This window comes from Convolutriloba macropyga, chromosome 6 (assembly GCF_964194025.1).
Source record: "Convolutriloba macropyga chromosome 6, txConMacr16.3, whole genome shotgun sequence".
Taxonomy (NCBI): Eukaryota; Metazoa; Xenacoelomorpha; order Acoela; family Convolutidae; genus Convolutriloba; species Convolutriloba macropyga.
Genome location: NC_134473.1, coordinates 64780333 through 64852421, shown reverse-complemented (window position 1 = coordinate 64852421; position 72089 = coordinate 64780333). Strand labels below are relative to the sequence as shown.

Genomic DNA, 72089 nt, shown 5'->3' with positions numbered 1-72089 from the left:
ATCCGTCGTTAGTCTGATTTAAACTTTTAGATCAAAAATCTGATAATGGGGGCAGACAGTTTGAAATCTTGTCTTGATGATCAATCAAAAGATGGTTTTTCAGCACAGTGGCTAAGACTTGTGGGAAATCAGTTTGTAATAATGGCATTGCTCAGGGATTGGTGATCGAATCGGAGGAAAACCATTATTGGCAGCACAATGCGTTTGTTCACAATCAGAATTCTTCCATTTTGCTCATTATCAAGGCTAGGATGAAATTTTGAAATTTAGTGATGATAACACGGCGTGCTGACAGGAAACTTTTTATAACAGTTTTCATTTTAACTCAATTTGCCCCCAATTTTTACAACTTCCCACCAGTCCGTTTTCAAGACAATTTTCTTTACAAATATCCAGAGACGCAACGCTTGCAAAGTAATTTATTTTTAAAAGGCCGATAATTTGCTTTTTTAAAAAATCGGTAAAAAGAAAAAATTGAAATAAAGAAAATGGGAGATAACTGAATAAAATAGCAATAAGTTTCAGTTATTCAATGCCTCAAAAAGCTTCAATTTTTTAAACTTTGCTCTCCAACTGTTGAAAAAATTGAGGAAACTTTATTTTATATGTTGAAAATTGTAATCCTAAAGCCAACGAAATGTTTTTTGGTCCATCGGTAGAAAACCGAAATACAAAACAAAAAAAAAACGCCGATATTAAAACTGGCTCAATTTGTCAGCATTTTATCAAAATCGATTAAACCAATGATCAATTTCCAACAAATCAATTAAAAATTTTATTCGAAAATCTTTTTCAAAAATTTTATTCAGAAAAGTGCTTGTTTTTTAGAATTGTTTATATCCACAGATATCAATTGAATAAACAAAATTTACTATTTGCACATATCTATTGTGCTACTAACCTGAAATTTGATCACCGTCCTTTCCGAGTGGTAAAATTGCGCCTCTAAAATTTTCGTTTTTTTCTCATTTACAGTATGGAACTAATTATGCATCTTCTTGTCCTACAACTGGAACACGCGAAATTGTGTATGAATGTTGTCCATATCTTGCAGCTATGAAGTCCTGTGTTTATCCATTTTTTTTACTTTTCTTGAAAAAGGTGAAATGAAAAGTACAATTTGTATATTTTTTTGTGTTTGACCTGAAAATTAAAACTAAAATTAGTTTTTCATGTGGCACACATTAAACTAATAAACGTTGAGCATCACAATTTAAATTATTGCTTAAGAATATCATCTGAAGTTGCTTTGTGATTATATAATCTAGACTTATATAGTGCTTTTGGGAAACGAATCGCTGCGTCATTACAAATAGAATGAACTTTGCTGAGCTCATTTTAAGAACACAAGTTAAAGTTCAGAAGAAATGCACGACTGAGGTACAAGTTGTGAAACTCAGGGAAATAAGTACGATATTGGAGATGCCCGAACAAAGCAAAATCAAAGAATTCGACGCTGGAAATGCTAAACACAAAAGAAGACATATTTTCTTGGTAACTAATGAACAAATTTAAGTCTTAAGACAACTAACACAAGACTGACTTAAAACAATTTTTCGACACAAAATCACATCATCACTCTATTGGAATCAACTTATATTGCACAATGAAAATTTATTTTAAAGTTAAATTGCATTTCCCTTCTTGGTGGGGAAAAACTTTTATTGCATAGAATGAAGAATAACACCTCATTACAATTTTACAAATTGAAACTTGCTTCCTTTTCATACTGTATATTATGTACTGGTTATGATATCTTCTTGAAGTTAGTTTTCGAAGTTCTCAAAGGCAAATTTGCAACCTACCATTCAAGTGGCTCTTGCTCAGCGTTTTCAGCTTCTATTAAAAGACAGTCTTCTTTCGCCCGGCGAATCTTGTACTGGGTGTGAGTCAGTTCTATATCGCGTTCGGCGATCCATTGGAGACACCGGAGGATCTCTGAAATTAAGTTTCATCCACTTGTTGGGTTGACTACGTTTGTATTATTGCAGGGCCGGATGCTGCTGATTCATCTAAAGATGAATGTTAGAAGATTCGATTTAGCGTGTTGTCGATTCGATGGGCCACTTGACGGTTCTAGCAGACCTTTATTGTCCGTTTTTGGAACAGCAGATGGGGCGTGCTGGCTACAGGTGGGGTTAATATATCTATTTCTTCTTCCACACAACTAGGATCGAGTTTGGTTGTCTCGGAAATCCTAACCGCATGTTGTTTGCAATGTTTCATCTAATGGAAGATATTATGGTGTCTACCTTACGTTCAGAATGTTTGACTTTCTTCTCGCCTCCTTTTTTTGAACTTGTCTTTTGTGTTAGTGAATCCTTGCCTCTGTGTCCCTTTCTTGTTGAATGAGTCCTCGTCACTGGGCTTAATCTACAAAAGGGCTTTATCTCTCACCTCCATAGCCAGATTTTGCAATGTATGTTTAGATCAAAGGGATTGCTCTTTCAATAGAATGTTCCAGAAGTAAATATGATTCACGATCTGATTCTGTTTTGCTTTGAGGGTAGTTTCACCCATAGATATCTCAACATTTATATTGCTTCACTCCGAATTTAGCAAGTCCTTATATGTAAGACAATCGTTTACGCGAACAGTGTGTTCCTCTAAGCAGCAGTTAATAATTTTCTGAAGAAAGTTGCATGTGATCAGGAATGGTCATGACATTGCGCATTTGTGTAATTGGCTTTCGACCAAACTGTGCTTCGAATGGGTGAATGCTAATTGCCTATTTCTTTGAAGCTGGTATATCATAGTTGATAGGCTTTGTCTACATCAGCCGAAAGGCATTATAAATCTTCTTTGTGCATTCAAAGTGCTGCTTTCATTTTTGTGTGAGACGTTCTAAAACACTAAAAAAACATTTAATTGACAATCAACTGTGTTAACATAACGGTGGTTATCAATACAACAGATCAACAGTTTATGAATCTCATTTCATCAGCGTTTTTTATTTTTCCAAATGTAAAATGTTTGTCTCTATTCTCCTCACTTTGGTCAGGTAAGAAAAAAATAGTAGAACTGCACATTAATAAGGCTCCCGTTTGCTGCAATCGTTTTGGCGGCTCATCATAACACGACCAATCTGGACTTTTCTTATTCTGAATTGGTAAACAAATCTGGCCAACAAGAGCGAGTCAAAATCATTGAGGCAGACCCCTGAATCATATCTGTCGACAATGATTGCAACAGTAATGGATCAAGCATCTCCCTTCCAATCGGTCGAGCACCCAAAGAGCAAAATAGTCAACTAGGGAGCCCGCGCCAACAAAATTGCCGCTGATCCCCGAATAGCGGTGATTGGCAAGGAATGCATGAGTTTAGAGAAAGCTACAGACAACCCCTGTGCTTGGAAAGAACGGTTGTCACTTAACACGGCCAACCGCTTGAGTGTTTTTTGTGAAGGTTGCCGATATTCCGCCAAGGACTTCAATTGCAAGGGGAACAAATGTTATTCCCATTTTTGCGCAGTTACTGTCGTGCAGGTAAAATTTTTGCTCATCTGTCACATCAAGCGCGTATCCTGCCATTGTAGCCGAATTAGTGAGGGAGTTGGATTGTAACGACGAAGTTACAGTTACATCAAAGGCAGCAGGTTTCCCCGCTTTCTAAGTCGGGACAATACTGTCTCCGGGGATTGATTGACTTTCTGGACTGGTGACATATTCGCAGATGAGCAAGCAGACACTATTTTATCTCGAATCAGGTCACTTCTTGCAATTGTGTCTTCTCGATCGTGACACGCAATGTCATGATCCCCAGAGTTGTCAAGAACTCCTGCTTTACACAAACTGCAGGGACACCCAACCTCTAATTTGCACTAATTCTAAACTCGATTGGTGTCATATGAAGCCCAAGAGCTGGATTGGGTGGAACAGACAACCAAGCTCCCGCATGTTGAACAGACAAGAGAGAAATCGGGCTGATTCTATCTCACAAGCTATATTCTCTTTGAGACCCTAAAAGTTTTCATTATCAAGGGCTTGCTGGATCGTCTTTCGCGGAAATTTTGAAATATCCACTTGTGCTATACTGGAATGAAGATCCTGAAAAACTTAGCAGTTTTTTAGCTTTCACCGGGATTCGTCTGGAAGAACAGTTCCAAGGATATTCTCAAGTAATAGAACACTAATTGAACACGGATTATTAGCAGAAGCTTCGATTATATCAATGAACTTTTTACAAAATGTGTAAATTTTAGAGTGAAATGTGTCTGAACGGGTATACTTTTCTGGTATTTAGAGTCTAACTAGGGTGAAATATTCCAGCGCAAGTGGTTATTCCGTTACGAGTGAGCTTGTTTTCTTATCGTGTCAATTGATTTTGTTTACGGCGAGTGGATTTTGAGGTTCTCGCTCACGTGTAGAGAGAACGTTAGTCAAGCTCTGGTGCAAATTTTATCGTGGTTGAAATTGTGTCTGTATTGCGCACTCCAACTTTGGGCTTACTGAACGTTTTCCGGCATTCTTTTTTTTGAGAAAACTAGACGTGGGTGGAGTGTTTAGATTGAAGTGATCGTTCTTCCAGCAGAATGTGCGGGAATAAAGCATTATTCGCCATCTGCTTAGGAGTTTTCTATTTTTTTGCTTTGCGGGTAGTTTCACCCATAGATTCTCAACTTTTATGTTGCTCCACTTTGATTTTTGAAAGTCCTAGAGAGAGTCTTCCTTTATGTTGCAAGTTATAATAATATGAAGAAAGTTGCATGTTATCAAGATTAGTAGTGGTAATTCTCAACGGAGTAATTGGTTTTCGACCAAAGTGTGATTCGAAAGGAAAAATCCTAATTACTGATTTCTTTGAAGCTGATGTATCATAGCTGATGAGCTCTGCATCGTCTGAGATGCATTTTAATGTTTTCTTAATCAGTTCAACGTGCCGCTTTAATTTTTATGTGAGATGTTTTCTACTAAATCAATAGAACGATGATTATTTGGAGGAGCTTCAATTATATCAGTGTTTTTTTTTTTACAAAAGTTTCAACTTTACGGCCAATTTGACATCAATCTTGATGTAATCGTATGCTTGTACGTACAACATAAAATTCTACATATATTTGCAGAAATTTACGGAGATTGGGACCCTTAGCTCTTTAAAACTTTTTACTGTAGGTTAATTTAAAAAATCTGTGCATGCTTGCAAGTAGAAACGTTTCCTCTTTTTAAAACAAAATATTGGCCCACCACCCACCACAGTCTATTAAAATTGTTCTAACTTGGGAAGGTACATTGTTATAAAGGCTTGGCTTGCGACGTTGACGTTAGTGATTTAAGGTTCTTACAACTGCAATTTCTAGATATTGAGCAAAGATGTCGCGGTGCATACACTGCCACCAGGCATATTGCTACAGGCTAATCAGGCCTCAGCTACAAAGGAAAATCCCTTTTGCATGCTCAAGAAACGCTTGGTTGACTATTTTTTGGGCAGAGTGATTTGTTCATCAATACAAATCACCTGCGATTATTCATTCAAATCTATCCATTCAAATCTATTCAAATAGATTGAATATAGGGTTTAAGTTCTATGAGCCGAATGTCATTGTTAGTAGGGATACAATCATGCACCTTTTTGAGGACGGCAACTTTTCCGGTCATAGAGGCTAAAATCGGTTTGAAAACCAATTTGAGCATATTATCAATTGAGCGATCGCTTATACTTTTGTCTTTTGAATTAGGGTCTTTTGGGTGCTTAAGAGCCCCCGTGAAATTGATGAAGGGCTCTGATTTTCGACAAATGTTATTCGCGGAGTGTCCATAGTTCTAGTTTAATTATGTGCGCGAGACACATTTTTTGAATTTATTGAGTTGGGGGATGAAACAGTTGGATTTGAATTTTGATTTGCAGGAGGCAACCGAATTACAGATTGATTTTTGACAAAAAGCTTATTTGTGAGTAGCAATAGATGTGATTCTTTGAGTGCGAAACGTGTGTGAACGGGTGTACTTTTCTGGTACTTAGGATCTAAGTAGAGCCAAATATTATGTAGCAGTAGAAATACTGGATGTATACCTCCATCCAATCAGGGACCGAGAAGACACTATTCTCTTTTATATAGAGAGAACTTCACTTACTATAACCAATCTATTAGTTAGATACACCATGTGTATACTCTTGACTCCGGTGCTGTACTTTATTACCACCGTAATAATAGGAGTTTATCTTCTGTTTTTACTGAGTCGGTTAGTCTGAGAGATATAGATAAGCCTACTTCGCGCGCAGAAATAAGTAGCCCTAGCTCTTTATACCTTAAGGCTGTAAAAGGAGACCATCTCGGGTCTGCCTCAACTAGTGAGAACCCACCACCAGTGATGCCAACACCCCACACACAGCGTCTACCTGTGCCCTCACCGCGGTACGGCCCGACCATACCGCCTCTTCGACCACAACAGCCTTTTCCGAGACCACCTGCTTACGATCGACCAATATCAACGGACCGTTACCCTTGTACAAACCTCTCACATAGAAGACGCCCACGAGCGGCTAATCACGAGATATATCCAGTTCGCTCCTCAACGATACAGGCTTGACAATCACCTGCTCGTCATACCGCGAGCCCTTCACGAGGCCCAAAGCCCTCATCCTCTCGTGGCAGAGGAAATCCCTTTGCACCCTCACAAGGGATTACCCACCGGTCCCATGGACCCAATTTCCGGTTTCATGAATTCACCAATCCCCTCGGCTTTAATACCCTCCAAGGAATTCCAAGCGATCTTCCACTAAAACTTCTCCAACTCCCTATTAATCATCGTTTCACAGAATGATTCTGGCACAAGTCAAGTTCTTCGCCCTTGCAGATCGCCCGAATGAATACCTTAATACCTTCTTTACTCGAGACACTGCCTCCTACCGAATTTATCAGAAGTATAACCCCTTCTATCTACAATTCGGCTTCCCACACAGATGGATGTCAACAACACCACCCATAAAGTTAATAGAGTCAAGATGCTTCACACAACGCACAACTACCTATTTGTGCAACAACACTTTCACCGAACCAATCCAATCATCCACATGCATTCGCGTCTACAGAACGCTAACACCAAATTAACGTCACCTTACTACATGAATTACATCTACATAATCCAAACCAACTATTGCGAAGGCACCCTCCGTAATTTTGATCCTATCAACAATTACTTCGTCTTCTCTCCACTGTACGCGAAAGCAAACCGCCCCATCCTCGTTCCAATCGAATACCTACAATGTGTAGAAGGAGGCGCCACGAAATGAAACCATGGCTTCATTTTCAACCTCCTCTACAGGTATTGGATGGCAGATAAACTGGATAATCGCGAACCTCCCACAAAGAATACCAGATCTTAAACCACTTCCTTGCGTTGCAGCCCCACTGCAACGTTGACCTCTATACCCGTGCCCTCGCTGCTTGTTTGGCGTGTGATCCGGAATTTTTAGCATTCTTCCGCGATCCAGACAATCGAGCTCCAGACTTTGAGTTCGAGTACCAGACGTAGGTCACAGCCCTACACCACACATCGGGCTCACAGAAACTGCAATCCAAGACTCACAGTTCTTAAAAAAAACTGCTTTAAACTCTTAATCTTGTCTTTTTCTCTTTTTTATTTCTTCCTGTATCACTTCTATATAACTTATTTCTTATATATATTCCTTTCTTCCTTCACGCAATTGAAAATTGGGATCAATTCTTTTCTTCTTCTTCCCGGTCGGGACTTATTAAAGAAGGCATTAAATTTAATTAATAAATTTAGTAGGGAAAATAGCTCCCACAGTAGCTAAATGATGGATTTCCACCAGAAGCTAAGCTGCTAAATCCGACTGGTTCAAATTTTGTACCAGGTGGAGATAAACCGAAATCCTCACGAACAAACCAGACAGAGACTACAGACTACAAGCGATCCTCCAACTGGGAACAAATCCTCACTACTTCACAGTAAGAGCAGTTGGGCATACTCTAACAGGACAGACGTCACTAGCCAGCACACCCTGTAACTGGCACGCTGTAGCGAACTCCTCACTGACGACACTAGTCATCACTTACTGACGAGGACTTCAGACGACGACACAAGTCACAACTCCACTTCAGAGAGGACACAACTCTTCACCCCACCTTTCCGCGAGGATGACACATCCAACGTATTTCTGCTACAGTTAACAAATTCGGATTTGAAGCGCTCAACCCCGGATGGATGTAGCAGTAGAAATATTGGATGTATACCTCCATCCAATCCGAGACTGAGAAGACACTATTCTCTTTTATATAGAGAGAACTTCACTAACTATAACCAATCTATTAGTTAGATACACCATGTGTATACTCTTGACTCCGGTACTGTATTTTATTACCACCGTAATAATAGAAGTTTATCTTCAGTGTTTTATTGAGTCGATTAGTCTGAGAGATATAGGTAAGCCTACTTGGCGCGCAGAAATAAGCAGCCCTAGCTCTTTATATCTTAATGCTGTAAAAGGAACCCATCTCGGGTCTGCCTTAATTACGGCGCTAGTAAAAATCGGGGTACGAATGAGCTTGTTTACCTATTTTGCCAATTAGTTGTGTTCACGGTGAGTGGATTTTGCGTTGCTGACTCATATGTATATTAGTCAATATGTGGTGCAAATATTATAGTGGTTTGTTATAACCGCGGATTTAATGTGAGATATTGTTGCTTATTCTAATGTTTTATAAGGCTTTAAGATATGTGATCAAGATGTATAATTTTAAATACTTCCACTAACTTTTAAGAGATAACCCTGAAAACAGTATTATTAAAGTTACGATGCCGTGCAGTATCAGGGTGTGTTTTGAATTGGCCATTTGCCTAATTGGATGTAAGGTTGAAAATGATACTGGATTTTGCGAAATTAGACGAAAGCATATTTTGTGATATTGTATCGATAAGCTTCCTGGGCCTTTCGATGTTGGGCAATTGTTTTTTAGATTCAATTCATTCAATACAATAGAATCTAGTCCTCATTTAAAAGTTTGGTCACGTTTAACAGTCAGTTCATTTGGAGAAAAACAATTCTGGTCTTAGCAACTTTTTAGTCTTCATGTATGTACTTCATCGATTAGAATTATAATTTGGGCTAATGCTTTTTCTTGCAATTTAATAGTAACACGGCGACTTTTTTGATGATTTCAAATAAATTTTTTATGGATTTTTCTAAATTTACTATGTGGACTCTGAAATCATCAATCCAATCAATGAGATCGGGCAAATTCTTTGTTATTGCTTGTTTAATAGACACTCGATAATTGTATTGACAGAATTATCTGGAGTAGAAGTTGTTTTTTGAACAACGGAGAGACTAAAAACAGAGAAGCCGTCACGGCCTATTAGGGATTTTAATCCACTAGGAACGGACGGTAATGCCGCACCTTTAGTTTTGCGAGTTTGGCGGAAGTGGCGTTTTTAATTGAACATGCGTTTTGTTTGTTTGGTGAGAAAATATCTTTCATTTTTGTTCGCGACTCTCGTTCGGCCATATTGATTTGATGCAGCTATTCACTATCGTTTTCGAGGGAATAATTTGTTAAAGTGCACTGGTTTTCCGAATGAACAATTAATTTCTCGTTTCTGTTTTCAATGCAGATATCGAAGTTTAGTGGTTCGATCACTTTTGTGAACCCATCTGATATTTGGGCGACTTAATTGTCATCCCAATTGTCATTGTTTCCGTAGTATTGCTGGTTGTAATTTGTGAGGTATTTGCTAGGGTAACCTTCATGTGAAGCTTCTTCAGTGAAAATCTGTTCAACTGTTCGGTTTGGATTGTCTGATTTTTGGGCTTCAGTTTTCCGGTACAATCGGGCGAAATGATTTTGAATACTACAATTGTGGCACGTTTTCCTCTTGAGACGAGCTTGGTCTTTGATAGAAATAATCTGATTGCAATAATCCTCTGAGTAGGTGTCTCTGTCAAAAAATTGTCGTTCATTATCGCTCTCGCATTTTCATACTTATGGCATTTTTTACCGCATGATTCGGGTCAACAGTTTCGCTCAGCAAATCACATTGCTTTTAAGTATCCAACATCTTATCAATGAACACTGTCATACGGAATAAATATTTGTCATTAGAATATTCCTTACCATATTTAGTTCGTAGTTAAAATTTTTCTAATTTTCAATGGCAGTTAATTTAGCTCAATTTGTCTTTTCATTTGCTTATCATTTCACGCTGTTCAGTTAATTGACAGGAAACTGTCTGTTCATACTTATAAATAAGTTCTGATTTCCTCTTTCATGTTTGAATAAAACCATAATTTTGTTAACTTCCTCTTGATCTAATTTTGTTTCATCTTTAGTTTCATTCTTCTCATCTGCGCCTCAATAACTCAGTTGCAATTTAATTTAGTCAATAGCTTTTCAAAATTATGCATCAGGACAGAATAGTCATTCGCGCCGCAAATACTTAATTCTTAAATCAGAACTCAATCGTAACATTTAAGTCTGGCAATCGCACCGCAAATGCCTCAATCAGTTTGTAGAAGAACAATTGCTTCTCAGTCGTCTAGCAACAAAGGAATTAGGCACAACATGGCGCAGTCAGCAGTTGATGCTCGCAAGACCCCACATCATATTGAAGCTTTCTGGGAGAAGCCTACCATCACACCACCCCTTTCGTGGGACATATTGAAGCAACAATGGAAATTGGCATTGCTGTCTGAAGAGGGGATACAATAGAAGACATTACTCAACGAACCACCTTCAACGTTCACGTACCCACCTGAACCTGTATATGAGGAACCTGTAGAGAATCATACCAAGGCAACTGAACGCGATAGAAATGTCCGCAACCAACAAATAAAGGTGACGTGACAAAATAGATGTAAGAAAATTAACAAAATCGTTATTTTGTGTGGCGATAAACCTCGGGAAATTTGTAAACAGAAAGCCGCGTCTTTTCTCTATCTATGCATTGGAACAGAAGGTAGTCGAATCTTCAAAAGTAAATAATCCTATTTCATCATTGAAAAAGAGTCGTTGAAAGAACTTTGGAGTGCGATGGAGGATTCGATTACAAAAACTAGAAATATAACCTACGACCGCATCGTTTTGTTCTCCTCTAAACAACAAAAAGGAGAATTGGTGGAAAGTTTCTATGGACGACTCACTGAACAAGCGGAAAATTGTAGTCTGGGAGATGAGGAAACCACATCAATTCGATACACTTTCATTTTCAACATAATAGATTATGAAACTCAAAAAAAATTCTTAAAGAGACAGTGTCGCCAACTAAAGCTCTTGAAATTGCAATCCATATTGAGATGGGGCTCTAAACCAACAAAAGATCAACCAAAACCTGAACACCAATGCTCATTTAGTAATTATTGATAACAATTTCCAAGGACGCAATCGCAACACGAGTTACCAGCAGCAACGAAAAGACTTCACTTGCTACCAAAATGTTTGCAAAACTAGCAATAAACTAGCATTTTTGCTAATTGTGGACAGCGTTGGAGCCATAACCATCGTCAAATTCGCCCTGCAAATGGAAAAAAAGCAAAAGTGGAATTATAGGACATTTTGCTGAAAAATGTCACAAACCTAAAAAATAACAGGCTCAATTGTCAAGACCCCAACCAAAAAACATCAATCAGACATACACAACCATCACTAAAAGTGATGAATAGGAATCTGTTATTTATTTAACTAGTTATCAACAACTCTATGATCAAGTCTACGATTCAAATTAGGATAGCGACTCTGATAACTATGTGGCAGCCATCTCTAGTGATACTGCAAACCAACTCCAGCCCCTAACTGCAAGAATTCAATTTGGCAAAATTGTGACAAGTTTGGTGATTGATTCCGGCTAGGTATGCTGAATTATAACAAAACCTCCGGCTAATAAAATTCTCAAAACTACACCATCTGAACGGGGGATCACCAGAAAACAGGATAAAGATCTCAAAACATTCTCCAACGAACCAATAAAATTTTGGTGAAAATTGCAATCAAGATCATCTTCAACGATTGGACTTGTGAAGACAATTGTCTAACAGTTGTGGAGGATGGACACAAACTCATCATTGGAAGAGACTTATTCAGCAGTCTTGGTTTGGCCGTGTTGCAACAAAAAGTTAAAAAGGGTAAATGCGTTAACAATATTGATAATTCCACATGTAAAGTAAACCAAACAATCGGGTCGCAAATTCCTCATCTGACTTCAAGAATTAGCCTATCAAAGACACAAGTAGTGAAATCAAAGTTTCATCAAATGTTTACGGCAAAGCATCAAAAAGTCGTTGCGTTCCAATTAATCTCCTACCTAGACTTAAGGCTGAGTTAGATCGTCTACAAAAAAGGACACATTGAAAAGTTATCTAGCAACTCTGACAAAAACTTTATACCACCGATAGTTTTCACAGTAAAAAAAGATCAATCAAAAAGTTACCATTGCACTCTAAAGCTCTCAACAAGTCAATTCATAAAAATAAATACCAAATGCCTATCATTGAAATGTTAATGGACTCAATATCACAACATTTTACAAACACACAAAACGGTCAACAAGCATATTTTTCAACATTGGACCTGAAATAAGCCTATAGTCAATAAAAACTACACAAAGACACTACAAATCACTGTAACTTCAACATCATTTGCGGAGAATCCACAGGCACCTATAGATTTAAAACCAGACTTTAAGGCCTCACAGAGATGCCAGCCGAATTTCAAAAATCAATGGACTACAAACTGGTAGGTCACCAAGACACCTATTGTTTCCTCGATGATATTATCATCATTAGCACGGGATCATAATCTGATCAGCTCGATCAAAAGAAATTGAATATATTGATGAAAAGAAATAATCTGATCAAAAGAAATTGAATAGCTCGGCTATAAATTTAACCAAACTGGTATATCAAAACTTTAAAATAAAACCGCTTCTATCTTAGCCATACCAACACCATCAACATTAAAACGTTTGACATCTTTTCTTCTATTAGTACACTACATTAGTAAATTCTTACCGGATCTAGCACACCTTTGCTACCCTCTTAGACCACTTCTTAAGAAATCTAACATATTCCTCTGGACTGAAATACATACCAAACATTTTAACAATAATTTTAACATAAATTTTAACAGAAAAAATTGATGCAAGCACTGAAAATAGCCATTACAATGCCAAACTGGACGTTCCAGTAAGAGCGATGCATCTCGTTCCGGACTCAGTGCAGCACTTGAGTAAATCACTCCTGATGAATGGAAACCAAAAGCGTTTGCATCACACGTTTTCAATTCCCCAGAAAAACGCTATAGTGTTAACGAACCAGAGCTACTGGGAATTGTTTGGTCAATTGACTGTTTCCAATACTATCTCTACGGAAAAGATTTCACTGTTATAACAGACCACGGAGCTTTACTATCAATCCTCAAGGAACATCGATCAAATAAATCATATAAAAGCCGACCCTCTAGATGGATCGACCGTCTACTCCCGTATAACTTCTACTTTCCCTAATTGAACATATGCCTGGAGAAAAAATGAGCCTTGTAGGTTACATTTCTAGAAATCCTTTCGCCAAAGCTAAAAAGTTTCATCTTACGATGAACTTTTTGTGGTAGCAACAATACCTAAGTTTCAAATTTCTTTTAAACAATTCGTTAAACATAAACGGCAAACATTACAAAAATCAGAGAACATTCTAAAGTTAAACTCACCAATACAAAACTCAAATAGGCAATTGCATCGCAAATACCTAATTTCATTCATAACGATTCACTAATTCAGATAAAGCCAATTGCATCGCATTCACCAACTCAGAATACTTTGTTACAAATTTTATAGCAATTAACACAATCAAATAAATATATTAATCTTTACCTAAAAACGTCAATCGCGTCGCAAATAACCCTTATATATTCTAAACCGCAATTTGCACTAAATAATCTATCCTTGCTTATATCACTTTCCATTAACAAATTTGCTGCATCTACAATTTTTTCAGACAACTCGCCCTCCAACACAACACCCGGAACAAACACTTCTTCTAATACAGTGACAACAGCATCTTCTAGTGTTTTGGCTAGCAACCGAATTTTCAGCAAAAAAACTATTGGCAATTCTCACTGGGAATGACGCTATATTAAAGGAGGTGAGAGATTGCGTTCTCGGCAACGATGAGGAACGGCTCAAGGATATAAGTTCATATATCCACTCTGATTGGCGGGACATGAGCGTCAAACACGGATGTTTGTGTATTGACGAGCGAAGAGCGATACCGCAGGCAATAAGAGATGCCTTACTAGAAGACATCCATGCTTTCGCTGGCTCAAAATGTCTGGTGTAAGAAGGCTTCTCATTCAGAAACTCAAACAAAAATCCATCGTTCAAAATATACAATTTACGGAGGGGTTTTTGACTGAAATCCCAATCTCAGATACAATTTTCATTGGTGTAGCTTCCTCTAGAAATCCCAACGAAAGATGAACAGTGGATCCTAACCCCAATTTACCACGTGAAATGACAGTACTCGAGGCAGAAGAACAATCAGATAATTCGGAATAATACTTTCCAAAACTCTTTAAATTTTATATTTCAGTTTAATATTTAATATTTCATTAATATTTAACCGGTGAATAAATACTAATTTTTTAATTTTTTTTTGTTAAATTTATCAATTTCTCCAACAGGGGGAAATGTCATACGGAATGGATATTTGTCCTTAGAATATCTATTATCGTATATAGTTCGTAGTTAAAAGTTTTCAAGGGCGGTTAATGTAGTTCAATTTGTCATGCGTCATTTGCTTATCATTTAACGTTGTTCAGTTAATAGACAGGAAATTGTCTGTTCAAACTTATCAACAAATTTTGATTTCCTCTCTCATGTGTGAATTAGTCCATAATTTTGTTAATTTCTTTTTGATCTAATTTGTTTCATCTTTAGTTTCATTTTTCTCATTTGCGCCTCAATAACTCAGTTGCAATTTAATTTAGCCAATAGCTTTTCAAAATTAAGCGTCAGGACAGAATAGCCATTCGCGTCGCGAATACTCAATTCTTAAATCAGAACTCAATCGTAACATTTAAGTTTGGCAATCGCACCGCAATTGCCTCAATCAGTTGGTATAGTACAATTGCTACTCAATCGTCTAGTAAAAGAAGCATTAGGCACAACAAAGACATCGCGAGTTTGATTTTCTTTTTCATTACCCAATTGACAGTTCTCTTGAGGTTCTATTGATCCAATATTCCGCTGAAATTTTCTGCTGAAATTTTCCGCGTTTGTCTATCGTTTCTTTCCGGGTCAGTAAGACGAATTTGTCAAACGATGTATTCCGAGGGTGAATGAAGTTCAGTTCATTGCGTCGCTAAAGGTCAATAGTTGATTGCTGAATGTTTTTGCCGTGCCAGTTCTCGCTATTGAATACGTTTCATCTTTCGGTACCCACATTGAGAGACATCAGAGAAGCTGTTCATTTGACACATTGAGCTCAATGCTCGAAAAAGTATTTCTTGATCTATACTTTTTTGGCGTGGAATTTGTCAATACAATTTGAGTTAAACATTCCGAGCTTTTTGTCCGTGTTCTGATTGTGCTGAAGAGCCATCAATCCTATACTTCTAAAATGGTTTTATAGATGAAACTACAATTTGGGATAGATCTTGACGAAGACAATCCAACAGGATGCCTTCTTTTCGAATACAGCAATTTTGAGGTGGACCTTCTATTTTCCTCCATCGAAGAAGAAGATCTGGCAAGGTTTTTACCCAGAATGGGTCAATGCCAAGGCTAGTGTAGTTTTTTTCGCGACCTGCTGGCTGCACCGTAAGACTTTCTTTTAGATTATTATGTAAGTCTGAGATGCGAATACACAACCTAGACGTAGCTAGTGTTTTTGCGAGGTGAATAATGCCAACACAAAAATTTTGTTTTTCTGAGCTATTTTTTTTCGAAAATCTTTTAAGGTTAAGATGAATTGCACGACTGAGTCACGAATTGTAAAACTAAGGGAATGAATCTCGATATATGAGATGCGTGAACCGAATTAAGATCAAAATATCAGATGCGAGAAATACTTGATTATTTGTCAGGCGATTGTATGATTAACAAATATAAGTCACAAGAAAATTCACACAAGATGAACTGAAAGCAGTTTTGTGACGCCGTAAAGCAAAAATTATGATGGCATACCGTTCAAAATCTCAGAATCCTTTAATTAGACACATTTTCACGCATTTAATTTTGTTTTCGATTTTAAGTTGAATTTTTGGAAGGAACGTTGTTAAGATTTTCGTTAAAACTTTTTGAAATTTTTTGGATTATTGTTTGAATCGATTGATCAGCATTGAACTGTTTTTCAATATTAATCTTAAATAATAAACAAAGTGTTCCATTTTTCCCAGAGTTTTGTCTGGAGTGTTTCATTACTTTTAGTTTATAATATAATGCCATCATAAGGATCCAATAGATAAAACTATATAAGAGGTCTCTTTCAGACAAAGGGCGTTGTTGGGTACTATAATGTGACTGATGGCCTAAAGCGAAATGTAGATTACCCATTTTACTTCATATTTGACGTTATGATTTGATTGAAAGTCTCTGAAGCTCTGCTTTAACTAATGTAATCTACAATTTATACAATTTAATTTAATTGAAAATTTCAAATTGATGCCGTCTTTTAGTTTTTGCTGCCAATTGTTGTTTAAAATGTTGCTCTATTTGACGAGTTAAAGAAACAGAAGCTTGCTTTCAACATCTGGTTTTCTAAACTTTTCACGTCTGATAGGTTCAACAATGGTATGCAATATAAAGGTAAATTTATTCTACCGGTAACCAAAAAAAAGATTTCAGCCGAAATTTAATTCATGTGCAGTTAAACGGCAGTGCAAATTGATAAAAAATACAGTATAATTTCATGCATTACTTTGAAAATAATACCAACAATTTGTTTTTAAAAATTGTCTTCAATACTAAACAGTACAGGTCACTTTTTGTTAATAAATTGGTGCTCTTTGTATTGTTTTTTTTTAAAAAAAATTTCTTTTGCTTCGGTTTTCGAAGTCTACAAACTCGGTTTTATAAACTTCTTTTCCTCTGTAGGAAATCTGGTGATCTTTTTCGCTATTCTTTTTCTGTGTTTGCATCTTGTGTTGCTTTTCTCACTGTTTCGCTTTTGTTTGTTGTTGTTCCAGTTGACGCGTTTTTCCTCCACAAACCCACAAACCCGGCACGGAATCGTTTCCCAAAAATAATATAGATCAAAAAGTTAGTCGAGTTCGTCAAAGCCAGTAACATTGTTCGAACGGATAAGACGAAAGATTGAACGGCTTGGTCGCGAAAAGTTTCAACGGTTATGCCGAGATATACACGGTTGCAGATTGTAAAACCGAGCGAAAATGTCGCGAAAATTACTCCTACGACTATCATTTGTCGGGTTATTTCGAGGTCTTTCTGGGCGTGACGAGAGGTACCTCGGCTGTTCGTTTTTCGCCCCTTATTTCGCATTTTCATGATTACAATGGCAGTACACACCACCACTATTCCAATTGGTATGATACCGGTTATGTAGTAGCCAATTTTGGGCCGGGTTATGAAGAAAAATTCTGGACTTATGAGGTCAAAGTTGACAGGTCGACAAGTTTGGGTTGCAGGGTGCAATCGATAGACAAATGCGGATGGGGAGGCGTAAATACAACACAACGTATAAACTATGGCTGTCGTCACACCCGTAGCCATTGGTTTTCCATAAATTCGGTACTTGAACGGGAAATTTTCTGTTATTAACCCGCAGGCTCCCCTACTTAAATGTGATCAAGATAAAAATTTATCCTCAAAAACTCACCTAAAATCTGGTACTTTTAAGTTACTTTATTCCTGATGAATAATTTACCAAATTCTCACACAGCCGAGTTTTGAAATTAATCGGTTCGGAATAATCCTGAGCGTAACATTAAATTTTTTAGTGTAGATCTTTAAGAAAAAAGATTTTGGCTATATTGACTGAGAATTGTCCCTTCTGAGTTATCATACAAGATCTGTAACTCCAAATTTGAGCCCACGATTTTGGTTTATTTATTTGGTTTTTAATGTTAGCTATTTTGCCGTTGAGCTGTTCTAATATAATAATTCTATGCTCAATAGAGTTATTATATTACAGCGTTTTAACAGCGGCAAAATGGCTACTAAGAGCGGCAAAATCTCTGAGAAAACTAAATAATGAAACCAAAGTCTTGGGCTAAAATTTAGAATTAAAGATCTTACATGATAACTCATAAGGATTCGTTCCCAGTCTATATAGCCAAAATTTCGAATACAATACAAAACAAATTTTTATACTATTGTTCAAGAATATTTCGTACACGTAAAAAACCAAGCTCTGCAAGTTAATAACTGGAAGAGAAATATGAATCTTTTTATAATTGTGAATAAAGTGATCAGAAGTTGATCAGTAATTTTCTTGAATTTAATCTTAAAAATTTCACCTTCATTTTATTTACAATTTCAAATAAAGTGGCCATAAGTATATAATTTTGGATTCAGTTTTATCTTATGTCAATTTTTATATATGATTGAGTGTAATAAACAGAAAATATCCCTTGAATGGAAACAAAACCGCAAAGCATTTGTCCAAACTGAACAAAACGGTTATGTAGAATGACCACATTGTCGTGACCCATGACAGAAAGTTGAAAGCGGCGCAAACGAAGCTGTTAAGCGACGCTATGACAATTCCAAACATCTGCAACAAGATCTCCAGGATTCCGTCAATGAAAACGGCAACCAAGTCTGTCAAAGCCAGACCCCAAATGAACGCGGCTCCTGATGAGATGTTGCTCCATTTTGAGATGATCATCATCGTAAACACATTTCCAAAACAGCCAAAAATTGAGATAATAACGCAACCAATATGGATGTAGAAAATGGCCTGGGACGTTCCAGGGTAGAAGTCCTCCCACGTTACTCCTGACAGGGTTTCATCGCCCGAATAGTCAGAGACGTTGATGGTGGTGATCTGGAAAATTAAATGCCAATTTTAGATCTCCTTGTTTAGCACCCTTCCTCCTCCCCAGAGGCTTTTATGGTCCCCAGTTAAAAAATCTGAAATTAGCACGTGCGCTTAAACGGGGAGGGGGAATAGTCTAGATCTAACGGCAACCTGAGAACCGGCAATTTCAGAAATTTTAGCTAACAAGTAGATTCATAATGTTCCGACCCCGCACAACGCTCTTCCACATTCTTGGCTTAATTTAATCAGACTAACTTCAAAACAAAAAAGGAGTTATAATATTTAGTTATTTAAATGATGAATTCTTTAAAAATGGAAATAATCGAGGTCATTTAATTGATGACTTCATTATCGTCAAGCTCGCGTGGCATGGTTTTAATTTCCATTTGCTTTTAAATTCTCAAATTAGATTTTTAAGTCAGTGCAGAAGTCAATAAAATGACCTCTTCACTCACTTAAAAATCAAGACAGAGAATGCAAAATCAGGTCAAATTTTAATAAAGATTGTTACCTGGTTACCCAATAAAATCAGAGGTCAATCATGAGTGAGGTAAACCATTTTTGCCCACGGCAATTATCAGATTATTGACAGGGTCTTTCCAATTATAGTCCCCCCCGCTGAGTGGTCAAAAATCTATAGCCCCCAAATCATGGTAATTATAGCATAATGGATGGAGAGCTATAATGAAAATGACCCAATCGATCTAACAAACTGATATTGAAATCATTCAAAGCCACATATGGAAGAATAAGAAACACAAAAAATACCGAAAAAGTGAACTCCAATTTCGGCAAAAAGTTCTGGTTGAGTAAAAATTTGGGACCCCTCACTAACGTAGGCGCCGACTAGAGTCAAATAGTGTCAAAACTTGCAAAACCAAAAACAACCTTATAGATATATTTAAAGTGAACATGTTTGCTAATAAGAGCAAATAAATACAAGATATACAAGGACAACTAAAAGAACGATAACCCAAATTCAAAGAGTTTTTTTTTTAATTAACACTGCCAATTTTAACAAAGCACGACATCAAATGTTAGCTCATCACTTCCGGTTAAATTGCGTTAGAAAACAGCAACGATAAACATCAAAAATTTTGCAAGTGAATAACAGCAAACTTATGACTACATTCAGTGAAATCATTCGAACTTTTAAAAACAGAAACAGATAATATTTCGGTCAGTATTGCAAGCAAAGAGTTGGTACTACGAATTAACGTAAACGACGTTTTAGAGACAAACCAAGCAAAAACACGCAAATTGACCGAAAGAAACAAAAAAAGCAGAAGAAATAATGCAATTGAATAAAGCACTTGGGCTCAAAAAAAAAATTGCGCTAAATTTTAACAAAAACAAATAGTTTATAAGTAATGAGTATACCACAAACTAGATGCGTACCCGCAAATTTTACTTAACTTCAATTAGGACTTGTTTGTTTTGCAATAAATCCGGTCAGCATGGAGCTAAATATAGTGTCAAAGTTAAGCAAATCTTTACTAGCCCAAAGATGGTTTCAGACAACAAAATCTAAGCACCAAATAAACACAAGTACAGTTTGCCTCAAATCCACGAAAAAAATATTAAACACATGTCAAATGGCTATAATTCAAAATTATCCTCTGAATAACCGACAAATCTGAAAACAAATCCAAATCAGGTTTATTCCAGAAATACACTTTGAATAGAAGCCTGGCTATCCTATCAGGGCTACTAAAACACGGCAACATTGGTATTAGTAGCATAAATGAGCAAGAAAATTAACAGAAATGGACAAATTGAAATAGTTATAAATGTGAAAAAAAATTATTGTGAGAAATAAATGTGTAAAAAGTCAAATGTTAAGAAAATTCCAAACCTGAGTAGCTCCTCAAAAAGACACCGAACTTTAAAAACTGTTTTATTCTGTACTGCAGCTTCAATGGGTTTTCTAGCGATATCACTCACAACTCACTGCGGTGAACATTTTGAACGGCTACAATTGACTGAGCGAAAAAGACCCAGTTGACAAAACAGCAGGTTATCTCCAAACCAAACAGTGGGGACAGCACAATTAGATATGCGGTTTATGTTCTGATTAATGGTGTCCTCTGATAATCTCAATCCAATATAAAACCAGTTTTGACCTTTGAAAGTTTTATTTCAAAGCATTTTTGATGCTTTTTTGGCATCTTTTTAAAAACTAAAACTAAGTACAAACTTTGCTCTCGCATTAAACTTTAATTGGTTTCTAAATGGTTTACAGATTTTTAAATCAACAAGTTTCCAATTTTCTAATATGTTCCTCTAAATGCTAGAAATTGAAACTCTCATTGGATTAAAAGTGAAGAACTTTGTTGGTAAATAACGCTACATCAGAAAACAGTCCTTTTTCATCAAATTCGAATTATAATCCTTAATTTTTTGTAATTTTTCTCTTGACTAGAACAGGTTTGTAAGGAAGCCTGTTAAGATAGAGCAAGATTTAATTTTTTGGATCACATCACCGCTAAAACAGACCAGACATGAACTTGGATAATTTGACCCACAAGGATTTTGTTTAATATGTATTGACTAAATTTGGGGTTCATACGTTGCAGCCTGAAAAACGAAATAGAGAAATTGCATATTTTTAAAGAGATGATATTCGTTCAAAGACGGAAACCAGTTGCAAAACTCATTAACTAAAATCCACAAATGTGTAACTGAATTCCACAAAATGTGCATCTAAAATATATATATTTAACAAACTATCATTCTTCAAAAAATTATAGAGGAAAACAATCAGTGCAATAAAAGAAAACAATACTGAGGAGCGTTTTGAAATACACTTTAAAATTATACGTAGTTCCATAAATCAATTTTTGGCCTTGACGCTTTGTTTTACTTTTTAAGGCAGTTAGTTTCAATTCAATTTTGCATTAGCGTGGTTCAGTAACATTAAGGCAGGGTCTGAAGAACTATGCAACTTAAAAAATAATTGATAATACAATTGTTAATTCAGATTACTTTCACATTTCTCCGTTCAACTTAAACTTTCACTAGTTCAATCATCATTTTGCGAGCATTCTGGTAATTAATAAGATTTCAGCTAATTATCGGGCTGCTGACGAATGAAAACTTTTCAGGCTAAAACTACTTGTCTTCCCAAAGTGGCATAGGCAGACAATAAGTCAATTCAATAAACTAGAAACTTCCCTGTAATGCGAAAAACTGTACAAACTATTTTCGTAACAGCACCAATACAAAAACAAAATATAGCAAAAGCAATGAATGTTCTATGCGAGTGAGGTAAAACCTGTGGACAAAGTTGTAAGATATACATGGCCAATTTTTTTTCTTGAGATCTTATTTTCCAACATTGAAACGTGGAAATTTTTCAAATCTTTAAAGTTTGAATTCGTTTTTGCTGCTATTTTTGCTGCTATCTTGTTTTTTTCTGGCCTTGCTTTTGTTTCTTCGTATATATATATATATATATATATATATATATATATATATATATATATATATATGTATGTATGTATGTATGTATGTATGTATGTATGTATGTATGTATGTATGTATGTATGTATGTATGTATGTATGTATGTATGTATGTATGTATGTATGTATGTATGTATGTATGTATGTATGTATGTATGTATGTATGTATTTATGTATGTATGTATGTATGTATGTATGTATGTATGTATGTATGTATGTATGTATGTATGTATGTATGTATGTATGTATGTATGTATGTATGTATGTATGTATGTATGTATGTATGTATGTATGTATGTATGTATGTATGTATGTATGTATGTATGTATGTATGTATGTATGTATGTATGTATGTATGTATGTATGTATGTATGTATGTATGTATGTATGTATGTATGTATGTATGTATGTATGTATGTATGTATGTATGTATGTATGTATGTATGTATGTATGTATGTATGTATGTATGTATGTATGTATGTATGTATGTATGTATGTATGTATGTATGTATGTATGTATGTATGTATGTATGTATGTATGTATGTATGTATGTATGTATGTATGTATGTATGTATGTATGTATGTATGTATGTATGTATGTATGTATGTATGTATGTATGTATGTATGTATGTATGTATGTATGTATGTATGTATGTATGTATGTATGTATGTATGTATGTATGTATGTATGTATGTATGTATCTATGTAAATTACAAATATGATTAATTTCCTTAAAGTTTTCATTTCATGATGATGTTTTTTAACTAAAAATTTTCATGGAGCTTATGTATATTAATCACTTCCTGGATGACCTCAAATTGCGAAAAAATTATCACTTTCCAGTATAAAATCTATGAACATTTGTACTTAAAAAAAACTTTTTAAAAATGAATTTTGAAAAGCAGTCCTTAGAAGCGCAAAAACAAAACGCGAAAAAGGTTTACAAAATTAGGGTTAGGAATCTGAAAGTCCATTTTTCCCTGATCGGGTATTTATGGGAAAGCTTTTGGAGTGCAGAAATTTTTGTTCTGCACTCCAAAAGAATCTGAGCCCTAGTCTGTCTACATGTGCATCGTTCCTTATAAATATCATATTCACATAAAGCCAAAGAAATTAACAGTTGTTAATCGTTAAAGATTCGTTAAAACGGGTAAGTTGTAACTCAGCAAGTAAATTGAATTACAAGTTGAGTTTTATGCATCAATTATGTTACTTTTTGAACTAAAAAACATTAGATTTACAAACCTGTTGCATTGTCCTTGACTCAATGTCTGTTTTATTCGCGGAAAATTAACAAAATTATTTTGCTTTCTGTAAAATCATTTCCCAAATTAAGCTCAAATTGGGCTTAAGAGACTCAAGAACTATCACAGATATCAATTTCGATCACTCAGGAAAGGCCTTAGTCAAGCATAACTTGAGATTAGTCTTTTCCTTAATTATATCCTCCGATTATTTATAGCTTCGTCTCTTTCTAACGCAATTGGAAATTTCTCATTAGAGACCACCCTTATACATAACGGGTAAGAAGGTGAGGGGACTATAAGCAGAAGTATTGATTTTTAATTATAACAAATCCAATTTTAATACCAATCAAACCAGCCAAACCACAATCAAGAAACGACCAAACAGCAAATAATAGGATAATATTCAACAATAAAGCTGAAAAAGAGGCAACAACAGAAAAGGTGGTGTCGAAAAATTCCGGTTTGAAAAGAAGAACATAATTGACAAAAATAACTGTGATGACATTGCCAAAGTCACTACTTATAAACATGTATATACACCGAAACTGATATAAATGAATTATATATACGAAAAACAAAAAAAAACTCGAAGTAAAAACAAGAAAACACAATAAGAGAAATACGAGTTTTACCTCATTCTTTCATTGCATTCGATTGCATTTGCCATATGGTGTTTTTGTATTTGATTCAGCTGCTAATGTCGAGCTGTCGCAAAAAAAAGTTACTGCATTTTTTCGCATTACAGGGAAGCTGCTACTTTTGTGTAAAAGACTTATAGTATGGCCTTAGCAGCTCGAAAAAGGAAGAAACTTTGTCTTAAAAATTTTCATTCTTCAACAGCCTCGAAAACAAGCTGAAGTCTTAATACTAGTTGCGAGACTGACTGCTTGCAATTTTTTCAGAAAACTGGTTGTAATTTTGAAGAAAAACTGACAGTTTGAATGTAAACTCAATTGACAGTTATTGACCTATAATTGCGGCCAAGATCAGTCAATGGCCTCATAGTTATGGGGCCATCGGGTTATTGACCATTATTTACAATTGTTGTATTTCAACTGAATGAAATGACCCACGTAGCCGTTTTCGACTTATTTTTATAGCAAACAGCTTTTCTGATATATTCACATGACTGCTTTTTATTTTGTATTTTAATATTAAGGGAGCGTTTTATAGCAAATGTAGTCTAAAATAGCCTTATGATTTTTCCCACGGTAATTTTAAGTGCTCTTTTTTGAGTCAAGAATTATTCAATATATGTTTAATATATTCCCAGAAAATGATGCATACAGATAAAGTATCTCTGATTTCGAAGCTCCTATCTTGAGAGATAGAAAATCTTAATAGCTAAGTTATTAAAACTCGATTTTAAAACAAAAAAATAGTGAGCAGCACTTCCTATTGTGAGATAATTTCTATTTCCACTTCAGTTTTGGATACATTTAGCTCAATTGGCCAGTTTTTTAATCTGAAAGTCGACCACTATTTGCCAATGACTCCAGTATAAGGAATTGAACTTTTTGAAAAGAAAATTATGGCTGAAGCTTTTGGTTGCTTTATGTTTTTCAGAGTTTTAACACTAACTGAATCACGTATTCAAAGATTGTCATGACATTTATTAACACTTTGCTTTTCGATGGAGATGAAAGTCAAAATAATCGCCTAAGAGAACTAAAATTTTGTGACGATGTAGTCAATCATTCTTATCTTAATTACTACAAAATTGTTTTTCAATTGAACATAGCGGAAAATTTTCAGAAACACATGACCAAATTTATTTTCTGCCCAACCCTTAGTATTTTCTCTCAGTGTTTCATATCAATGAATGAAAATGATTGTTATTTTTGTTAACGGAATGAAAAGTGAAGCGCTGTATTTATTTAAAAAAGCAGTTTCTTGGCAGCATAGGTTTTCCAATTAACAGCGAAACTTTCTCTTTCTCGAGATTTTAATTTTGTGGTTTGCCCATATTTCCTTTAGAAAGTTTCATAACAAAAAACCGTTTGTATTTGATTGGTGTCCGGAGTTAATTCCTTGTCCAATTCAGTACTTGTTCTTTAAATTTTTATAATGTTTTTTAAGTTTCCAATTATTCTGTTCATGGCTTTATATACAATGTTCATGATGGCATTAAGATTAATTTTCTCTCTTTTTTCTGCGTATGATGTTTTTCTAGGCAAGAACTTAAGCTGTTTAGCATGAAAAATAGAACGTTTACATACTCTGCATCCTGTCTGGCGTTCATTTTAAAACCGTTACACCAGACAGAATGTTCCATTTCATCACAGACTGGAATTGTATGTTACAATGAAATTATCTGTCACAGTTCTGGGTACAATTGGTTTATGATGGTACAGGACTGAAACGCCCTGGTACCAAACTCCAGGTACGTCAAATTCTTTGAATACCGTAAACGAGATCAACTTTTTAAAATGAGAATTTAGTTTTTTGTGTCATTTTGGGCCATTTTAAGCCTTTTATGGGTCATTATATCCAACTTAACTCTTTTAATGCATTGAAAAATAATGCTGCTTTCATGTGAAAATTGATATTTTTCACCGCAGAAGCCATACTTTTCCATTTGTATATGTAGAATTAAAAAATGGCCCGGGTTAAAAGTTAATTTGATTTCATACGAGGATCATTTTTTTATTTCATACTGTCCATGCTCGATTTCTTAGTGCGATCCTAGCATGAACTTAAAGAAATCATGCACGATCCTTGCATAAAGTACAAGTTTATTTATATAACCCTGCAAAGAATTGAAGTGATTTTATGTGAATTAATTTTTTCACCCTTTTCATTCAATTCATTCAAGTCTTAAATGTTTATATAGTGCACTAAATCCTCTACCCCTCCAAACTTGATTTTTGCCCTAAAAAACTAAGTTAGGAATAATTAAATAAAGCTTAAAATTTCGGCCTCGGGCTTTTCAAACCTGTTTCAGTTCGTCAGACATCGTGTTCCCAATAATTGAAGGTGAAAATTATTCAGAAATAATAGCACTCAGTTTTTGTGCCAATTAGTTCCCAATTCATATTTTTTTCAAGTTGCAAAATGAAAGCAATCATTTCTAGACTGTTGATTTCCAAATCAGAATTGAAGATCGCTCTTAGAAAGACGCGATCAATTTAATTGGACCGTCAAGTCTGTCGATCTTAAAAGACTTTCATCTTTAATTAAGTTTGATTAAAGTGCTCTTAATATATCACCTATCAATCACTGATACTTGATTTCCTAATTAGGAGATAACTAACGTTTTTACAGGTCTGTTTTTAATCTTTCTTTAAAATAAAGCCAAAATGGAAACCTCTCTCTCTCTCTCTCTCTCTCTCTCTCTCTTCATATACATATATCAGAAATGATTCCATTATAATAAAATTGTTCTTGCTATCTGAGACAAAAACCAAATCCGCCATATTTCGCTATTTTCAAACTTGCAGAATTTAAATGAATCGAACGACAGTTGTAGAATTGGATAAAAAGGGAAACTTTAACTTTAAAGAGTTTTTCTGTTATGAGGAATCGCGATATTGTGATTTTGAAGGGATGATCATTTGAGCATTTTATTAAAATGTTGATTGATTATTTGGAATCCTACTTTTTTTTTTAAATTTACAACTTTTCCCCGGTTTCTTGGAAGAACATGCAATTTTTTATGTTTTGACCCCCATACTGCCTAGGTGAAAAAAGTGAAGTCAACAAAAAATGACTTTTGATTGCTCTTTTATAACGCAAAATCCTTTTCGTACCATTTTAGGATTCCAAAAAAATTTGGAATTTTTTCCTCAAAAATTTGAACTTTTTGTTTGTTTCGAACCCCATACTGCATAGATGAAAAAAAATTAAAGTCAACAAAAAATCACGTTTGAGTGCTCTTTCATAACGCAAAATCTATTTCAGACCATTTTATGACTTCAAAAATCTTTGAAAATTTTGAAAATTTTTCAATTTTGAGGCCCTTAGTATTTGTAATGCGAAATTTTCCAAATTTCTATTGAAGTGATATGGTCGGGAGTCTAACCAGAAGTGGTTTTTCTCTCTACATTAACCTTTGCAACAAGCGCAAGTTGCCATTTGATTGTAGGTGGGAGGTTCGGACCCTACCCCCTCCAAGAACTCAAGTCGACAAAAATCCTGATTTCTTCCGAAATGAAAATTTGTTCAAGTTTCAGCAGTCTCTTGTAGACTCTTGGTGCTTTACTGACTGATGAAACTTGAACCAATTTTCATTTTGAAAGAAATCAGGATTTTTGTCGATTTGAGTTTTGGAGGGGTTAGAGTCCGAACCCCCCACCTACAACCAAATGGCGACTTGCGCTTGTTGCAATGGTTAATGTAGAGAGAAAAATCACTTCTGGTTAGACTCTCGACCATATCACTTCAGTAGAAATTTGGAAAATTTTGCATTACAAATACTAAGGGCCTCAAAATTGAAAAATTTTCAAGATTTTCAAAGATTTTTTGAAGTCATAAAAGGGTCTGAAATGGAATTTGCGCTATGAAAGAGCTCTCAAAAGTGATTTTTTAATGACTTCAATTTTTTTGGAAACTGAATTCCACTCCGCTAGAATTTTTCAAAAAAGTTTTAGCATCAGATATTTTATGTACGCTCACGCAATCAGAAAGTTGCTTTTATATCTTATTACAGTAAAAATAGTTGCGTCAAAAATATTTTCAAAAAAGACAGTAAACCAAAAATTTCTTTTTTCTAGCCTTTAATTTCTTTGCTTTGGTGAGTTAAGGCATCAAAAAATCATTCGATGTGTTATGAAAAAAAGATATCAACGATTGAGGGGGTGTTATTGCAATTGTTGTTTCTTTGCTGGTATCTCTTATACAAATGCAGTAACCTCCGGTTTCTGCTGAAAGTATTTTTTTGTTAAAAGACAACTTTATCTTAAAAATGAGTCCCAACCATTGCGTTTTGAGATATTTTTTCTGAGAAATCAGATTAATAGCTTTGGTGAGAAGTTTCTAAATTTTGGGACGAGCTGAAAGCGTTATGCAATTCTCATTTTCTTTGTTTATCAATAGTCCAAGTCTTCACATAGAAAATTATTTAACCCGGTCCTCATGATTGTTAATTTTCAAATCTTTCAATTATTCTGAGTTTCTCGGAGAAAATTGACTATTTATTAAACGCTTTTTTTGGTTCCACTGTTGCTCAAATTCAGGTGGTGCTGGTGTACATAACCGGCTCATTCCTTCAAAAAAATGAATCTAAGTAATATATTGGGGACATATTTCGCAAACTTTTTCAGTTTTCTGCGCCTTTTTTAGACGAGTATGGCAGCTCCTCAAATCTTTCTCCAAAACAGGGTTTTTGAAAATTCTATCTTTGCTTTCTGAAAAAATTGTTCCCCGACCAAGGGAGTTGAAAAAACTGAAATGCAAGCAAGGTGGCCAAAATTGCAAAAAAAAAACGTACATGTTGGGGACTCCGACAGCAGATATAACATGACGTTATAACATGACCACAACCTTGCACTGAAAATGAGATTGAATGAATTTAAATGATGCTGACATCCATGCTTCATTTTTTCGTCTCTTAAATATGACTTGAAACGTAAGGGATTTGGTTTTTTTTCTTGGGGGGGGGGGGGAAGTATAAGTCTCTGAAATTTCGATTTTCAACTCTTTAAATTGTTCGTATTGAGAAATCACGAAAAAATTGTTGCCAAAAGTTTTCAAACTCAATCGTCAATCCTAAATTTAGGGACCCTATTTTTTATTCCACTTTACTCGCTGCTGACGAAAACTTTCAATGTTGAGATAACATATAAAAGTGGATGTGATTAACTGGGTAAGAAATTTTTGTAAAAAAGGCTCACAAAAGAAAAAATCATGTTATTGTATTTGTACTTGAGAGGCAAAATTCCAGCTTATAACTTAACCATACTATCACATGTGCTCTGACTTTTTTCCAAAACAACTCTCAATAAAAATTGTATCTCCATTTTTTGGAGATAAATGAAAAATAGTCATATGTCTTACTTTTTTGACTTTCTATGTTTTGTGCGTAAATTTTAAAAATGAATCTGGTAAAGGTTTTTAGAACGCCACAGCAAGCAAATGGAGCTTAGGGATCATTTGCTATATGATCTGTTTATGCAATACAATAAGATTGAACATTTTTGGTTTTTTGTAGGAACCGAAATTTGACTGTTGATTTAACTTGAATAATTTTGAAATCAACATACAAGTTTAATTTTTATGGTTATTTTGCATCGTCTGGATTTGTTTCAATTAAATTATCAATCAAAATTTTACAAATTATTTGGGAAACTTTCAATTACATTTTCCAATTAGATTGTTACTTTAGACCTCTGAGGTATTTTCCCCGATTTTTTGTTGTTACATATTGTTACAGAAATAGAAAATCCAGTTTAAGAAACATCTTCAAATGATAAAGCTAAACCGAAGAGAGTTTCATCTGGCCAGATTGTTAACTCGGAGCCGAAGTAAAATTTCTAAGAAAATTAAACTCGATAATGAAAATAAACTATATCATCATTTCAGACCAATTTTTTTTAAATGAAACTTTTATTATCTCTGGCATTCCTAGACACGCAATTGAGTGATCAAAGGTTTGGTTAAAATTTGCAATAGAAGACAAAATTGAAGTTGGCTGGTTGTGTAATGAAATACATCCCTCCCAATTTTCTGGCGGTAATAGCTGTCGTTTATTACGTGTGTAGGCTTCTGTATTTTGAAATTTCTGTAAACCATTGAAAATTGGCAGAGAATTCTGACATGTTTGAGTTATCTGGGCAATAAGCTTGCTTGAAACTATCGAAAACTGTATATTGAAGTTAGATATAACATGCTTGCGATACCGAATGCCATTTTGGGTGTCCTGTTTTTCATTCTTTTAACTCCCTTTATTTTGGTCCCATTGTTGTAACACCTATATGATTTAGTGCTACAATTTTTTCATCCCTATAGTCTTTCATATCCATTTTAAGCGCTCTATAATTTAAGCGTTCTGTAATCAATCCTAGTTGATCTAAGTAAAAGAGATTAATTTTGATATGAAATAAGTAAGGAATGAATTTAATTTTCGGCATCTCAGTAAATTGAACCCGATTTCAATCTGTAAGGTAGTAACTCATGATTGTCACAAAAACAAAGCCGACGTTTTAGTAACTAAAGCAAAATTATAACCATTAGCGATTTAGCTATCTCAATTTGTCCCTAATTGGGCAATTAAAAGCAATTAAAAAGTGGATGAAACTCTCGAACAATCTTTGTTTAATTGCAACTTGAAATCAGCATCTTAAAGACCGATTTTGAGTTTATCATTTCTTCCAGAAACAAAGAACCATTGGTTGAGCAAAGCTGTGAATTTTTTAAATGATTTGTTAAAAGAGTAAAAAAGCGTACCTTACTTCGAATTTCTCGCAATTTTAGAGCTGAAAGTGGCGCGTTTTTGCATAAAATTGACAATTTATTTGCGTAAAAAATGGTCAAAGTCATGTTACTTCTACAGTAAAGCCGGCCACAAAAAAAGTTATAGAAAACATCAAATCAGAGAGTAAAAATAAAATCCCACAGTATCCGTAGACTCCAGAATTTTGCCAGTACCCGACGTGCTCGCGAAAAAATATACACTGCCTTTGAAACGCATTTTAACACAAACATTGCTGCTTGAAAATTTTGCACACAGTGTCAATTCTTGAACAGTCGAATCGCAATTATGATATACATCATACGTTTAAAAAGTTTCTGCAGTTTGACAGCAGAAAAGATCATCAGGAGCGTATTTTAGTTTTCGGTGATCAATATACGATATCAGTACTTGAAGGCTTTAAACTTTGAGTTGTGGACGGAACATTTAAATTATTACCTGGAAGTTTTAACAAATTTACTACCTTCATGTTTATTTTCTTGGTACTGTTTAGTTTGTTTATATGCTATCCTTCCAATAAAAATGGGAAAAAACGCACAGCCGATAAGGCTTGATGCCTTCGAAAAATTTGCTCCTGGTTAAAATCCCGATAACGTTTTGTTTGATTCCGAACTTGCCCAAATTATTATCTTAATCCAAAAATTCGTTGGGAAAATCGGAAGAATTTGGGTAGAAAAAGCTATTTTTAGAAAACCAATGATTGAACCTGCCACTTTGAGTGAACACTGCTCTTGCTTTCAAAACAAATTGAGGAACTGGAAAAATTTTTTGAATTGATTGTCGAAAAAATAGCTAACGCGGCAGATCAAAAGCATTTTTAGATATATTTTTTTCGTTGTTCAGAAATAGATTAGCGTTGTTTATTTTTTGAATCAAATTTTCTTAAGCGTCCATTGTTGAACCGTGCTCTTATATTCCCCATTCCCACCCACAAATCTGGAATCAAGGAAACGCAGCCATGCACGGCATTGAGAGAACAACTAAATTTCAAAAATCAGCTTGCATCCTTTCATTTGGAAAGTATCGGTCCTTTCATCTTTTAGACTATGACAGTTTTCGAATCTTTTTGATTCAAAATAAAGTGTAACATAAAGTAGGTCGGACTTGTCAAGTGTTCTTTTGATCAAAGGCATTGCGGTAAGAAGCGGTCTCTTTATTATTCTTCGATTTCAAACAAACGCAAGCTGTTTAATGGCAGACTTTTGAAGGTCAGTAGTTTTGTGTTTCTTAAGTCCTTTGAACTTAAGCTTTGCTGATTTTCTTTCTTGGCGCGGAAATAGATAGAAGATTTTGTTGTTAAGCTGATTATGGGGTGAATAATTTGCGGTATTAAATGACTGAGGCGTGACTTTATACGGGGCTAACTTATAGGGGATTTAGTGAATTGGTATGAAAAGAAGTAGGACCTTAATTTGTTACCAGATTATTGAACTAGAGTATCAAAGGGAACAAATTGGGTATAATGGCATTAGCTACATTGCCATGCAAATTTCTCAAGTATTAATGTCAGGGTGTAAAAATTTGCTTTGGTTACAAATTTTGTCCCCTTAACCAGTTTTTATATGGCCGGTGCCAACTGTAAATACAAAAGGAATGCCAGGTTCTTTAAATAATTCGAACATATCGTAATAAATTTCCCAATATTCACTTTCTGACTGATTCAACATATTTCAATGGTGTCCAGTAAAAAGTAAAATGTGTCATTTATATTACAGTTGAAAAAAGCATTATCATAATAGTTATTGATTGAAGATTTTTGTGAGAAAGATTTAAGAGATTACCTGTTCTTTCTAATCTCAGTAGGATTATTGATCATCTGAACAGTACTCAAGCAAATGGCCGTCATTAATTGACTAGAAAGGCAACCCCAACATTATTGTCCACAAATGATATTCAGAATTCTGCTATAACCTAATTTTGCTACTTTAGCTGACGGAAACGTTTTTCAGGAAGACTTTTTGACATTTCCGGATTGGAATTTTAGTTTGGAACGGCCGCAAAAAAGCTTCCAAGTAAAAACTTCGATTTTAATGAGGTTTTTCTCTGGAGAGTTGCTTGAATGCCGATAGTCTTGTGCGTGATGTATATGTGTGTGTTTGTGTGTGTGTGTGTGTGTGTGTATGTGTGTGTGTGTGTGTGTTTGTGTGTATTTTTGGGTGTCTGTGTTTGTGTGTGTGTGTGTGTGTGAGTTTGTGTTTTGTGTGTTTTTGTGTGTGTTTTTTTATTGTGTTTATTTGTATGTGAAATGTGTATGCGTTTGTGTCTGTGTTTGTTTGTGTTTGTGTTTGTGTGTGTGTGTGTTTGTGTGTGCGTGTGTTTCTGTGTGCTTGTGTGTATGCGTGTGTTTGTGTGTTTGTGTGTGTGTGTGTGTTTGTTTTGTGTTTTTTGTGTGTGTGTTTTTTTTATTGTGTTTGTTTGTATGTGTATGCGTATGTGTTTGAGTGTCTTTGTGTTTGTGTGTGTGTGTGTTTGTGCGTGTTTGCGTTTCTGTTTGTGTTTGTGTGTATGTGCGTTTGTTTTGTGTTTTTTGTGTAAATGTTTTTTTATTGTGTTTGTTTGTATGTGTATGCGTATGTGTTTGAGTGTCTTTGTGTTTGTGTGTGTGTGTGTGTGTGTGTTTGTGCGTGTTTGCGTTTCTGTTTGTGTTTGTGTGTATGTGCGTTTGTAATTTGTGTGTTTTGTGTGTGTGTGTGTGTGTTATTGTGTTTGTTTGTATGTGTATGCAATTGTGTTTGTGTTTGTATGTGTGTGCTTGTGTGTGAGTGTGTTTCTGTGTGCTTGTGTGTGTGCATGTGTTTGTGTGTTTGAATGTGTGTGTGTGTTTGCGGGTTTGTGTTTCTGTTTGTGTTTGTGTGTATGTGCGTTTGTGTTTTGTGTGTTTTGTGTGTGTGTTTTTTTATTGTGTTTGTTTGTATGTGTATGCGTTTGTGTTTGTGTATGAGTGTGTTTGTGTTTGTGTGTGTGTGTGTGTGTTTGTACGTGATTGCGTTTTTGTTTGTTCTTGTGTGTATGTGCGTTTGTAAATTGTGTGTTTTGTGTGTGTGTGTTTTTGATTGTGTTTGTTTGTATGTGTATGCATTTGTGTTTGCGTTTGTTTGTGTGTGTTTGTGTGTGTGAATGTGTTTCTGTGTGCTTGTGTGTCTGCGTGTGTTTGTATGTTTTTGTGTTTTGTGTGTGTTTTTTATTGTGTTTGTTTGTATGTGTATGCGTTTGTGTTTGTGTATGAGTGTGTTTGTGTTTGTGTGTGTGTGTGTTTGTGCGTGTTTGCGTTTCTGTTTGATCTTGTGCGTATGTGCGTTTGTAAGTTGTGTGTTTTGTGTGTGTGTGTGTGTTTTTGATTGTTTGTTTGTATGTGTATGCATTTGTGTTTGTGTTTGTATGTGTTTGTTTGTGTGTGAATGTTTTTCTGTGAGCTTGTGTGTGTGTGTGTTTATATGTTTGTGTGTTTGTGTGTGTGTGTTTGGGGTTTGTGTTTCTGCGTGTGTGTGTGTATGTGCGTTTGTGTTTTGTGTGTTTTTTGTGTGTATGTTTTTGATTGTGTTTGTTTGTATGTGTATGTGTTTGTGTTGTGTGTGTTTGTGCTTGTGTGTGTGTATGTGTTTGTGCGTGTTTGTATTTCTGTTTGTGTTGTTTTGTATGTTCGTTTGTAATTGGTGTGTTTGTGTGTGTGTGTGTTTGATTGTGTTTGTTTGTATGTGTATGCGTTTGTTTGTGTATTTGTGTTTGTGTGTGTTTGTGTTTTTTTATTGTGTTTATTTGTATGTGTATGCGTTTGTGTCTGTGTTTATTTGTGGTTTCGTGTGTGTTTTTGGGTGTGTGTGTTTGTGTTTCTGTTTGTGTATTTCTGTATGTTCGTTTGTGCTTTGTGTATTTTGTGTGTGTATGTGTTTTTGATTGTGTTTGTTTGTATGTGTATGCGTTTTTGTTTCTGTTTGTTTGTGTTTGTGTTTGTGTGTGTTTGTGTGTGAGCGTGTTTCTGTCTGCTTGCGGGTTTGCGTGTGTTTGTGTGTTTGTGTTTCTGTTTGTGTTTGTGTGTATGTACGTTTCTGCTTTGTGTGCTTTTGTGTGTGTGTTTTTTTATTGTGTTTGTTTGTACGTGTATGCAATTGTGTTTGTGTGTGTGTGTTTTTGTGTGAGTGTGTTTCTGTGTGCTTGTGTATGTGCGTGTGTTTGTGTGTTTGAGTGTGTGTGTGTTTTTTTGCGTGTTTGTGTTTCTGTTTGTGTTTTTGTGTATGTGCGTTTGTGTTTTGTGTATTTTGTGTGTGTGTTTTTGATTTTGTTTGTTTGTTTGTGTATGCGTTTGGGTTTGTTTTTGTATGTGTTTGTGTTTGTGTGTGTGTGTTTGTGCGTGTTTGTGTTTCTGTTTGAGTTTTTGTGTATGTGCCTTTGAAATTTGTGTGTTTGTGTGTGTGTGTGTTTGATTGTGTTTGTTTGTATGTGTAGGCGTTTGTGATTGTGTTTGTGTGTGTTTGTGTTTGTGTGTGTGTTTGTGTGTGTGTAAGTGTGTTTGTGCGTGTTTGTGTTTCTGTTTGTGTTTGTGTGTTTGTGCGATTGTAAATTGTGTGTTTTGTGTGTGTGTGTGTTTTTGAATGTGTTTGTTTGTATGTCTATTCATTTGTGTTTGTGTTTGTGTGTGTATGTGTGTTTGTGTGTGAGTGTGTTTCTGTGTGCCTGTGTATGTACGTGTGTTTGTGTGTTTTGTGTGTGTGTGTTTGATTGTGTTTGTTTGTATGTGTAGGCGGTTGTGTTTGTGTGTGTGTTTGCGTTTGTGTGTGTTTGTGTGTTTGTGCGTGTTTGTGTATTTGGTTGTGTTTTTTTGTATGTGCGTTTGTAATTTGTGTGTTTTGTGTGTGTGTGTGTTTTATTGTGTTTGTTTGTGTGTGTTTTTTTGTGTGTCGGTTTGTGTTTGCATGTTTGCATGTGTGGGTGTTTTTAAGTGTGTAATTTTGTGTTTTTTGTCTGTGTTTCTGTGTGAATGTTTTTGTGTTTGTGTGTGTAGTTTTGCGTGTTTGTGTTTCTGTTTGTGTTTGTGTGTTTGTGCGTTTTTGTTTTGTGTTTTTTTTGTGTGTGTGTTTTTGATTGTGTTTGTTTGTATCTGTATGCGTTTGTGTTTGTGTTTTTGTGTTTTTGTGCTTGTGTGTGTGTGTGTGTTTGTGCGTGTTTGTGTTTCTGTTGGTGTTTTTGTGTATGTGCGTTTGTAGTTTGTGTGTTTTTGTGTGTGTGTGTGTGGTGTTTGATTGTGTTTGTGTGTTTGTGTTTTGTGTGTTTTTTTACTGTGTTTATTTGTATGTGTATGCGTTTGTGTCTTTGTATTTTTGTGTTTGCGTGCGTGATCGGTAGTGTCTGCGTTTGTGTTTCTGTTTGTTTTTTGTGTACGTTCGTTTGTGATTTGTGTGTTTTGTTTGTTTGTGTGTGTTTTTGATTGTTATTGTTTGTATGTGTATGCGTTTGTGTTTGTGTTTGTGTGTGCTTGTGTTTGTGTGTGTGTGTTTGTGTGTGAGTGTGTTTCTGTGTGCTTGTGTGGTGTGCGTGTGTTTGTGTGTTTGTGTGTGGGTATGTTTGCGTGATTGTGTTTCTGTTTTTGTTTGTGTGTATGTGCGTCTGTGCTTTGTGTGTTTTGTGTGTGTGTTTGTTTGTAGTGTATGCGTTGGTGTTTGTTTTTGTGTGTGTGTGTGCGTGATTTTGTTTCTGTTTGTTTGTGTGTATGTGTTTTTGTAACTTGTGTTTTGTGTGTGTGTGTTTTTGATTGTGTTTGTTTGTATAAGTATGCATTTGTGTTTGTGTTTGTATGTGTGTGTTTGTGCGTGAGTGTGTTTCTGCTTGCTTGTGTAAGTGCGTGTGTTTGTTTGATTGAGTGTTTGTGTGTTTTTGCGTGTTCCTTTTTCTGTTTTTGTTTGTGTGTATGTGCATTTGTGTTTTGTGAGTTTTGTGTGTGTGTGTGTGTTTTCGATTGTTTTGTTTGTTTGTGTATGCGTTTGTGTTTGTGTTTGTATGTGCTTGTGTTTGTGTGTGTGTCTTTGCGCGTGTTTGTGTTTCTGTTTGTGTTTTTGTTTATGGGCGTTTCTAATTTGTGTGTTTGTGTGTGTGTGTGTGTGTGTGTGTGTGTGTTTGATTACGTTTGTTTGTATTCTTATGCGTTTGAGTTTGTGTTTGTGTGTGCTTGTGTTTGTGTGTGTGTTTGTGTTTGTGCGTGAGTGTGTTTCCGAGTGCTTGTGTGGTGTGCGTGTGTTTGTGTGTTTGTGTGTGTGTGTTTGCGTGTTTGTGTTTCTGTTTGTGTTTGTGTGTATGTGCGTCTGTGCTTTGTGTGTTTTGTGTGTGTGTGTTTTTTGATTGTCTTTGTTTGTATGTGTATGCGTTTGTGTTTGTGTTTGTGTGTGTTTGTGTTTGTGTGTGTGTTTGTGCGTGTTTGTGTTTCTGTTTGTTTGTGTGTATGTGCGTTTGTAATTTGTGTGATTTGTATGTGCGTTTGCGTTTTTGATTGTGTTTGTTTGTGTATGCATTTGTGTTTGTGTGTGTGTGTGTTTTGCGTTTTTCTTTTCTGTTTTTGTTTGTGTGTGTGTGCATTTGTGTTTTTAGAGTTTTGCGTGTATGCGTTTTTGTTTCTGTTTGTGTGTGTTTGTGTTTGCGTGTGTGTGTCTTTGCGCGTGTTTGTGTTTCTGTTTTCATGTATGTGCGTTTGTAATTTGTGTGTTTTTGTGTGTGTGTGTTTGATTTTGTTTGTTTGTATTCGTATGCGTTTGTGTTTGTGTTTTTGTGTGTTTGTGTTTGTGTTTGTGTTTGTGTGTATGTGCGTCTGTGCTTTGTGTGTTTTGTGTGTGTTTTTATTATTGTGTTTGTTTGTATTGGTATGCGTTTGTGTTTGTGTTTGTGTGTGTTTGTGTTTTTGTGTGTGTGTGTTTTTGCGTGTTCGTTTTTCTGTTTTTGTTTGTGTGTATTTGCGTTTGTGTTTTGTGAGTTTTGTGTGTGTGTGTTTTTTTATTGTGTTTGTTTGTTTGTGTATGCGTTTGTGTTTTTGTTTGTGTGTGTTTGTGTTTGTGTGTGTGTGTCTTTGCGCGTGTTTGTGTTTGTGTTTTTGTTTTCGTGTATGTGCTTTTGTAATTGGTGTGTTTGTGTGTGTGTGTGTTTGATTGTGTTTGTTTGTATTCGTATGCGTTTGTGTTTTGTTTTTGTGTGCTTATGTTTGTGTGTGTTTGTGTGTTAGTGTGTTTCTGTGTGTTTGTGTGGTGTGCGTGTGATTGTGTGTTTGTGTGTGTGTGTGTTTGCGTGTTTGTTTTTTTGTTTGTTTGTGTGTATGTGCGTCTGTGCTTTGTGTGTTTTGTTTGTGTGTTTTTCGATTGTGTTTGTTTGTATGTGTATGCCTTTGTGTTTGTGTTTGTGTATGTTTGTGTTTGTGTGTGTGTGTGTGTGTGTGTGTGTGTTTGTGCGTGTTTGTGTTTATGTTTGTTTGTGTGTATGTGCGTCTGTGCTTTGTGTGTTTTGTTTGTGTGTTTTTCGATTGTGTTTGTTTGTATGTGTATGCCTTTGTGTTTGTGTTTGTGTATGTTTGTGTTTGTGTGTGTGTGTGTGTGTGTGTTTGTGCGTGTTTGTGTTTATGTTTGTTTGTGTGTATGTGAGTTTGTAATTTGTGTGTTTTGTGTTTGTGTGTTTTTGATTTTGTTTGTTTGTATGTGTAAGCATTTGTGTTTGTGTTTGCATGTGTGTGTTTGTGTGTGAGTGTATTTTCGTGTGCTTGTGCATGTGCGTGTGTTTGTGTGTTGGAGTGTGTGTGTTTTTGCGTGTTTGTTTTTCTGTTTTTGTTTGTGTGTATATGCGTTTGTGTTTAGTGTGTTTTTGTGTGTGTGTGTGTGTGTGTTTGATTGTGTTTATTTGTTTTCGTATGCGTTTGTGTTAGTGTTTGTGTGTTTTTGTGTTTGTGTGTGTGTGTGTGTTTGTGCGTGTTTGTGTTTCTGTTTGTTTGTGTGAATGTGCGTTTGTAATTTGTGTGTTTTGTGTGTGTATGTTTTTTTTATTGTGTTTGTTTGTATGTGTTTGCTTTCGTGTTTGTGTGTGTTTATGTTTGTGTGTGTGTCTTTGCGCGTATTTCTGTTTCTGTTTGTGTTTTTGTGTATGTGCGTTTGTAATTGTGTGTTTGTGTGTTTGTGTGTGTGTGTTTGCGTGTTTGTGTTTTTGTTTGTGTTTGTGTGTATGTGCGTCTGTGCTTTGTGTGTCTTGTGTGTGTGTTTTTTTATTGTGTTTGTTTGTTTGTGTATGCGTTTGTGTTTTTGTTTGTGTGTGTTTGTGTTTGTGTGTGTGTCTTTGGGCGTGTTTGTGTTTCTGTTTGTGTTTTTGTGTATGTGCGTTTGTGTTTTGTGTGTTTTTGTGTGTGTGTGTGTGTGTTTTTGATTGTGTTTGTTTGTATTCGTATGCGTTTGTGTTTGTGTGTGCTTGTGTTTTTGTGTGTGTGTGTGTGTTTTTGAGTGTTTGTGTTTCTGTTTGTTTGTGTGTATGTGCGTTTGTAATTTGTGTGTTTTGTGTGTGTTTGTATTTGTGTGTGTGTGTGTGTGTGTTTGCGTTTTTGCTTTTCTTTTTTTGTTTGTGTGTGTGCGCGTTTGTGTTTTGTGAGTTTTGTGTGTGTGTGTGTCTTTGATTGTGTTTGTTTGTTTGTGTATGCGTGTTTTTCTTTGTGTGTGTTTGTGTTTGTGTGTGTGTCTTTGCGCGTGCTTGTGTTTCTGTTTGTGTTTTTGTGTATTTGCGTTTGTAATTTTTGTGTTTGTGTGTGTGATTGTGTGTTTGTGTGTGTGTGTGTGTGTTTGCGTGTTTGTTTTTTTGTTTGTGTTTGTGTGTATGTGCGTCTGTGCTTTGTGTGTTTTGTTTGTGTGTTTTTCGATTGTGTTTGTTTGTATGTGTATGCCTTTGTGTTTGTGTTTGTGTATGTTTGTGTTTGTGTGTGTGTGTGTGTTTGTGCGTGTTTGTGTTTATGTTTGTTTGTGTGTATGTGCGTTGTAATTTGTGTGTTTTGTGTGTGTGTGTTTTTGATTTTGTTTGTTTGTATGTGTAAGCATTTGTGTTTGTGTTTGCATGTGTGTGTTTGTGTGTGAGTGTATTTTCGTGTGCTTGTGCATGTGCGTGTGTTTGTGTGTTGGAGTGTGTGTGTTTTTGCGTGTTTGTTTTTCTGTTTTTGTTTGTGTGTATATGCGTTTGTGTTTAGTGTGTTTTTGTGTGTGTGTGTGTTTGATTGTGTTTATTTGTTTTCGTATGCGTTTGTGTTAGTGTTTGTGTGTTTTTGTGTTTGTGTGTGTGTGTGTTTGTGCGTGTTTGTGTTTCTGTTTGTTTGTGTGAATGTGCGTTTGTAATTTGTGTGTTTTGTGTGTGTGTGTGTGTTTTTTTTTTATTGTGTTTGTTTGTATGTGTTTGCTTTCGTGTTTGTGTGTGTTTATGTTTGTGTGTGTGTCTTTGCGCGTATTTCTGTTTCTGTTTGTGTTTTTGTGTATGTGCGTTTGTAATTGTGTGTTTGTGTGTTCGTGTGTGTGTGTTTGCGTGTTTGTGTTTTTGTTTGTGTTTGTGTGTATGTGCGTCTGTGCTTTGTGTGTCTTGTGTGTGTGTGTTTTTTGATTGTGTTTGTTTGTTTGTGTATGCGTTTGTGTTTTTGTTTGTGTGTGTTTGTGTTTGTGTGTGTGTCTTTGCGCGTGTTTGTGTTTCTGTTTGTGTTTTTGTGTATGTGCGTTTGTGTTTTGTGTGTTTGTGTGTGTGTGTTTGATTGTGTTTGTTTGTATTCGTATGCGTTTGTGTTTGTGTGTGTTTGTGTTTTTGTGTGTGTGTGTTTTTTTGAGTGTTTGTGTTTCTGTTTGTTTGTGTGTATGTGCGTTTGTAATTTGTGTGTTTTGTGTGTGTTTGTATTTGTGTGTGTGTGTGTGTGTTTGCGTTTTTGCTTTTCTTTTTTTGTTTGTGTGTGTGCGCGTTTGTGTTTTGTGAGTTTTGTGTGTGTGTGTGTGTGTCTTTGATTGTGTTTGTTTGTTTGTGTATGCGTGTTTTTCTTTGTGTGTGTTTGTGTTTGTGTGTGTGTCTTTGCGCGTGCTTGTGTTTCTGTTTGTGTTTTTGTGTTTGTGCGTTTGTAATTTTTGTGTTTGTGTGTGTGTGTGTTTGATTGTGTTTGTTTGTATTCGTATGCGTTTGTGTTTGTGAGTGCTTGTGTTTGTGTGTGTTTGTGTTTGTGTGTCAGTTTGTTTCTGTGTGCTTGTGTGGTGTGCGTGTGTTTGTGTGTTTGCTTGTGTGTGTGTTTGCGTGTTTGTGTTTCTGTTTGTGTTTGTGTGTATGTGCGCTGTGCTTTGTGTTTTGTGTGTGTGTATTTTTTATTGTGTTTGTTTGTATCTGTATGCGTTTGTGTTTGTGTTTGTGTGTGTTTTTGTTTGTGCGTGTGTTTTTGCGAGTTTGTTTTTCTGTTTTTGTTTGTGTGTATGTGCGTTTGTGTTTTGTGAGTTTTGTGTGTGTGTGTGTGTGTGTGTGTGTTTGGTTGATTGTGTTTGTTTGTATTCGTATGCGTTTGTGTTTGTTTGTGTGTGCTTGTGTTTGTGTGTGTTTGTGTTTGTGTGTCAGTGTGTTTCTGTGTGCTTGTGTGGTGTGCGTTTGTTTGTGTGTTTGTGTGTGTGTGCTTGCGTGTTTGTGTTTCTGTTTATGTTTGTGTGTATGTGCGTCTGTGCTTTGTGTGTTTTGTGTGTGTGTGTGTGTTTTTGATTGTGTTTGTTTGTATTTGTATGCGTTTGTGTTTGTGTTTGTGTATGTTTGTGTTTGTGTGTGTGTGTGTTTGCGTGTTTGTGTTGCTGTTTGTGTTTGTGTGTATGTGCGTCTGTGCTTTGTGTGTTTTGTGTGTGTGTTTTTTTTGTGTTTGTTTGTATTCTTGTGCGTTTGTGTTTGTGTTTGTGTGTTTGTGTTTGTGTGTGTCTTTGCGCGTGTTTGTGTTTCTGTTTGTGTTTTTATGTATGTGCGTTTGTAATTTGTGTGTTTGTGTGTGTGTGTGATTGATTGTGTTTGTTTGTATTCGTATGCGTTTGTGTTTGTGTGTGTTTGTGTTTTTGTGTGTGTGTGTTTGTGCGTGTTTGTGTTTCTGTTTGTTTGTGTGTAAGTGCGTTTGTAATTTGTGTGTTTTGTGTGTGTGTGTGTGTGTCTGTCTGTTTTTGATTGTGTTTGTTTGTTTGTGTATGCGTTTGTGTTTTTCTTTGTGTGTGTTTGTGTTTGAGTGTGTGTCTTTGCGCGTGCTTGTGTTTCTGTTTGTGTTTTTGTGTGTTTGTGTTTGTGTGTGTGTGTTTTTGCATTTTTGCTTTTCTGTTTTTGTTTGTGTGTAAGTGCGTTTGTGTTTTGCGAGTTTTGTGTGTGTGTGTGTGTCTGTTTTTGATTGTGTTTGTTTGTTTGTGTATGCGTTTGTGTTTTTCTTTGTGTGTGTTTGTGTTTGAGTGTGTGTCTTTGCGCGTGCTTGTGTTTCTGTTTGTGTTTTTGTGTATGTGCGTTTGCGTTTGTAATTTTTGTGTTTGTGTGTGTGTGTGTTTGATTGCGTTTGTTTGTATTCGTATGCGTTTGTGTTTGTGTTTGTGTGTGTTTGTGTTTGTGCGTGTGTTTTTGCGAGTTTGTTTTTCAGTTTTTGTTTGTGTGCATGTGCGTTTGTGTTTTGTGAGTTTTGTGTGTGTATGTGTGTGTGTTTGGTTGATTATGTTTGTTTGTATTCGGATGCGTTTGTGTTTGTTTGTGTGTGCTTGTGTGTGTGTGTGTTTGTGTCTGTGTGTCAGTGTGTTTTTGTGTGCTTGTGTGGTGTGCGTTTGTTTGTGTGTTTGTGTGTGTGTGTGCTTGCGTGTTTGTGTTTCTGTTTGTGTTTGTGTGTATGTGCGTCTGTGCTTTGTGTGTTTTGTGTGTGTGTGTTTTTGATTGTGTTTGTTTGTATTTCTATGCGTTTGTGTTTGTGTTTGTGTGTGTTTGTGTTTGTGTGTATGTGCGTCTGTGCTTTGTGTGTTTTGTGTGTGTGTGTTTTTGATTGTGTTTGTTTGTATTTCTATGCGTTTGTGTTTGTGTTTGTGTTTCTGTTTGTGTTTGTGTGTATGTGAGTCTGTGCTTTGTGTGTTTTGTGTGTGTTTTTTTTGTGTTTGTTCGTATTCTTGTGCGTTTGTGTTTGTGTTTGTGTGTTTGTGTTTGTGTGTGTCTTTGCGCGTGTTTGTGTTTCTGTTTGTGTTTTTATGTATGTGCGATTGTAATTTGTGTGTTTGTGTGTGTGTGTGTTTGATTGTGTTTGTTTGTATTCGTATGCGTTTGTGTTTGTGTGTGTTTGTGTTTTTGTGTGTGTGTGTTTGTGCGTGTTTGTGTTTCTGTTTGTTTGTGTGTAAGTGCGTTTGTAATTTGTGTGTTTTGTGTGTGTGTGTCTGTTTTTGATTGTGTTTGTTCGTTTGTGTATGCGTTTGTGTTTTTCTTTGTGTGTGTTTGTGTTTGAGTGTGTGTCTTTGCGCGTGCTTGTGTTTCTGTTTGTGTTTTTGTGTGTTTGTGTTTGTGTGTGTGTGTGTGTTTTTGCGTTTTTGCTTTTCTGTTTTTGTTTGTGTGTAAGTGCGTTTGTATTTTGCGAGTTTTGTGTGTGTGTGTGTGTGTTTTTGATTGTGTTTGTTTGTTTGTGTATGCGTTTGTGTTTTTGTTTGTGTGTGTTTGTGTTTGAGTGTGTGTCTTTGCGCGTGCTTGTGTTTCTGTTTGTGTTTTTGTGTATGTGCGTTTGTAATTTTTGTGTTTGTGTGTGTGTGTTTGATTGCGTTTGTTTGTATTCGTATGCGTTTGTGTTTGTGTTTGTGTGTGTTTGTGTTTGTGCGTGTGTTTTTGCGAGTTTGTTTTTCAGTTTTTGTTTGTGTGCATGTGCGTTTGTGTTTTGTGAGTTTTGTGTGTGTGTGTGTGTGTGTGTGTTTGGTTGATTATGTTTGTTTGTATTCGGATGCGTTTGTGTTTGTTTGTGTGCGCTTGTGTGTGTGTGTTTGTGTCTGTGTGTCAGTGTGTTTTTGTGTGCTTGTGTGGTGTGCGTTTGTTTGTGTGTTTGTGTGTGTGTGCTTGCGTGTTTGTGTTTCTGTTTGTGTTTGTGTGTATGTGCGTCTGTGCTTTCTGTGTTTTGTGTGTGTGTGTTTTTGATTGTGTTTGTTTGTATTTCTATGCGTTTGTGTTTGTGTTTGTGTGTGTTTGTGTTTGTGTGTGTGTGTGTTTGCGTGTTTGTGTTTCTGTTTGTGTTTGTGTGTATGTGAGTCTGTGCTTTGTGTGTTTTGTGTGTGTTTTTTATTGTGTTTGTTTTTATTCGTGTGCGTTTGTGTTTGTGTTTGTGTGTGCTTGTGTTTGTGTGTGTTTTTGTGTTAGTGTGTTTCTGTGTGCTTGTGTGGTGTGCGTGTGTTTGTGTGTTTGTGTGTGTGTTTTTGTGTGTGTATTTTTTTGATTGTGTTTGTTTGTCTGTCTATGAGTTTGTGTTTGTGTTTGTGTGTGTTTGTGTTTGTGTGTTTGGGTGTTTGTGCGTGTTTGTTTTTATGTTTGTTTGTGTGTATGTGCGTTTGTAATTTGTGTGTTTTGTGTGCGTGTGTGTTTTTAATTTTGTTTGTTTGTATGTGTAAGCATTTATGTTTGTGTTTGTATGTGCGTTTGTGTGTGAGGTTGTTTCTGTTCTTGTGTATGTGCGTGTGTTTGTGTGTTTGAGTGTGTGTGTTTGCGTGTTTGTTTTTCTGTTTTTGTTTGTGTGTATGAGCGTTTGTGTTTTGTGTGTTTTTGTGTGTGTGTGTGTGTGTGTTTGTTTGTTTTCGTATGCGTTTGTGTTTGTGTTTGTGTGTGTTTGTGTTTGTGTGTGTGTTTGTGTTTTTGTTTGCGTTTGTGTGTTTGTGAGTTTGTGTTTTGTGTGGTTGTGTGTGTGTTTTTTATTGTGTTTATTTGTATGTGTATGCGTTTGTGTCTGTGTTTGTTTGTGTTTGTGTTTGTGTGTGTGTGTGTGTGTTTGTGTGTGCGTGTGTTTCCGTGTGCTTGTTTGTGTGTTTGATTGTGTTTGTTTGTATATGCGTTTGTGTTTTTGTTTGTATGTGTTTCTTTTTGCTTGTGTGTCTTTTCGCGTGTTTGTGTTTTTGTTTGTGTTTGTGTTTTTGCTTGTGTTTGTGTGTGTGTGAGTTTGTGTTTTGTGTGTTTTTGTGTGTGTGTGTGTTTTATTGTGTTTATTTTTATGTGTATGCGTTTGTGTCTGTGTTTGTTTGTGTTTGTGTTTGTGTGTTTGTGTGTGCGTTTGTTTCTGCGTGCTTGTGTATGTGTGTGTGTTTGATTGTGTTTGTTTGTTTGTGTATGCGTTTGTGTTTTTTTGTGTGTGTTTGTGTGTGTGTCTTTGCGCATGTTTGTGTTTCTGTTTGTGTTTTTGTGTATGTGGGTTTGTAATTTGTGTGTTTTTGTGTGTGTGTGTGTTTGATTGTCTTTAATTGTATTCGTATGTGTTTGTCTTTGTGTTTGTGTGTGTTTGTGTGTGTTTGTGGTTGTTTGTGTTTGTGTGTGTTTGTGTTCCTGTTTGTGTTTGTTTGTGTGTGAGTTTGTGTTTTGTGTGTTTTTTATTGTGTTTATTTGTATGTGAATGCGTTTGTGTCTGTCTTTGTTTTTGTTTGTGTCTTTGTGTTTGAGTGTGTGTTTTTCTGTGTGTGCGTTGGTGATTGTGTTTTTTTGTGTGTTTGTGTGCGTGTGTTTGTTTGTGGATGTGTATTTTTATGTGTGTGTGTTTGTGTGTGTGTTTGGTGTGTGTTTTTCCAGGTGTTTGTGTGTATATTTTTTGTGTGGGTTTGTGTGTATGTGTGTTTGTCTGCGTATGTTTTCGTATGTATGTTTTGTGTGTGTATATGCTTGCGTGTTTGTGTTTGTGTGTGTGTGTGTGTTTCTGTGTGTGTGCTTGGGCCAGAACTATACCCAAGGGGGGCCGATCAACAGGACAACCTTCCAAACGGACGACAGTGAAATTTGCTTCTATTGGACGAGAAATGCATGCTTTCTCAATGTTATTTCTCGATAAACATTGAAACTTTGACCGTTTTTCGATATTGTAGTCACAGACAATTATAATGAATAATTTAAACGAGAAAGAAGGAAGGAAAAATTATATATATATATATATATATATATATATATATATATGTATGTATATATATATATATATATACATATATATATATATATATATATGTATATATATATATATATATATATATATATAATCGCATCTGGCTATGCCTCGTGGGCCATGGCCATGCATCAGTGGCCCATGACACTTGATATGAATCTCTCGCAACTGAAAGTGAGAGCGCGCTCCAATCACAATTGGCACGTCAACTAGGACAAAGTTATCAGCGAATATCGACATTTTGCATGTATTAGTTATTTTTTTGTTTATTTGATACATAATTCCGGCGTCGTCCACTTGAATTGTAGTCCATTTGAAACGCGCCCTATACGCAATGTGCATAAGCGCCCAAATAATTTAAATTTAGTTTAGAGTTTTAGTGATCTCATATTTTAATTTCAACTTTTAACTCTGAAATCAAATAAAAAATTTGGCTTGTGTTTTGTGTGGTTGTGTGTGTGTTTTTTATTGTGTTTATTTGTATGTGTATGCGTTTGTGTCTGTGTTTGTTTGTGTTTGTGTTTGTCTGTGTGTGTTTGTGTGTGCGTGTGTTTCCGTGTGCTTGTGTGTGTGTTTGATTGTGTTTGTTTGTGTATGCGTTTGTGTTTTTGTTTGTGTGTGTTTGTTTTTGCTTGTGTGTCTTTTCGCGTGTTTGAGTTTCTTCTTTTCTTTTTGTGTTTTTGTGTATGTGCTTTTGTAGCTTGTGTGTTTGTGTGTGTGTGTATTTGATCGTGTTTGTTTGTATTCGTATGCGTTTGTGTTTGTGTTCGTGTGTGTCTGTGTTTGTGTGTGTGTGTTTGTGGTTGTTTGTGTTTGTGTTTGTGTGTGTTTGTGTTTTTGTTTGTGTTTGTGTGTGTGTGAGTTTGTGTTTTGTGTGTTTTTGTGTGTGTGTGTGTGTTTTATTGTGTTTATTTTTATGTGTATGCGTTTGTGTCTGTGTTTGTTTGTGTTTGTGTTTGTGTGTTTGTGTGTGCGTTTGTTTCTGCGTGCTTGTGTATGTGTGTCTGTGTTTGATTGTGTTTGTTTGTTTGTGTATGCGTTTGTGTTTTTTTGTGTGTGTTTGTGTGTGTGTGTCTTTGCGCATGTTTGTGTTTCTGTTTGTGTTTTTGTGTATGTGGGTTTGTAATTTGTGTGTTTTTGTGTGTGTGTGTGTGTTTGATTGTGTTTGTTTGTATTCGTATGTGTTTGTCTTTGTGTTTGTGTGTGTTTGTGTGTGTTTGTGGTTGTTTGTGTTTGTGTGTGTTTGTGTTCCTGTTTGTGTTTGTGTGTGTGTGTGTGTGTGAGTTTGTGTTTTGTGTGTTTTTTATTGTGTTTATTTGTATGTGAATGCGTTTGTGTCTGTCTTTGTTTTTGTTTGTGTTTGTGTGTGTGTGTGTGTTTGTGATTGAGTGTGTGTTTTTCTGTGTGTGCGTTGGTGATTGTGTTTTTTTGTGTGTTTGTGTGCGTGTGTTTGTTTGTGGATGTGTATTTTTATGTGTGTGTGTTTGTGTGTATATTTTTTGTGTGGGTTTGTGTGTATGTGTGTTTGTCTGCGTATGTTTTCGTATGTATGTTTTGTGTGTGTATATGCTTGCGTGTTTGTGTTTGTGTGTGTGTGTGTTTCTGTGTGTGTGCTTGGGCCAGAACTATACCCAAGGGGGGCCGATCAACAGGACAACCTTCCAAACGGACGACAGTGAAATTTGCTTCTATTGGACGAGAAATGCATGCTTTCTCAATGTTATTTCTCGATAAACATTGAAACTTTGACCGTTTTTCGATATTGTAGTCACAGACAATTATAATGAATAATTTAAACGAGAAAGAAGGAAGGAAAAATTATATATATATATATATATATATATATATATATACACACACACATATATATATATATATATATATATATATATATATATTTACATATATATATATATATATATATATATATATATATATATATATATATAATCGCATCTGGCTATGCCTCGTGGGCCATGGCCATGCATCAGTGACCCATGACACTTGATATGAATCTCTCGCAACTGAAAGTGAGAGCGCGCTCCAATCACAATTGGCACGTCAACTAGCACAAAGTTATCAGCGAATATCGACATTTTGCATGTATTAGTTATTTTTTTGTTTATTTGATACATAATTCCGGCGTCGTCCACTTGAATTGTAGTCCATTTGAAACGCGCCCTATACGCAATGTGCATAAGCGCCCAATTAATTTAAATTTAGTTTAGAGTTTTAGTGATCTCATATTTTAATTGTGATCTCAACTTTTAACTCTGAAATCAAATAAAAAATTTGGCTTGTGTTTTAATTGTTTGACAATAGCGTTCTATAAGTTTCAATTTCAACATCAACTAACCTGAGGCTGTTTTGCCTGTGACATCACTACAAAGTTGATTTTGTAAAAATTTTTCGAAAAAGTATTTATTCAATACACTTTATGTCTGATAACATCAAAGAAATTAGAAATAAATTGAAGTCCTCCTTTCGAGCAATTTAGAGGTTCATTTCTGTGCCCAAAACGCCCCCTTTTGATTGTAACGTCAAATTCAATTTATTCATCAATAATATGTACCTAATCAGAAATGTTAATCGATTTCAAAATGACGTAGAATATTAAAAACAAATATATATATGAGAGCCATGAGAGTTGAAATTCCAACTAAATAAAGCCCAATTTTGTCTGAACTTGTCTTGGAAGGATATTTTTGTAGGGAATTGATCAATTTCTTTTTATTTGTGACATTCTACTCATATGTATAAGAAAAAGGAAGATAATAACTCCAGTTTTTGTTAGTTCACCTTTAATACGAGTAGAGGAACAGTTTTTAGACGATATACGTAATACAGGATATAATTTTAAGGAAATATTTTTTATGTGTTAGTGCACTTAACAAATAGAAAACTATTTGATTTTCTTACAATTTTATTGTACTTGCATAATTTTATCCTTCTCGGATTATCTTGTATATAAATTTCATTATATATTATTTCTTTTTAGCCAATATAGTAGACGCTTTCGTTTTTCTGAATTTAAGATGTATACTGGATGTTCAATTTGATTTCAAAAACTGGATTTGTAAAAATTGGCTGGAAATGAGCTGTTTACAGTTTTTTTAAAACTTTAAACTAAATGATTAGAACTTCCTTTGATGTCAAAAAACTTCCGATAGAAAATAGACTGCTTATTTAGCCACGGGGATTGGTAATGTGCGTTCGCACAAAATATTCCAATCCATTAAAGGAATAAAATTCGAGAAGTTAATATTTTCTATCAAGGAACAGCATACTGATTTATGCATTGTTCATCAGATTACGAACGTTCACCAAATTTGATACGTCTGAACAAGTGTTGCATTCTTTTTTCTCAAAAAACTAAAAAGAATAGAAAAGTAGAGTTGACAAACAAATTGAATATAAATTCACTTTATTATTCAATCGTTTTATGACCTTCAATTGTGAGCGTTGATGCCTACTGGCAAGAAATCAGAATAGTTTGTAGAAACGTCAAATATGAAGATCCATAGGATCATCAGCAAATGCAAGTACCATTTGAACAAAAAGTTTGTCCTCATTGAAATACGCAGAAAAAAATTAAAAATTTTCTCGATTTCTTTGACTTATTTGATATTCTAATTTTTTGACGTTTGTTTTTGAATTGACTGGCAACTGTGTTCCAAACAAATGTTGCGTTCATAAGCGAACGCCCTATTGAAGTAGGGAACGAATTGGAAGAGTTCAGAAACAAAGTTCAGAAACTGGTAACGAAGATGATGGAAATTTGAAAAGTGAGCGGTTATTTCAGCAAAATATTTTAAATTTCCTATCGGAAATAATTTTTAACATCATTTCTTTCTTTTAAATCTAGAGTGAATTTGAATTGATACCACAGCTATTTTTTTTCGCCCCATACAGGCCTAGGCGAAATGAGAATCAGTCACCGCAAATTTAGGTGAGCAGATAATAGTGCTAAAACCTTCACGCTAGATAAAAATCCCAAAATTTTTACAGCTTTTTGATTTCGAACTTTGAAGATTCTCAAAATCATTAAATTAAATTAAATCATTAATTTAAATTATATTTGGTTCGTTGAGATCTTTTTGGGCCGTTTAACTTGTGTTTTAACTTCTCACAAGTGTTATTGAATGGTAATGCTTGTGTTATTGTGACGCATAACACAAAAGTTCAATTTTTTGAATGGGCAGCTGATGATTTCGCGGATTTCGAGTTTATAAAATTTTGTTTTGAATGTGTCTCTTTTGCACAAACTTCTTCTTCTTCTTTTAGACGTCATGTTGCTAAGTCTCAGTAATGAAAGAAAGGTCTTATTGGACATCTAATGAAGCATATGTGAACATATATAAGTGTCTTGTTGCTAGCTAAGGGTTTTAAGGAAGTATTGTCAAACGACATTTTGAGTTTTGCAAATAATTATTATTCTTTTTGTTATTTTGTCCCCTAATCGCATTATCGTCATTTGATATCGCTTGCAATTGAGGCATATGTAGATCTAATCAGAACAGTTTGTTTATCTTCACCGTTGCTGTTTGCGAACTTGTACAACTGCCTTTTTTTGTCAATTTTTTAATATGATTTGGCAGGATATATTCGAGTTTTTCCTTAAAAATTTTGAAAATGAGCCCTACTTAACTCAACGATGTCACTTATAATGTAATATTGTTATTAGATCTGCTAAGTTGACATTTTTAATGCTGAGTAGAAATGCAACGCTGCAGATATATAGGAATGAGTTTTTGTTCAAACAGACTAAAGGAAACTTTCAATCTTTTCAACCAATAATTTTGAAATGAAAACCTGTAACACCTTCCATGAAATAACCAAAAATAATCTTCACTTATTTCTTTGAGACTGACTGGTATAACTTTCTAACCCTTTCGAAGTTTTTACAGGTAGAAAAGCAGATAAGATTTAAATAAAAACTGTTTGAAATTTGAATTTGGTGTACTTTCTGATTTTTGATTAATATTACAAGTTATGGAAAAAAATACGATATAGTTGTGAGATAACCAGAACTCTTAAAAAATTAGACTTTTACTGGTTTAAGCTAGCTGTTCAAAAAGGGGTATCACCATTGGTAATCAAAGTAGTTCAAGTAAATTATATTTTTCAGCTTACTTCTGAAATGAAATAACTGCTAGATGCAAAACGGTTAAACAGAAGGAACACACATGTTCATGGGTATGATCAATTTGCTTTACTTACTAGAGAGACTATGGTAGGATTTGGACGTCTCAAGCAATTTTCTTTATTTGTTTCAGTTTTCTTTACTTTGGGATCAAACTATTTTGTTACTTTCAAGTTGAGCTTTCATTCTTCTCAAGAAAGATTGTTTGCACAATGTTTCTCTCTTCGCACGATTGAATAAACACGGGATACATAATATAAGAATTCGTCGGCCCTCAATTGCCAAATTCTCTTTTTTGCACGGTAGATGCAGATATATGTTTTGGGAAAAAATTTTTTAGCAATTTTGTCATATTATTTTGTCAACCCTGCACTAATTGTGTTCAGAGCTGATTTGATTACCAGATCACTCATTTACAATTTAAAAATTAATCTTAGGTTATTTCTTAATTGAACCAGAATAGATATCAAAGAAAAAAAAGAGCAGGATATTAAAAAAATCTCTTGCAAACTATACTCTACAGCAGAACTTTTCAATTTAAAAAAATTGTCGAAAAGATTTAAGAAAGCAAAAACGTACTTGAAGAGTTACTAATGCTGTTATATACTAAAATCCTAGTCCATGCTAGAAACATATCTTCTAAGATCTCAACATATTTACAAAAGGTTATCAATTTTGTTCTCACAAGACAAATTTTAACTTGTAATGAAAGATTATCTTGAATGATCTTGCAAAACATATGGTTATCTCGCAAGTTCTTGGAATATTTTTGCGGTCGAGCTCTATTCTAATTGATTTAGTTTCGACCTTTAATTCGTGCATTTATCGGAAAAACCACTCCGGAGAAAGTCAGACAATTATTTTAGCGTTTTAACCGATTCATTTTAACAGTTTAGTATTAAAATTTCTTCTGCCCATTTTTCTACGATAAATGAGAAGAAGGATTAACTATGTCCTTCTCAAAATTTGAGCCCAATATATATTATTACACTCAAAAATCTATAAAAACTTCAAAACATTTGGTATATTAAATTATTGTAAACTCAGCATTTCATTTCAACAATAACAGTTAATTATATTTTTATACCACAAACAATCCCCACAGTCTAATTTCAAATTTTTTATAGCGAAAGGTTAATTCAACAAACTGTCACCTCTCAAAGTTGCCCTTTGCAAAAATCCATCAATTAAGGATGTTTATTGGTCGCAGCAAAAACAACGAAATTATTGACAAATTTAACGAAGCGTTAGAGAATGTTGCAACAAAGTTGAGTGATGTTTTTGTTAAATTGTTTTTTGAGTCACACACAGGAAACAAAAAGATATCAGTAGTGTTGGAGTATATCCATTAGCCAGACGTGGTACTCCAAAAACTATGAGAAATTTTCGGAACTTCTACGTATATAACGGGCTTACATTTTCGGAAAAGGAAATAAAACCCAGAATTATCAAGCAAAACTATGGACAAAATGATAGCAACATTTTTTTCGAACTCCATTTAAAACAAAAATTTATATCTCAAATGGGCTACTGTTTTGTTGAAATATAGAACAAAGCGACCTTTCCTGAATTTTACAGTTTTCAGTATACTGATGGGAAATGAAAATCATAATGAAATTCATGAATAACATTTGAAACACTTTATTCGCACAAACCCAATGTTTCTTATATTTGAAACATTTGATTCATACGTTTTTGATTTCTTTTTAAGTGTACTAAGCCATGGCAAACGCAAGAATTGAAGACCTGGATTGCCCAAAAACACTTTTTGTTCAAAAAATAAAAAAAAAACTGACAGAAAGATGTACAAACAATTTAAGCGCTTGCGACAATTTTTTTCGCATCAATTTTCTCAAAAAGCTACAGAGCAAAGAAGAAATTGAAATTCATTAAACAGAAGATCAGTTCGAGGACAAAAGTGTCAAGATTGATGTAATCCAATCAGAGATTGACTAAATTTCAAAGAATCTAATCAATATCATTATTTGTCTGATTAGGTCATTCGCTAATACAGGGTTTTCAAAGTTCCAGACATTGCTTCGAAGTACACTGACAAACTTCATATACCTTAGTTCACATTCAGGGCTGTGAATAAAAATGTGAGCGTACATCGACAGCTCACTTTAAAGTAAGGATAAAACTTTCTAAACTCAAATGAAACTAGTCTAATGTAACACCAATTTTAAAAATGGTGATAATGGAAATTTCAAACTTTGAACCAGTTTTTCTAACGCCGAGTTTTACAAAAAATTGTGAGCGTCTCCTTCTGACTCAGATGACGGATTACATTGGTAAGCAAAAAATTATTAAAAAATAAAAATCGCACTTCAGAAAATTAGACCAAAACAAAGAAACTGATGCTTTTTTTCCAGATCTTGCAGAGGCTTTTAGTTCGATTTCGCATAGCATTTTCCCGAAAATAATTGAATTGTACGGTTTTTCCCAGGAAGCACACAAAAATGCTGCCTTCATTTTTTGCTAAGCTCATCTCAGACAAAAAGGAAACAATTCTGTGATTGCGAAATTTTAAACCACGATGTGCCACGGGGAACTGTTTTAAGACCCTTCATTTTTCCTCTATATTTGAGCGATCTTTCATCTAACATAAACACAACGGAAAAAGTAATTCATTTCGCCTATGACACAAGTATTGTCTGTTCTGGAAATCAAAATAGTTTACATGGAAAAGTCACAGACGTGCTTCAGAAAACAGAATAATTTGTTGATTTGGACAAGCCAGCCTTGGATACAAACAAAACTATTTTTTTTCGCAAAATTCCGATTTGGGATCCTTTTAGAGGTTCTCACAATCAAAAAAGACCGCAGATATTGTGGTATTCAAACCAAAATTTAATGAGCAGCTGAAAAAAACGTTAAAAAAATGGCTCATGCTTTATGATCAATTTACCTAAAAAACATCAAATTACCCTGAACACAAGCATTCTTATTTAGAATCCCTTGCGCTCTTGGATTTTTCATTTTCAGTAATCTTTTTTCAAAATTTATCTGAAAAAACTGAAACGCCTTACTCGACAGATTAACTTGGGTACAAATGTGTCCGTTCTACCCAATAATGTTGATTGCGCGAGAGATCAAATAATACAGACAAAAATTCTACCAGCTGAGCTCACAATAGCCACTAATCAAACTTCATTATGACATAGTCACAGCAGAAGTTTTTGAAAAACACGGGCATCTACGCTGAATCAAAACGTTCAAACAAAACCATCCAAAATGTCAAAACCAACTTGGAAAGAATTGGATTGTACTTCAATGCGTGCAAAGTTGGAATAATTTACCAAAATGTTTTTGTTTAGCAAGAAATGGAAAAATTTTTAAGAAAACGTTGACTGGTCTTTAGTCTCAGAGCATGAAAAAATTCCTTTGAATAGTATTGTAGGAGCTTTTAAGAGTTAGTTTGACTTTTAGGAAGAAAACAATTTAAAGAATTTTCTGAATATGACTTCTAAACAAAATTGATGATTCTAAATTTAGACCTGAATGATTTGAAATATTATATTGTTCTTGTTGCATGTATATGTAACCGCCTGGTTATAATTTTATTTTATTTGTTTCAAAAAATATACTGATCGTGCTTTAATTGCAATGCTATCGTAGCCGCTCCAGCCAGTTTTTTTGGACCAGCTATTTTTGTTCTCGTTATTGGACCAGCTATATTTTTTCTCGTTTTTCAAATTCAATTTTGACGCAGTTGAAAAATAATAAACAGCTATTAATTGACGTACCTGTTGCATTCTGGTTTTTCCCAATATTATTGCGAAAGATGAGCTGATGAATTTTAAAATAAAACTCTAAACAAATTTGCACGTTTTCCGTTATTGAGTCGATAATTTTAGTAGCTTTTGAAACCAATTTTCAAAGACGACTCGAACTGATTACGTTACTTATTTGAATTCTTGTCTAAGAGACCATTTTATGTCTTTTGATGTTTAATTAAGTTTATTAAAGGTAGGGTTTACATAACGTCAATTGATGCTTCACCGACCAAGTCGATCAGAAAACAGGGATTTGTCTCAAAAATTGATCACATTTGATTCCCTCATCAAATAAAAGGGACGATACATATCTTAAAACTGAATGATCAAAAACAAACTAAATTACAAAAACCTATTTTTGCCTACTTTATTCCTCTTAGGTATAATAATTTGCCCTCAATAAATGGTAAACAACATTGGGTACAAAGTCACACCCCACCCCCACCCCAACTTCAAACTCAACTCCTATCAAAGCCGACTTTAACATCATAAGCCGCCTGTTAACGGCCACATATCCTAAATTCGTTCACCCAATTTACTTTTCGATTTCCTCGTCTCTCAAATGAAGCAGCCGCAAAATTGATGAAAAAGGAACCTTTAAGTTATTATTTTGGTAACGAAATCGATAAATTGATCTTAAAACTGCCGTGTTTGGAGCATCAGAGATGCGTCTTCAAAGGACCAGAAACGGCTTCAAAGACTATTTGAGAAATTTCCGAACTCAAAATTGACAAACAGCTTTGAAAAACTGACTGCTGTTGCTCTCTAACCAACAAACGAAATTGCGTATAGGGAAAATTGATATTTTAATTTTAATTATATTGGATATGACCATTCCCCCCCCCCCCCGGGGGGGGGGGGGGGTTAGAGGGTGCATAATATTTTCTACTAGAACAGTTATTAAACCTGAATAAAAATCTAAATTGAAGAAAAAATAGAACAAAAAATTGGAAAACTTTTTGGGAGACGATTTTCTCATTTGTGTGAAATAAGAAAGCCGAAAATTTGCAACTTGTTTCAACAAAATTGTTTTTATTTATTTCAATAACAATTTAAAATTTTGAGGAAAAAAGTTTTTTGACAGTTTGTTTCAGTTTTGAGAGTATATAAAAAAATCACTTTTTTTCTCGCCAAATATAACATCCTTGGTAGGGCTGGCTGAACAAAGAAATCCTTTCGAGTACACAATTGAGAGTCAACAAATTTCGATATAATGAAATTTGAGCTGTTTGTCAACTCAGGTCGAGGTGGCCAGACCGAAGTGACCTCTGATCGGACGATCTTCGAGCTTTCCCGGTGCGCTCGAATTACATGGTCTGGAAAAGGCTTCGAGCGCACTTTAATCTGGGCAATGGTTTGAAATTTGTCTGCTCAGAGGTAACCTCGGTCTGGGACGGTCTGATCAGAGGCAGTTTTGAGCGCACACTAGTCTGATCAGAGACAATTTCGAGTGCACACTAGTCTGTTCAGAGGTTTTCGAGGGCACACTAATATGATCAGAGGACGCTTCGAACGCACTTTAGTCTGATCAGAAGACGTTTCGAACGCTCTTCAGTCTGATCAGAGGACGTTTCGAACGCATTTTAGTCTGATCAGAGGACGTTTCGAACGCTCGATGAACGCATGTTGAATGGAATTTACTTTTCGTTTAACAAACGGATATATGAAAAAGATAATTTTTTGTCATAAGTTTTATGATAAAAGAGAAATTTATTCTTTCTTTCTTTCTATAATGCCCCATTAGAGTTGCCTATGAGATCTGTCTTTTTGCAATTACTAGAAAAACTACACTGTCCTTATCGTTTCTCGAGCAACGATAAACAACGCTAAATCTCTTCGCTAACAATGACGGTTTTTTAACTTCAAGTCAAAAACATAGACTGAAAGACCTGAATGATGTTCGAAAAATGATTTTGCGAATGCTGACAACATGGTTTAATTACTAGAGATCATCCATCCATAAGATTGTCTGGGACAACATTTCGAGCGCACTTTAGTCTGGTCAATGGCCTGGAACTTGTCTGAACAATGGACTGATACTTGTCTGATAGGAGGTCATCTTGGTCGCGCACGGTCTGGTCGGAGGTCACACTTGTCTGGGACAGTCTATTCAGAGGCAATTTCAAGCGCGACCTCAACCTGGGAACGTACATAGTACCTGTGATTGCAAAAACTATAAAAAGGAAAATGCAAAAAAATGACAACTTTTCTACATAAATTAGTTGAGTACAATTGGGTCCAGTCAATGTAGACGTTATTTGTGTTTTGTGCGCCAGTCCCGAGTCGAGAAAAATAATTGGAATGCGATGAAGTGCGCTGATTTTTTCAAAAAGTTCAGCGCAAAAACCTTATAAAAATGCACTGAAATGTGTTTTAAAATGGGTTCAAAAAATAGGTATCACTGAGAATCGAACCCTGCTCTTCGCTGCCGTAGCTTTTACTCTATCCACTGCGCCATTGATTCCTAAGTTTCTTCATTTTAAATTTGATTTTATATTAATAAAGAGTTTAGAAAGAAATGCGCTGAAATTATAAAAGAAGTGCGCTGAATATTCAGCACCTTTCTTACATATTTTCAGCGCATTTCAGCTCATTTTTAGAAAAAATTTATCGTTAATAAAAGAGCTTTTCAAAAACGTTACACAAAATCCTTACAGTATAAATTGTTTGTTTAGAACAAGCTCATTAGCTGCTGATATTAGAATCATTTTTAAATAAGAGAAAGCGATTTCTAATAAGCGATTGAGAGATGAAAAAGATACTGAGAGCATCTGAGCAAAGTTATCGACACTGTTGATTTTAATTTTACCTTCATTTTCATATCATTACAAATCATTTATTAACAAATTTTGTAATGTCCAAATATCAACAAGCCAGGTTGAGGTCCAAACCCAAATTGAGCTATAATCATACTATCCAGACTGAAATGACCTCAGATCAGAATTTCCAGACCAAATTGACCTCGGATCAGACTTTCCAGGCATATTGACCTCTGATCAATCTTTCCAGGCCAAGCCACCAAAACTAGCGGAAGGAATTTAATATGATATTAGTTCAATAGAGTGATTCCCCGGCAACCGACTTATCCCCTATCGGTTGCCAATAGTGAATAATTGTCTGATTTGTAGATATTACCCTGAGACATCGAGAAAAATCGAACGGTTTTCTTGAATGTCTTCCCGGGTTGAGGTCCAGACCTACATTGAGGTATGATCAGACTCAATCGAACGCACACCCGTTCCCAGACCAAAATTACAGGGTCTGGACAGCGGTTCGAGCGCACAATATTCTGGATCATAGTCTGATTTAGGTCTGACCAGAGGTCAATTTTGTCTGGAAAGTCTAATCAGAGGTCACATCGGCCTGGAATGCCTCTGATCAGAGATCAATTCGGTCTTGAAAGTCTGATCAGAGGTCAGATTGCTCTGAAATGTCTGATTATATTCTGTTTATAGTCTTGACAGTGGTCTGAATTTGGGTCTGATTATAAGCGCACTTTTGTGTGGACCATTCTCTGGGTACCATCTGATCAGAAGTTATCTCGCAACAGAAGCTCGAAGAAGAGAAAGAAGAGATCGAAATATAATAATAGCTAAGTATGACGCCACAGTTGCCGCTTTTGCCGGCGACGAGAAAATCTTAGAGGAGATTTTAAGGGGTTTTATACGAATTTAACTGAAACTCTTAATGGGAAAATTTTCGTTCTCTTGCGCCATGACCCTTTTTCCAAATTTGTTAAAATGCACAGCCAAGAATACCGTGGTAATGTCATAACTGAAAGGATAAGAAGCAAAATGAATTCATTCTAAAACCTAACATTTCCAGTTTCTCAAATCCGTACTAAACAGCTCTAAATAGGTTTTTAAACAAATGTCTCAGACGCGAACAATTGTTCAAGAAGTGTATCAAAAATTTAAAATTTTACACTACAAAAATCTTTCTAAAGATGAGATAGCATAGCATGCCTCTATTCCAAAATGGAATAGAAGCATGGTGACTCCCAATAGCAAATGGCTCCCAAGTTTTGCAGAGTTTCAGAAATTACCATTGGAACTGTTTGCTTGTTATTCTTTAAAAAAATTGGCAAACAACTCTTGGAAGCCAATTAGCTTATATTTTCCAACTAATCAATTGTTCCAGAAAGACACTATCAGGGAAAAATAGAGCAGAGATTAATCAAATTGATAGAGCTGATTTTAGCAGGATAACTAAGCTTTTTGCAAAGTGTTCCCAAGACCACCCAGTGCCTGATACCCTCCATAAGTCAAATTAATTCAATGCTGATGGCTGTCACAGCCTTTGAAAGCTTTCTATTGATACCAGTCTCATTTCTCTATGATGAACATTTCGACAGGTTAAAATTCACTAATAAAAAACCCATTTGAGTTTATAGTTCTTCCTCCACAAATTGTCGGAAGAATTAAGATGAGTATAGTTGGCGTCCAGGCAAAAAAACGTTATTTTTGTTTTGCACACCAGTTACAGAGATTCTTTATAGTACAAATTGATTGTTAAGAACAAGCACATTGGCTTTTGATCTTGAAATGATCTTTAGTTGAGATGAGAAAGCGATTTCTAACGAGCGATTGACGGACCAATAAGATGCTGCTAGCATCTGTGCAAAGTAATAGACACTGTTAATTTTATTTTTCCTTTCATTTTCATCTACACATCATTTTTTAATAAAAATTGTAAAAGTCAAATATGAACAAAACAATCAAAAAACTTTCTAACTTTCTCGATGTTTTAGGGTAATCACTACATATCACACAATTATTCACAATTGGCAACCAATAGGGGATAAGTCCGTGGCCGGGAAATCACTTTATTGCACCAATATCATGTTAAATTATTTCCGCTAGTTTTGGTGGCTTGGCCTAGAAAGTTTGATCAGAGGTCTTTATGCCTGGAAAGTCTGATCAGAGGTCAATTTGGTCTGGAAAGTTTGATCTGAGGCCATTTCAGTCTGGACAGTGTGATCATAGCTCAATTTGTGTTTGGACCTCAACCTGGGTTGTTGATATTTGGAAATTACAAAATTTATTAATAAATGATGTGTAATGATATTTAAAATGAAGGTAAAATTAAAATCAACAGTGCTCATCTGCAATTTTGCTCAGATGCTATCAGTATCTTTTTCATCTATCAATCTCTTATTAGAAAGCGCTTTCTCTTCTCATTCAAAAATGATTCTAATATCAGCAGCCAATGAGCTTGTTCTAAACAAACAATTTATACTGTAAGGTTTTTGTGTAGCGTTTTTGAAAAGCTCTTTCATTAACGATAAAATTTTTCTAAAAATGAACTGAAATGCGCTGAAAATATGTAAGAAATGTGCTGAATTTCAGCGCACTTCTTTTATAATTTTTGCGCAATTCTTTCAAATAAGTTTATTACTTTAAAATCAAATTGAAAAAGAACGAACTCAGGAATCAATGGCGCAGTGGATAGAGTAAGAGCTACGGCTCCTGAGAGCAGGGTTCGATTCTTACAAATACCGATTTTTTGAAAACTCAGAATTTTAAAACACATTTCAGCGCATTTTTAAAAGGTTTTTGCGCTGAACTTTTTGAAAAAATCAGCGCATTTTAGCGCACTTCTTTGATTATTTTTCTCGACCCTGGACTGGCGCACAAAACACAAATAACGTCTACATGGACTGAACCCAATTGTACTCAACTAGTTTATGTAGAAAAGTTGTCATCTAATGTATATTTTTCATAGTTTTTGCAATCACAGGTACTATGAACGTTCCCAGGTTGAGGTCGCGATTGAACTGATAGCATCTGAGCAAAAATTTAGAGAGTGTTGATTTTCCCTTTCTCTTCATTTTCATCTACACATCTTTTGATAATAAAAATTGTAATGCTCAAATATGAGCAAAACTATCAAGAAAACTTTTTAATTTACTCGATGTCTCAGTGTAATCACTACATATCACACAATTATTCCAAATTGACAACCAATAGGGGATAAATCAGTTGCCGGGGAATCAGTCTATTGCACTAATATCATGTTAAATTATTTCCGCTAGTTTCGATGGGTCGCAACAGAAGGTCATAAAAGAGATTGCAATGTAATTATAAAAAATTTTGAAAAAGTTAATTATTAAAAAGTTCCCGCCTTTGCCGGATACGACAACATTACAGAGGGGTTTTTAAGGGATTCTAAATGAGTTTAACTAAAGCCCCTAATGGGAAATTTTTTGTAATCTTTTGCGCCATGACTCTTTTTCCAATTTTGTTAATCTAAGACCAAAGAAAACCGTGGTAAAGTCATAACTGAGAGGATAAGAAGCAAAATGAAAGCATTTTAAAGCCCTAACATTTTCAGTTTTTTCGAATGCCTACCAAACAGTTCTAAAGAGGTTTTTTAATAATAGTCTCAGCCGCAAACAATTGATCAACAGGTGTATCAAAAACTTAAAACTTTACACAACAAAAATCTATCATAAGAAGAGATGCCTCTTTTCCAAAATGGAACAGAGGCATGATGTCCTCCTATAACAAATGGCTCCCGAGTTTTGCAGAATTTCAGAAATTACCATTTGAACTGTTTGCGGGTCAGTTTTTTAAGACATTATGGCAAACAACGCTTGAAAACCGTTAGCCTATTTTTCAGTACTATGTCATTAATTCAGTAACGATGGCTGTCACAGCCTTTGAAAGCTTTCTAGTGATACCTTTGTGATTCCTCTACAATGAATATATCGACAGCCGGTATTTGACTAATAAAAAACTCATGCGGATCAATTCAGTTGAGTGAAAATGGGATTCGGGCAGAGTAGACGTTATTTTTGTTTTGGGCGCCGGTTACAGAAATTAATTGTAGTAAAAAGAGTTTGTTTGAACTAAGTTCATTGATTACTGGAAAGCGAAAGGGTCAAAAAGGAGGTCCTAATGTATTTTTGATAAAAATTGACGCCAATGAACAATGTTGCCGCTTTTGCCGGAGGCGGGAGAACCACAGAGGTGTTTTTGAGTGGGGTTAAAATGAATTTAAGTGAAGCCCTTAGTCGCAAAACATTGGCGTTCTCTTACGTCAGGATTTTATTCCAATATGGCTAATATGCAAAGCTATGAAAACTTTGGTATTGTCATATGGGACTGGATAAGATGGAAAAAAATGCAATTTAGAACCCTTAATTTTTCCAGCTTTCTTCCAAATCCCTATCAAATAGATTCAAGTACCTTATTTTACGAAATATCTCTGAAGCAAAATATTGGGGTTCCAATTTTGTGTCTGCATCATCGTCCTCATTTAGAGAAAAAAGGGGAAAAGTGCAATTTGTCTGAATAAACGTTCCAAAGATGGCTAGTCCAGGTTTTTGGTAAAATGGAGCCAGCAATTACACTAGTAACTAAACGCAAAACTATAGTAGAATAAAAACGCCAAATTATTCGTTCTACAACTACATCAAAACTTTGAAATTTGCAAAACAAAAATATCTTAAAACAAAATCATTCAAAACAAAATCTGTTAAGATGGCACAGTCATAGACAAATGGAAGAGAGGTATAATGACTCCCGATAGCAAATGGTTCCCAACTTTTTGCAGAGTTTTACAAAACTACCATCGGAAATGTTAACGGGCTATTTTTTTTTGATTAAAATACGTTGACATACAACGCTTGAGAGCTGATTATCCTACGCTTTCCCAGTAATCCGGTTTTTCAGAAAGACAACCCCAGTTCAAAATAAAGATGAGTGTAATCGGATTGGTAGAGCAGTTAATAGCAAGAAAAATAATTTTTTAAAAAAAATGTTCCCACAAACACCCAATGGTTGATTTCCTCTATATGTCAAGTTAATTCAGTGCTGAAGGTTGTCAATGCCCCCCACGAGTAGGTCTCCCACGAGTAGTTCGAAGAAATTAAGTTGAATTTAATTGGGTTTCGATTAATGTAGACGTTTTTTTTCGTTTTAGGAGCCAATTAAAGAAATTCATTATAATACAAATTGTTTGTTTGGACTATGTTCATAGGTGGTTGGACAGCGCGAGTGCCAAAACGGAGGACCGTAAAGTAGTTATGATTAAACCTGACACCAAGGACCAAAGTTGTCGCTTTTGCCAGAGCCGGAAATCTCGCAGATTTGCTTTTAAGTGGGTTTTAATTGAATTTAAGTCAATCCCATAGTTTCATAATGTTGGCGTCCTCTTACGCCATGATTTTTTCTATATGGCTTATAAGAAAATCTAGGAAATCCGTGATAATGTCATGTGGAAGTAGATAAGGTGCAAAACAAATGCATTTTAGAACACCTAACGCTTCCGGCTTTTTTCGAAATGCCTACCAAATAGCTTCAAATACGCTAATTGACAAATTTCTCTGAAGCAAACAATTGGAAGACCAATTTTGTATCCTCATCATTGTTCTCATTTAGAGGAAAAAAAGGGGAAAATTGAAACATTTCTATTTTTCTACATGAACACTCCAAAGATGGTTAATGCTGGTTTTTGGCAAAGTGGAGCCAGTAATTACATAAGAAACTCCATACAATTTTATAGGCGACTAAAAACACCAAATTAATTGTTCTTCAGCTACATGAAAACTTTGATTTTTGCAAAACAAAAGTCACGAAAGCTAAGGTGGCGAAGCCATAGACAAATGGAACAAAGGCATAATGACTCCCAATAGCAATTGGCTTTCACATTTTTTAGCTTTCTAGCAATTACCCTAGGAACTGTTTAGGAGTTAGTTTTTCTAAAAAACATGTTGACAGGCAACGCTTGAGAGCCGATAGGCGTATATTTTCCCCAATAATCACGTATCTTGAAAGACACCTTGACGGCAAAAAGATGAGAATAAAGGCTTTTTTAGAGCTAATAATAGCAAAAAAACCATTTTATTTACAAAGTGTTCCCACATCCACCCAATTCTTGATTTCCTCTATATCTCAAATTATTTCAGTGCTGATGGCTGTCACAGCCTTTGAAAGCTTTCAAAAAAACCAATCTCAATTCTCTACGATGAATATATCCTTAGACCAAAATTGACCAATGATGAAATCCCATTTGAGTCTATGTTTCTTCCCCCACAAGTGGATCGGAACAATTAAGTTTAGTACAATTGGGGTCCAGGTAAAATAGACGTTATTTTTGTTTGTGGCGCCCGTTACAGAAAATTATTATAGCACAAATTTTTTGTTTAGACTAAGTAGTTTGGCTGCTGGAAATTAAAAGGGTCAAAAAGGAGATTGTTAAGTATTTTTCATAATATCTGACACCAATGAACAAAGTTCTCGCTTTTTCCGGAGGCAAGAAAAACACAGAGGTGTTTTTTGTTTATTTTAAGTGAATTTAAGTTGAGCCTTTAATGGCAAAACTTTGGCGCCCTCATACACCATGATTATAAGCAAAGCCTTGAAAATTGTTATAATGATATATGAGATTTGACAAGAAGCAAAAATAATGCAATTTAAAAGCCCTAACTTTTCCAGGTTTTTCCAAATCACTATCAGATAGCTTTAGCTACGTTATTTTACGAATATCTCAGAAGCCAACTACTGGGGGACCAATTTTGTATCCGTATAATGGTTCTCATTAGAGTAAAAAAAATGGAAAATTGAGATTTTTCTAATTTTACATGAACACTGAAAAGATGGCTTCTGCTGGTTTTTGGTAATGTGGAGCCAATTCTTACACTAGCAACCAAAAGCAATAAGATAGTCTACCAGAAACATCAAAAAATTTGTTCCACAACCATATCAGAACTTTGAAATTTGCACAGAAAGCCTCTAAAGTTAAAATAACAAAGCCATAGACAAATTCAAGAGAGGCATAATGACTTCCAAAAGCAAGTGGCTCCCAAGTTCTGCAGAGTTTTACAAAATTACCATTTAAACTGTTTACGTGTTAGTTTTTTTTCAAAAAAGCGATGACATACAACGCCTGGGAACCGACTAACCTACAGTTTCCCACTAATCAGGTAATTCATAAAGAAAATCGCAGGGCAAAATAAAGCAGAGATTACTCGATTAGAGAAAGCCGATTTTAACAAGATAACTAAGCTTTTTGCAAAGTGTTCCCAAAACCACCCAGTGCCTGATTGATTTCCTGCATAAGTCAAATTAATTCAATGCTGATGGCTGTCACAGCCTCTAAAAATTTTCTATTGATACCAGTCTTATTTCTGTATGATGAATACATCAAAGGCTAAAATAGACTAAAAAGAACCCATTTGAGTTTATAGTTCCTCTTCCCACAAATTGTCGGAAGAATTAAGATGATTATAGTTGGCGTCCAGGCAATAAAAAGGTTATTTTTGTTTTGGAGCCCAGTTAAAGAAAATCATTTTAGTTCAAATTGATTGTTAAGAACAAGCACATTGGCTTTCGATCTTAAAATGATTTTTAGTTGAGAAGAGAAAGCGATTTCTAATGAGCAATTGATAGACCAATAAGATGCTGCTAGCATCGGTGCAATGTAATAGACACTGTTAGTTTTATTTTTCCTTCATTTTCATCAACACATCATTTTTTAATAAAAACTGTAATGATCAAATATGAACAAAACAATCAAGAAAACTTTCTAATTTTCTCGATGTTTTAGGGTAATCACTACATATCACACAATTATTCGAATTGGCAACCAATAGGGGATAAATCGGTTGCCGGGGAATCACTTTATTGCACTAACATCATATTAAAGTCTTTCCGCTAGTTTTAATGGCTTGGCCTGGAAAGTCTGATCAGAGGTCATTTTGGTCTGGAAAGTCTAATCTGAGTTCATTTCAGTCTGGATAATGTAATCATAGCGCAATTTGGGTTTGAACCTCAACCTGAGTTGTTGATATTTGGACATTACAAAATTTATTAATAAATGATGTGTAATGCTGATATTTAAAATGAAGGTAAAATTAAAATCAACAGTGTCTATAAATTTGCTCAGATGCTATCAGTCGCTTGTTAGAAATCGCTTCCTCTTCTCACCTTAAAATGATTTTAATATCAGCAGCCAATGAGCTTGTTCCAAGCAAACAATTTTTACTATAATGATTTTATGTAACGTTTACGATAAGCTCTTACATTAAAGATAAACTTTTTTAAAAAATGCGCTGAAATGCGCTGATAATATGTAAGAAATGCGCTGAATTTTCAGCGCACTTCTTTTATAATTTCAGCGAATTTCTTTCTAAACTCTTTATTAATATAAAATCAAATTGAATATGAAGAAATTTAGGAATCAAAGGCGCAGTGGATAGAGTAAAAGCTAAGGCACCGGAGAGCAGGGTTCGATTCTCAGTGATACCTAACTTTTGAAAACTCAGAATTTGAAAACACATTTCAGCGCATTTTTATAAGGTTTTTGCGCTGAACTTTTTGAAGAAATCAGCGCATTTCAGTGCATTTCTTCAATAATTTTTCTCGACCCGTGACTGGTGCACAAAACACAAATAACGTCTACATTGACTGGACCCAATGGTACTCAACTAGTTTATGTAGAAAAGTTGTCATCTAATGTATTTTTCTTTTTATAGTTTTTGCAATCACAGGTACTATGAACTTTCCCAGGTTGAGGTCGCGATTGAACTGATAGCATCTGAGCAATAATATAGAGAGTGTTGACTTTAACTTACTCTTCATTTTCATCTACACATCTTTTGATAATAAAAATTGTAATGCTCAAATATGAACAAAACTATCAAGAAAACTTTTTAATTTACTCGATGTTTTAGGGTAACCACTACATATCACACAATTATTCACAATTGGCAACCAATAGGGGATAAATCGGTTGCCGGGGAATCACTTTATTGCACTAATATCATATTAAAGTTTTTCCGCTAGTTTTAATGGCTTGGCCTGGAAAGTCTGATCAGAGGTCATTTTGGTCTGGAAAGTCTAATCTGAGTTCATTTCAGTCTGGATAATGTAATCATAGCGCAATTTGGGTTTGAACCTCAACCTGGGTTGTTGATATTTGGACATTACAAAATTTATTAAAAAATGATGTGTAATGATGATATTTAAAATGAGGGTAAAATTAAAATCAACAGTGTCTATAAATTTGCTCAGATGCTATCAGTCGCTTATTAGAAATCGCTTCCTCTTCTCACCTTAAAATGATTTTAATATCAGCAGCCAATGAGCTTGTTCCAAGCAAACAATTTTTACTATAATGATTTTATGTAACGTTTACGATAAGCTCTTACATTAAAGATAAACTTTTTTTTAAAAATGCGCTGAAATGCGCTGATAATATAAAAGAAATGCGCTGAATTTTCAGCGCACTTCTTTTATAATTTCAGCGAATTTCTTTCTAAACTCTTTATTAATATAAAATCAAATTGAATATGAAGAAATTTAGGAATCAAAGGCGCAGTGGATAGAGTAAAAGCTAAGGCACCGGAGAGCAGGGTTCGATTCTCAGTGATACCTAATTTTTGAAAACTCAGAATTTGAAAACACATTTCAGCGCATTTTTATAAGGTGTTAGCGCTGAACTTTTTGAAGAAATCAGCGCATTTCAGTGCATTTCTTCAGTGATTTTTCTCGACCCGGGACTGGTGCACAAAACACAAATAACGTCTACATTGACTGGACCCAATGGTACTCAACTAGTTTATGTAGAAAAATTGTCATCTAATGTATTTTTCTTTTTATAGTTTTTGCAATCACAGGTACTATGAACTTTCCCAGGATGAGGTCGCAATTGAACTGATAGCATCTGAGCAATAATATAGAGAGTGTTGACTTTAACTTTTTCTTCATTTTCATCTACACATCTTTTGATAATAAAAATTGTAATGCTCAAATATGAACAAAACTATCAAGAAAGTTTTTAATTTACTCGATGTCTTAGGGTTATCACTACATATCACACAATTATTCACAATTGGCAACCAATAGGGGATAAATCGGTTGCCGGGGAATCACTTTATTGCACTAACATCATATTAAAGTCTTTCCGCTAGTTTTAATGGCTTGGCCTGGAAAGTCTGATCAGAGGTCATTTTGGTCTGGAAAGTCTAATCTGAGTTCATTTCAGTCTGGATAATGTAATCATAGCGCAATTTGGGTTTGAACCTCAACCTGGGTTGTTGATATTTGGACATTACAAAATTTATTCATAAATGATGTGTAATGATGTTATTTAAAATGAAGGTAAAATTAAAATCAACAGTGTCTATAAATTTGCTCAGATGCTATCAGTCGCTTATTAGAAATCGCTTCCTCTTCTCACCTTAAAATGATTTTAATATCAGCAGCCAATGAGCTTGTTCCAAGCAAACAATTTTTACTATAATGATTTTATGTAACGTTTACGATAAGCTCTTACATTAAAGATAAGTTTTTTAAAAAAATGCGCTGAAATGCGCTGATAATATGTAAGAAATGCGCTGAATTTTCAGCGCACTTCTTTTATAATTTCAGCGAATTTCTTTCTAAACTCTTTATTAATATAAAATCAAATTGAATATGAAGAAATTTAGGAATCAAAGGCGCAGTGGATAGAGTAAAAAAAGCTAAGGCACCGGAGAGCAGGGTTCGATTCTCAGTGATACCTAACTTTTGAAAACTCAGAATTTGAAAACACATTTCAGCGCATTTTTATAAGGTGTTAGCGCTGAACTTTTTGAAGAAATCAGCGCATTTCAGTGCATTTCTTCAATGATTTTTCTCGACCCGGGACTGGTGCACAAAACACAAATAACGTCTACATTGACTGGACCCAATGGTACTCAACTAGTTTATGTAGAAAAATTGTCATCTGATGTATTTTTCTTTTTATAGTTTTTGCAATCACAGGTACTATGAACTTTCCCAGGATGAGGTCGCAATTGAACTGATAGCATCTGAGCAATAATATAGAGAGTGTTGACTTTAACTTTTTCTTCATTTTCATCTACACATCTTTTGATAATAAAATTTGTAATGCTCAAATATGAACAAAACTATCAAGAAAGTTTTTAATTTACTCGATGTTTTAGGGTAATCACTACATATCACACAATTATTCACAATTGGCAACCAATAGGGGATAAATCGGTTGCCGGGGAATCACTTTATTGCACTAACATCATAATAAAGTCTTTCCGCTAGTTTTAATGGCTTGGTCTGGAAAGTCTGATCAGAGGTCATTTTGGTCTGGAAAGTCTAATCTGAGTTGATTTCAGTCTGGATAATGTAATCATAGTGCAATTTGGGTTTGAACCTCAACCTGGTTTGTTGATAATTGGACATTACAAAATTTATTCATAAATGATGTGTAATGATGATATTTAAAATGAAGGTAAAATTAAAATCAACAGTGTCTATAAATTTGCTCAGATGCTATCAGTCGCTTATTAGAAATCGCTTCCTCTTCTCACCTTAAAATGATTTTAATATCAGCAGCCAATGAGCTTGTTCCAAGCAAACAATTTTTACTATAAGGATTTTATGTAACGTTTACGATAAGCTCTTACATTAAAGATAAACTTTTTTTAAAAAATGCGCTGAAATGCGCTAATAATATGTAAGAAATGCGCTGAATTTTCAGCGCACTTCTTCTATAATTTCAACGAATTTCTTTCTAAACTCTTTATTAATATAAAAGCAAATTGAATATGAAGAAATTTAGGAATCAAAGGCGCAGTGGATAGAGTAAAAGCTAAGGCACCGGAGAGCAGGGTTCGATTCTCAGTGATACCTAATTTTTGAAAACTCAGAATTTGAAAACACATTTCAGCGCATTTTTATAAGGTTTTTGCGCTGAACTTTTTGAAGAAATCAGCGCATTTCAGTGCATTTCTTCAATAATTTTTCTCGACCCGGGACTGGTGCACAAAACACAAATAACGTCTACATTTACTGGACCCAATGGTACTCAACTAGTTTATGTAGAAAAGTTGTCATCTAATGTATTTTTCTTTTTATAGTTTTTGCAATCACAGGTACTATGAACTTTCCCAGGTTGAGGTCGCGATTGAACTGATAGCATCTGAGCAATAATAAAGAGAGTGTTGACTTTAACTTTCTCTTCATTTTCATCTACACATCTTTTGATAATAAAAATTGTAATGCTCAAATATGAACAAAAACTATCAAGAAAACTTTTTAATTTACTCGATGTCTCAGTGTAATCACTACATATCACACAATTATTACAAATTGACAACCAATAGGGGATAAATCAGTTGCCGGGGAATCAGTCTATTGCACTAATATCATGTTAAATTATTTCCGCTGGTTTTGATGGGTTGCAACAGAAGGTCATAAAAGAGATTGCAATGTAATTATAAAAAATTTTGAAAAAGTTAATTATTAAAAAGTTCCCGCCTTTGCCGGATACAACAACACTACAGAGGGGTTTTTAAGGGATTTTAATTGAGTTTAACTGAAGCTCCGGATGGGAAAAATTTTGTAATTTCCTAATTTTTGTAACTGAAGTAATCTCCTAATCTCTTAATTTGTAATCTCCTAATTTTTGTATCTCCTAATTTTTGTAAATTTTTGTAACTCAAGCTGCTAATGGGAAAACTATAGTGTTATCTTGCGCCATTACTCCAATTTTGTTAATTTGAAGACCAAAGAATACCGTGGTAAAGTCATAACTGAGTAAATAAGAAGCAAAATGAAAGCATTTTAAAACCCTAATATTTCCAGTTTTTTCGAATGCCTACCAAACAGCTCTAAAGAGGTTTTTTAATAATAGTCTCAGCCGCAAACAATTGATCAACAAGTGTATCAAAAGTTTAAAACTTTACACAACAAAAATCTATCATTAGATGAGATAGCACAGCGTGCCGTTTTTCCAAAATGGAACAGAGGCATGATGATTTCCAATAGCAAATGGCTCCCAAGTTTTACAGAGTTTCAGAAATTACCAATGGAACTGTTTGCTGGTTAGTTTTTTTAAAACATGTTGGCAAACAACGCTTGGAAACCGTTCGCCTATTTTTCAGTACTATGTCATTAATTCAGTAACGATGGCTGTCACAGCCTTTGAAAGTTTTCTAGTGATACCTTTCGCTGTTCTCTACGATGAATATATCGTTGGTAGAGCTAATAATACCAAAAAAACCCATTTTATTTACAAAGTGTTCCCACAACCACTCAATTCTTGATGTCCTCTGTATGTCAAATTAATTCAGTGCTGATGTCTGTCACAGCCTTTGAAAGCTTTCAAAAAAACCAATCTCAATTCTCTACGATGAATATATCCACAGACCAAAATTGACCAATGATGAAATCCCATTTGAGTCAATGGTTCTTCCCTCTACAAGAGGGTCGGAACAATTAAGTTAAGTACGATTGGGGTCCAAGCAATGTAGACGTTATTTCTGTTTTTGGCGCCCGTTACAGAAAATCATTATAGCACAAATTTTTCGTTTAGAATAAGTAGTTTGGCTGCCGGACAGAAAAAGTGTCAAAAAGGAGATTGTTTATAAAGCCTGACACCAATGAACAAAGTTGTCCCTTTTGAGGCAAGAAAAACACAGAGACGTTTTTTGTTGGTTTTAATGGAATTTAAGTTGAGCCTTTAATGGCAAAACGTTGGGCCCTCATACGCCATAATTATATGCAAAGCCGGGAAAATTGTTATAATGATAAATGAGATTTGACAAGATGCAAAAATAATGCAATTTAAAAACCCTAACATTTCGAGCCTTTTTCCAAATCCCTATCAAATAGCTTTAAATACGTTATTTTACGAATATCTCAGAAGCCAACTACTGGGGGAAATTTTGTATCCGTATAATCTTTCTCATTAGAGTAAAAAAGGGGAAAATTGAAATTTTTCTATATTTCTACATGAACGCAAAGATGGCTAGTGCTGGTTTTTGGTAAAGTGGAGCCAATTTTTACAATAGCAACTAAAACCAATATTATAGTCTACAAGAAACATCAAAAATTTGTTCCACAACCACATCAGAACTTTGCACAAAAAAGCCTCTAAAGTTAAAATGGCAAAGCCAAAGACAAATGCAAGTGAGGCATAATGACTTCCAACAGCAAGTGGCTCCCAAGTTTTGCAGAGTTTTACAAAATTAACATTTAAAGT

The 72089-nt window shown here is 35.0% G+C and overlaps 1 protein-coding gene across 1 annotated transcript; it reads right to left on the bottom strand.

Moving 5' to 3' along the window:
• Nucleotides 1–18498: 18498 nt before the first annotated feature.
• LOC142341374 (uncharacterized) lies at nucleotides 18499–48561 on the bottom strand. The gene is made up of 2 exons (XM_075392302.1): nucleotides 48538–48561; nucleotides 18499–18951 (listed from the first exon to the last, which is right to left on the bottom strand). The coding sequence occupies exons 1-2, from the start codon at nucleotides 48559–48561 to the stop codon at nucleotides 18499–18501; spliced, it is 477 nt and encodes a 158-aa protein (XP_075248417.1).
• Between the last annotated feature and the right edge of the window lie 23528 nt (nucleotides 48562–72089).

What these genes read in the sequence shown, in the direction of transcription:
- LOC142341374 (XM_075392302.1), bottom strand. Translation starts at nt 48,561, where the DNA reads ATGTCACAGGCAAAACAGCCTCAG. An exon ending in CACAGGCAAAACAGCCTCAG is followed by an intron (nt 18,952 to 48,537) that starts GTTAGTTGATGT and finishes TTAATTTTCCAG; the next exon opens with ATCACCACCATCAACGTCTC.